This window comes from Chelon labrosus (genome assembly GCF_963514085.1).
Source record: "Chelon labrosus genome assembly, chromosome: 1".
NCBI classification, from domain to species: domain Eukaryota; kingdom Metazoa; phylum Chordata; class Actinopteri; order Mugiliformes; family Mugilidae; genus Chelon; species Chelon labrosus.
The window spans coordinates 4061810-4127990 of NC_140337.1; the positions used below are offsets into that span (position 1 = coordinate 4061810).

The 66181-nt window shown below is 44.0% G+C and overlaps 2 protein-coding genes across 2 annotated transcripts; one reads left to right on the plus strand and one right to left on the minus strand.

Annotated features, from left to right (window-relative positions):
• Positions 1-6023: 6023 nt before the first annotated feature.
• On the plus strand, positions 6024-27863 carry LOC311502790 (actin-binding protein WASF3-like; the record flags this gene model as incomplete). The annotated part of the gene is made up of 10 exons (XM_084565172.1): positions 6024-6156; positions 17246-17380; positions 22277-22430; positions 22525-22642; positions 24100-24168; positions 24687-24731; positions 26107-26240; positions 26731-27033; positions 27154-27569; positions 27706-27863. 10 exons carry the CDS (start codon positions 6024-6026, stop codon positions 27861-27863), a joined length of 1665 nt encoding a protein of 554 aa, XP_084421298.1.
• A 16628-nt stretch (positions 27864-44491) lies between these two features.
• Positions 44492-45562, minus strand: LOC311493976 (G-protein coupled receptor 12-like; the record flags this gene model as incomplete). Its single annotated transcript, XM_084552801.1, has 1 exon — positions 44492-45562. One exon carries the CDS (start codon positions 45560-45562, stop codon positions 44492-44494), a length of 1071 nt encoding a protein of 356 aa, XP_084408927.1.
• Positions 45563-66181: the final 20619 nt, after the last annotated feature.

Consider the following 66181-nt stretch of genomic DNA (forward strand, 5'->3'; position numbering starts at 1 on the left):
GGTCAGCGCCAATAGCCACGTATTAAAATACCTGTCACCTGTGATCAAAAATAGAAAAAATAACTGAAGTTGTGTTTATCAAAGTGATTTTAATTGAAGAATTTTTTTGTGTATCTGAAATGCTAATTCTTCATCTTCTTTGGGCAGAGCCTTTGTTTTTATTTTTTTAAGCTAAGCTAAGCTAAGCTAGCTCCTGGTTCTAACTTCAAATTTAACAGTGGACATCTTCTTGACTAACCCCCGGTAACAGCTTCAGTAAACCACTGTAAGTAAAGATGGACGAAGAGATGTCTTTGAAGCTCAATATGGGTGGCTCTGGTGGCCACCATCTTTAGCAAGCTACTTCAAAAATGAACAAAGAGGAGTGGCTTTAGTGGCAATGAGGTGCGTGGGGGATGTCTAGTCAGATAGCTAGCAACTTGTGAGGACATCAACCTGTTGCTTGAAGCGACCACAGCCTTTTTTATGCAGAATGCCCAGCCTACGGAAAAATTAAACAATGGCAAAATATTCACCTTCATGGAAGAATTAGCACTGGAGACAAAGAAATTGTTTGTTTTGTTATACCAGGCTGTAAACATGGCTAATTATGCTGTAAATGTGGACATTTTAACATGGAAGTCTATGGGGAGTGATACACTGCAGTGTGGTACCCGCAGGTAATTTAATTTTTCAGCACCGGAGATTGGCCCAATCAATAAACTAATTCCCCAAAATGTCAGAAGAACAAAAACAAAACAAAACTGGCATCCCCTTTGAATAACAAACCATCAATCACAGCAAAAAAAAGAGAAGCACTGAACAGAACATTTGACATCCATCATCTTCACTGGCAAATTCCTCTGTGCTAATATCAATTTTATTCATAAAGAAGGAGCCATGGCCGCTCACATTTCTTTCAAGACTCTAGCAACTAGCCACTAATAGTCTGTGACATGTTAATGTATGCACCTGCAACTTTTCTCCGCAGTGTCCTTAAAAAAATTCCTCACACAAATCTTTGATCTGCGTTGACCTTTCAGAATCTGACAAAATCCTCTGTTGCTATCTTGGTGCTGCGGCCTAAATTCTTCTTTGTTGTGAGTGCAGCTGTCAGAGTGCAATAAATCCTCTCAAGACCTACTTAGAATTTAAAGTTTCTGCTTTTCACGGGGATGTCCTTCCTCCCTTCCTTCCTTCCTCCTCTCCCTCCTTCTCTGACTATTCAAGCCATCCTGTCCCCTTCCCGTCATCTCTCTTTCATACTATTTTCAGAGACGCAGCGAGTTCCACTTTTGAGCAGCAGAGCGGATTCCTCAGCGCGTTGCCATGACAACACTCCCATGGCTCCGCGACACAGTTTTACCCTTTTCCTTCCTCCTCCATGTCATCTTGTTAATTTTTTTTCCTTCCCTCTGTGTCCACTAGTCCTAAAAAGCCTTGAAATGTTTAAAATTATAGAATACAAATGTACACACAACTTGAAATACACAGTCCTTACACTCTCGCTTTAGAGGTCTGCAACAATGTGGTTACTTTGTGATACTTGAGGCTAAAAAGGCTAAAAATTGAGCAATTGGGGGAAAAACGCTTATTGACATTTCTCCCGAGCCCTGCCACTTTTGTCATTTTGATCACACTGGTCAATGTAAGGAGCTGCTAAGAGGTACTTTAAAGGTACCTCTAGAGATGTTGGCCACTAGTTGCGCTATAGAGCAATGCTTTTATTAGCAACTTGTTTACAAATATGGATAATGGACTTGGCCATCTGTGCCGTCAGCCATAGGATTCCTAAAGGGCAGTTTTGAAACACAGAGTGATTGCTCTGCAGCTTAGGCAACCCCAGACCTCCGCACCATCCAATTGTCATGAGTGAAGAAAATTTGCATTTGGACTGAGCCCCAAGTGGCCATTTCAGGAAGTACATTTTCAGCATTTCCAAATTTGCTTCATTTTTCAGTCCTTGAGTACTCCCACACATACAGGATCAGTGATCACAAATGTAATCATTAATCAGTTTACTGTATTTATCATGTTAAACGCTGGGCAAGATACTTTAATGGTGGAAACATTATAACACATCCATGTGCACTGAAAATTAGTGTCAGACTGAACAGTTCTGATTTGGAAAGTTGTTGGCTGTTGTTGGGCTCTCTCTCATATACGACCCTAGTTTTGGAGGTGCATCCTTGGACTGAAACCAGTCAAACCCAGTCGGCAGCCTGTTAGCCTGTTCAAAGCGCACACATGGAAAGCTTTGTACCATTGTTTGCTGTCTCTAGCTTCTTAGCCTCCAAGCTAATAGTAGCTCTTTTGATTTTGATGGTATAGCGCTTTTTGATTGACGAATACAGACTACTGCCACCTGCTGGTATTAAGAGTTATTTCCTGTCACGTAGGCCTGTAACATACAGTATGTACCAGTTGGCCATCGGCTTTAGACTAACTGTGTGTTCAAGAGCAACATTTTGGTCCAGACACAGAAGACGTAAGGCACAGTCTGCCTTAGTTTCTGATAGTTCTTTGATGTCAGTTTGTAGTGTCAGCACTTTCCCAGCACAACAGAAATACTGAGCAATGTAAGTGTACAGTGATTGGTTGAACATATATCCAGCCTAGGCTCGGCAGTTTGAAAACAATTTGCAAACATAGGTAAAATGTTTGCAGTGTAAACAATTGCTCTTAAGATTAGTCTTAAAAAAAAATAGAACAAAACTAGCGGGACTGGACCAACAGAGAAGTCCAGGCTTTATTTAGTCTAAATGCAAGACCAACTGATGGATTATGTTGCGTTGCTATTGGTGGAGTGGTGGAATTTAGAAAGACAAAAAGCCCCTGAAGGGATATAGTTCACAGATGAATTTCCCATCTCATGAACGTGAACTGTTTTAACTGGACGTAAGAAAGATCAGTAAGCGTAAATGTGTCAACAACTAAAAGAAATAATTTGCAGCCAAAATTTCCAATCCTTAATTTCATTGTGTTACAGAATTTCTGTGACTTTCCCGTCTTCTATTGTTTCCTCTATCCAGCCGCATCACGACTCCATTCTCATCTCAATTATGCACCAGACTTACAAAGAAAAGCTTTTCATTCATTAGATAGATACTCCTTCACTCTAAGGCTTTGTCTTTTCTTTGGGTGCTGTAGCACATCAGACTGATGTCACTTTGCCCTGAAGCTGACCTGAATGTGCCTGTGTGAGGAGACTAAGTGCCTCCGGGTGAAAAGGCAGTCAATGCATGTGTGTTTGTGTTTTCAGAGCGAGGGAGGATCCACATCTTTTCATGCATGTAGAGCTACATTTAACTGGCCTCAGAATCTCGTGCGCGCATTCAATCTCCCAGGTATCTCTCTCTAAACACACACATTCATATCACATAAGGGAAGAAGTGGGGAAAACCCACTCTGTGCTATGCACTAGGAAGACAGAGGAAAATATATTGACCCTCACTGATTTATTGATGAAACTGGGCAGAAATGGAGGGAAGAACATACGCAGGAAAAACAGGACAAGTGGAGAGGGATCCGACAGATGAGACAAATAAGAGATGAAGAGGCAGTAAAGGTGGATGATGGGGAGGGTGTATATATTATTAAACAGCCCGGGTGTTGGATTATTCACAACAGCTGAAGGAGGAGGTAGATATTGGCTCACGAACAGGGAAAGCCGGATCACACACTCAAGATGAGCCAGAACCAACTGAGGTGGTTTGTGTAATTGAACGTCAGACGCTGTTAGAGGGCGAAAGAGCGAGAGGCCGTGAGAGAAAGAGAGAGAGAGAGAGACGTAAAGAGGACAAACTAGTCACTTTTTATTAAACCTGGCATGTGTGCTTCAGTCTGGGCAAACAAATTAAGGAGCGCACACACATTTCATGCTTCGTAAGTGTGTAAACTGGTTTTCAGAATTGATTTTGCACACAAGTGTTGGCACGATTAAGGATCGCTTTCTGACATGCATTTTGATGCCTCCATTACCACAGGAATATTAATTGTGCCGTTGTGCGGGAAGCGTTTGAGGTGATGTGTGAATGTAGAGGTGACTGTAGAGTCTACTGTGGCCCGAGACAAAAATGTCCACACTAGACTTGGTCACAGACGACAGAGCTGGACCATAGACTGTATAAAGATGGACGGCAGAACAACTCCTCGAAAGTGAAGCCAAAGCAAGTAGAGCTCCCCCTGGTGACTGGTTGCAGTATAGGTCATAAGCATGTTAGCGGATGGGACTTGGACCAAAATAAAATGATGATACAGGATGTGACATCATGATCAATACAGGTTGCCATGACTACCGCTCCGCGAAGCGGTCTCATAGGACCGTGAGAGTTGAGGGGAAACATAAATAAATTAATTAATTAATACAGTGTATAGAGAGGGAACCCCTTGTGTTACATTTCCTTGTAACTGGTGGGGGTAGAGCAGAGCGCAGTATGTGAGTGTGGCCGGGTCATCGATAGCTTGGCTGCACTCTCGGACCGTACAGTTCAGACTCCAAACTCACAAGATGGCGTTGCAAAGGGATACAGGCAGCTGAAAATAGCATCAGTTTGACCAATGCAGGGAAGTGGTTGTCCATATTTATATACAGTCTATGAGCTGGACACACTGCTCTGCTAGCTGCATTAGCTAGTGTTAGCCGTCAAAGAACTCCCAGAGTGATAACTTCTGTTTGTTTTGAACTGGGCACGGTTGTCATACTTAACTACTCTAAAGAGTCATGCACACGACATGTAATGATGTGCAGATTTGTGTCAGATGGGGGCCCCTTATGGAGATCTCCTATTATTGTTATAAACTTAGCACATGGCCACTGCTGTAGTTTAACATTTCTCAGCCCTATCGACGGGCCCCAAGCAGTTGCCTGCCTTGCCTGTTGACAAACTGCTCCTTTGTGTGAATGGCACGTTCCCAGAGCGCTGACCCCGGCAAGACACATCCCACTGCGCACACTTTTCACGAGCGTGCTTCGAAAAGGCACTTTAATTCCGAGGCGCACACACAGGCATGCATACGCACTCAAACAAAACCCCGCTCCAAAAATAACAAGCATGTCCCACATTGAGGATTCATTCCAAACCGAGGCGAGCTGAGCGGCTTCCTCTCACGTGTTTGACTCTGCTGGTATCGCAGCTTCTCCTCCTCACTTTTCTTTTGTATCAAAGAAAGGAGATGCAGCACAGTAGACAATGATGCATTCAGTTCTCTTATAAACAACTCTCTAACATTTTTATTAACATTTATTAGTATTATTTAGGAAGTTGTGCCAATACAGTGTTATATTTCATTCTTGAGTGAATGGTCTAACAGGGCCTAAAAATGTTCATTACTGCAGAGTTTTGTGTTTATTCATCATGATTTTTGGATATTTGGGGTTTGGGCTCAGGACAGTCATCTCTCTTCAGCCTTATTTTTGAATGAAAATAAGGTCATTTTCCTGGTAGCTTTCAATCAGCACAGGAGTATGTGGCTCACATCATTACATGACATACATGATCTCCAGTACATGGAGCTATTCCCTTGTGACCTAACCACTCTCTCTTTACCACTCTTTCCACCTCCCATAGATTGTGTTTTTCCTTTTCCTCTTCGTCTTCAGCTCAGCTGTCGTCCCCGTCTCCCTCCCTCGGCCCCTTGTGGTTTCTCTGGCCGTGGTTGTGGCTCGTTAGCGCTATTTAGAAACTTCTTTCCATCTCATTTGGCTCTTGGCTCCCAGCCGCATTGACATTACGCAGCGTGATGAGTTGCTGCGCCCCACAGCGGACATGACACCTCCATTTCCATCAAGACTCGCGGCTGAACATCAGCCCATTTCTCCTGAGCTTTCGTCTGTTGTGCTGTTAATGTACTCACATTTCATACAGGAGGTTTAAATAATGAGCAACAGCACGTTAGCTAATTTACAAAGATACCCAGCAGTAGTCAGGCAGTTTTAGAGCCAGATTTGGGCATGTTGGATCATGTTTTTGGTGATTTTTACAAAATAACGTAATTATTTCTCTTTCTGTCCTTCTTCATCGCTTCCTCAGGTGTAGACCAGCATGCCGTTGGTGAAGAGGAATATTGAACCCAGGCACTTGTGCCGTGGGGCTCTGCCGGATGGGGTGACCAGTGAGTTGGAGTGTGTAACCAACAGTACGCTAGCAGCTATCATCAAACAGCTGGGCAGTCTGAGTGAGTATACTGCAGTTCAGGATGAATATATTGTTTCTCTTGATATTTGAACATCAAACGTTTTAGCATTAGCATTTTAGCGCTTAATGATGTAATCTGAGACCAGCGCCCCAAAGACATATTAGGCTGGTCTACAACTAATGCAAGTTTGACTGCTGTAAACAAAAAAAATAGAACTAAAAAGGTGATATTCGACTCATAGCTTGTGGTTTGCCAACAATGTAGTGGAGCAATGAGAAGGGAAAGAGGTTGTTGGGATGTGACTGCAGTGTTTTTCCAAACAGGGTTTGTCTTCTATTGTTATGAGTATCATTGTAACTGTTAAAGCTTTACTGTGGAGCTTGTCCAAATAAACTCACACCAATCCGACTTTTAGGTTGGACTCCTTGTTGCTTGGGCTACAGGCTCGCTGATCCTATGGTTGAGTAACAAAAGTTACAGATGTAATCTCTGATTTCATCGTGTCTAGCACTGTGTAAAGATGGACATTGACCCTTGAACAGCTCCTCAAAAGTGAAGCCAAAGGAAGTAGAGCTCCCCCTGGTGACTGGCTGCAGTATAGGTCATAAGCTCCACCCCCTCCATGTTAGTGGATGGGACTTGGGCCAAATCAAAACACTAAAATACACGTCAAATACATTTCAGGTAGTTAATATAATGCCGATGCACTTTCAAGTGTACATTTTTCTGTTAAGTGTCGTTTTAGTTAGTTATATGATGCCATAGAAACAAGATGTGACATCATGATCTCTGCAAGTTGTGAAGCTCCATGAAGTGGTCTCATAGGACCGTGAGAGTTGGACAAAATGAATTAATAAATAAATAAGTACAGTGTATAAGCCATCATTTCTTTGTAACTGGTGGAGGTAGAGCAAACAGTTAATCACAACACAAAAAACAAAAACGCAAGTGAGTCTGGCAGAAGTGTGGGCGGGTCATCGATAACGTGGCTCCACTGTGCAGATTCTGGCTCCAAATTCACAAGATGCTGCCGCCCGTATCCCTGGGAAAATAGCCTCAGTTTGGCCAGTGCAAGGAAGTGGGGATTGTCATTGTCCATATTTATATACAGTCCGTGCTCTCTAGCGGTAACACTAGAAGAGGAAGAGACAAGCATCAATAATGCAGCAAGAGACCAAAAATGGGAGAGACTGATACAGTTGATACAACACAGAATTCCCCAAACGTTTGCCTCAGTTACTTATCGTCCACAGCTTTGGTTCCTACCACTGCATGCTGATAACTGGCTTGGAGTGGTAGGTTTTTGACAGCATTTTTAAATAGAGAGCAATGACAGCAAGAAGAGTGAGCTCTGTACATACACTACCAATATTTATATGCTCTGTCCAAGAAGGTTTCTGATGCTCCAAATATAAAAGAAACTCAGCGTTGAGATAAAGGATGACATTCTAAAAAAGAAAGCGGTGAGGAAGGTGTAATTACCCTTATCGTGTTTTTACAGTGTAATTTCTCCCACCGCTAGATTACACACTGTATCTTCAAATTATAACCTGTCATTTTATAGGTTAAAAGATGTCTTTCTTTATTCAGAATTCATAGCAAACTAGTCAAGAGCAGTTTTGTGCAAGAGAAGTCAGAATATCCGCTAACATGAGCCACAGTCAAATTCTTTTTTTTGTGAAAGACGCCTCTGACCGAGTGTCACTAACCTTTCACGGGCTTGATCTATGCTAGCTACCATGGCTAAACATACACATCGCATGTTTAAGTTTTACACTTTAAGAATATTACAAAAGATATCTGTGTACTTGATTACCCTACACAAGAAACTCTACAACCAAGGTTCTGGTCCTTCCATGTCGTCAAGCTCTTTGGTGGTTACACTCCGTCGTGTCAGGTCACGTGTCTGCCAGGCACCCTCGGCAGCAGTCAGATCCCAACGTGTCATCCTTAGCATTTAAGTGCAATCGCACCCAAAAGCCAATCAATTCAGAGCTATGTTCCTCAAGATCACTTGGGTTGAGTGTGAATAAGCCACAGAGTTGATGCTGATGAGTATGACGTAGCCAGTTTATAAAACGGTCAAAGGTACTTCCACGCTGGTGAGCACACAGCTTTGTCTCTAATTTTACAGTGTCTTCTGTACTTTAGTGTCCTCTCCTCTGTATCCTCTTGAAATTTCTCACCCTAAACATTTCATTGGAAACCTGCGTGCCTCATTTGCATGTATTTTTTGGGTTGTTTTGTGAAGAAAAGGACTACTTCGATAAACAGAGAGTAAATTAAATTCAGCGACAGCTCACTGCCTCTGCCTCTGCTCCATCTGTCATGGTGTGGGCTGAGAGATGGAGAGGCGCTGAGGTTATGAGGCTGCTGTGTGAGCATCTTATGTGGTTTTTTAGGATGTGGCTGTGGCATTTACATCTGCGTAAGTACATTTTAATATCTGTACCTTCGCGCACTCTCACATAGACGGAACAGGCCTTTTAAGTATTCAGTCCGACAGGTGCTCAGCAGGAGGCGGCCCGTCCCGCTGAGACAGACGGCGGGAGAAGGCACGGCATAGAGCTGTAGCACACTGAGAATGATGGAAGATGTTGCCCAATTCAAACAACGACTCCTGTTGCCCAGTCTGCCCAAAAGAATCAACAGTTATTTCTGAATACAGACGGCTATTACAGCAGGCGCAATGCCCTGTAAAGAAAAGTCTTGTCAGTAGAGAGCTGGGAATTAATTAGTCAGGGCAAAGGTGGTAATCCTGGGCTCAGACTACAAGAGTTTTCATCCAGAAATCAGGTCTGGATCTCACTCACTAAAGAGATTGAATGCGACCTGTTTGCAGATCCGCTCTTAAAGCTCTAGAACTGATTCCAGAGCTGTTGGGGTTGCCCATGTGTTATATGTAGAATTTCAAATCTGGGTCATTTAACAATAACCAACGAGAGAAACAAGTCAACAAGGAAACAAAGCAGCCAACGCTGTGTTGCCAAGCAACAGTAAACTTTACGAGACAGCCTTCTAGGCTAACGTTAGCTAGCGTGCTCCTGTAGGCACGTACTAAAACTGACAGTTAAAATATCACCTCCAGTTTTGAATGAAGAACAGACACCCTTATGATGACTCCCCCCAAAAAATATCTTCTTCTTCTTCTCTCCTCCTTTTTGGTCTCCCTTCTCCTTCTTGTTCTCATTCTTCTTCGTCTCCTCCTTCTTCTCCTCCTCCTTCTTCCTATTGTCATTCTTTTTCACCTTCTTCACCGTGCCCTCCTTCTTCTTCATCATCCTTTTCTCCTCCTCCTTCCTACTCTCCTTCTTTCTCTCCTTCTGCTCCTTGTCCTTCCACTTCCTCTTCTTATTCTTCTGTTGTTGTTGATCATCATCTTCTGCTTCTCCTATTCCGCTTCTCATACTCTTCCTCCTTCTTCCTCTCTTTCTTCTTCTTCTCCTCCTTCTTCTGTTGTTGTTGATCATCATCTTCTCCTTTTATTTCTTCTTCTTCTTCTTCTTCTTCATCTTCTACTCCACGTGTGGTGTGTGGTTGAGAGGAGAGGAGAGAGAGATTATATATATACATTACTTTATTTTCCTATTTTCTAACTGTTTGTTTATTGTATGGTCATTGTTAACATTGTGCAATTTTTGTTTGTTATAGTTTAGTGTTAGTTTATTTATCTTTTTAGTTTTGTTGTTGGTGTCTCCGTGTTTCCTTGGCGGGGATGGCGTCCACCGAGACGCCGTCCCTGACTCTGAAGCATGGAGTGCGCATTGTTCCTCCGTCAGATACGACGGTGGAGCAGGTGCTGTTGGTGGTGGGAGATCAGGTCGGACACCGGAACATTACCTTCGCTTCCCGCATGAACAAAGCGGTGGTTGTTTTTATGAATGGTCAGGAGCTAGTAGCTCAGCTCGTAGAGAGCGGCCTCGTGTTAAACGAGGAGTATGTGCCGGTGTCTCCGCTGGCGGTCCCGTCCACCAGGATCACGGTGTCCGGGGTTCCCCCGTTTGTGACCAACGAGGCGCTGGAGAAAGAACTGAAGAGGTTCGGTAAGTTCGCCAGCGGCTTTCGATCGGTGGGTCTGGGGTGTAGAGACGCCAAACTGAAACACGTCCAGTCTTTTAGGAGGCAGGTGTTAATGTTTTTAGACTCACCCACTCAGACACTGGATGTTTCATTTCGTGTTAAACATGAAGACAGTTTCTATATGGTGTACGCCAGCTCTGGGAGCATTAAGTGTTTTGAGTGTGGAGACGTGGGACATAAGCGGATCGGCTGTCCGCACAGACGGCAGGCGGAGGCCGCCCCGCCGGTGGCGGCGGAGGCCGCCTCGCCGGTGGCGGGGGTCGCTGCTGCGCCGGTGGCGGGGGTCGCTGCTGTGGAGGTCTCTGAGACTGAAGCGGGGGGGTCGAGTGCGGGCCCCGCGGCGGATGCGGATTCAGCGCCTGCGGCAGGGTCCGCGGCGGCTGATCGGTCCGCGGCTGCGGTGGATGCGTCTTCCGTGGCTTTTCCGGAGCCTGAGGTCGCCGCTGGCCCCGCGGCAGTGGGTTCCGACGTTACTGGCCCGGTGGTTGGAGTCGGTAACGGGGATACTGAGGGGACAGGACAGGAGGTAGGAGGAACCACTGAAAGCCAGAAAGAGGCTGATGTGGTAAAAGACAACATGACCAATAACAGTGTTTTAGATATGGAGTGTGATTATGACTCTGACTGTGCTTCTGTGGCTGACAGTGTGTCTCAGAGCGCTGATTTATACTCTTTAGATGAGATGAATCACTTTTTAGACGATACCTTTGGTAAAACAGCCAGTGTTTTTGAATATTTTCCAGATGGTAGAAAGTTTATTGAAACCGCAAACACTTTGCAACGAGTTGTTGGTTTTGACTTGTTAGATGAAAAAAAACGTTTTCGTCTCAAAAAGTACATCACCACAGTTAGAAAAAACTTAAAGATAACTGAAAGGAAAAGAGCAAAGAAAATGAAGGTCCAAGAAAAAGTAAAAATCATGACCATACAACACTGGGTGTTTTCTTTCTGCTTGGCTTTTAGATGTGTTCTTTTTCTGTCTATGCTCTCTCTCTCTTCTATGCGGGTTTTAAAGGTTGCCTCTCTTAATATCAACGGGGGTAGAAACGCACAGAAGAGAGCATTAATTAGTGAGACAATAAGCCAGAAAAAACTTGATGTAGTTTTCATTCAGGAAACACACAGTGATTGTGTGAATGAGTCGGATTGGAAGTTATGGTGGGGGGGGCAGCTTGTTCTTAGTCATGGCTCCAATGTCAGTGCAGGAGTTGCTGTTTTATTTTCTCCCTCTGTCAACGTAAAAATTTTAAATAGCACAGAGGTTGTGGAGGGAAGGATCCTCTCAATAAGGGCAGAAATAACCGGCTCTGTTTTTACCTTTATCAACGTTTATGCCCCCAGTCGAGGCCCAGAGCGCTCAGTTGTTTTTAACACATTAAAAAGCCACCTAACAACGTGTGGTCAGGGGCAGTGTGTAGTCATGGGGGGGGACTGGAACTGCTGCACAGACCCTATAGATAGGACTGGTCAGGAGCTGCATCCCCAGTCAGCTGCAACCTTACACCAGCTATTGCAAGAGGCAGACCTAGTTGACGTGTGGAGGACGAAGCAGCCTGCAGTCCGGCAGTTCACCTGGGTAAAGGTAGTGGGAGGGGTGGTCAGTGCCGCCAGGTTAGACAGGGTTTACCTGTCAGCTGATTTTATGAACAGAGCTGCTAAGTGTTACACCCTCCCAGTGGGGTTCTCTGACCACCATGTGGTCTGCTTAGAGTTGGTTTTATCAGCCAACAGCAGCACAAAATCTTACTGGCATTTTAATGTTAAACTTTTATTGGACCGTGTTTTTTGTAAAAATTTTAAATTATTCTGGGCTTACTGGAAGTCAAGAAAACACCTTTTCCCCTCCCTGAGTCAATGGTGGGAGGTAGGAAAAGGCCAAATTAAGGTGTTCTGCCAAAAATATACGGCCTATTCTACCTCAAAAATTAAAGCGGCTGTGCAGAAACTAGAAGCAGAAATATTAAACCTAGAGAGGGCCTCAGGTCAACAGAGCAACCTGCTACAATGTAAAACACAACAGCTGAACACCTTCCTGCAGGAGAGAGCTAAAGGGGCATTAGTCAGAGCCAGGTACACACAATTAAACAACATGGACGCACCAACTAAATACTTCTTCAGCCTGGAGAGGTCGGTGGCACAGAGGAAGCAGATGGTGTGTCTCCAGCTGCCTGATGGGAGTCTGACATCAGACCAGATCCAGATCAGGAGACAAGTGGTGGCTTTCTACACCGACCTGTTTGGCGACGAAAGCTGCGACATGGACGCTGGTGCTGAACTGCTAAAAGACCTTCCTCAGCTGAGTCCAGATGAGCGAGGTGCCCTGGGAGCAGACATCACGCTGGAGGAGTTATCCATCGCTATGTCCCAGATGGCTGCAGGAAAAGCTCCAGGAATCGATGGATTACCTGTTGACTTTTTTAAACATTTCTGGACAGAGCTGGGGCCGGACCTCTTAGATGTTTTAAAAGAATCTTTTATGAAAGGTTCTTTACCAGCTTCCTGCAGGCGAGCAGTGATATCACTGCTGCCTAAGAAAGGAGATCTAACATCCTTGAAGAACTGGCGACCGGTCGCTCTACTATGTACTGACTATAAGATTCTCTCTAAGTTTTTATCAAACAGACTGAAGGTTTTTATTGAATTGCTTATTGGCGTAGATCAGTCATACTGTGTCCCAGATAGGTCCATGCTAGACAACTTGTTTTTAATGAGAGACAGCATTGACGTATGTAACCAATACGGACTAGATGTGGGTGTTGTCTCCATTGATCAGGAAAAGGCCTTTGATCGCGTGGACCACTCCTTTTTATTTGCCACACTGACAGCTTTTGGTGTTGGGGAGCATTTTCTGTCATGGGTGAAACTGTTATATAGTGAGGCCCATTGTGTGATTAAGGCAGGGGGAGGTCTCACTGTTCCGGTCCCAGTGAGGAGGGGGATTAGACAGGGTTGCCCCATCTCAGGCCAGCTCTACAGTGTGGCCATAGAGCCACTCCTCCACAGATTGAGGTCCCGGCTGAGGGGTCTCTCTCTACCGGGGATGGCTGACTGCCCTACTGTGGTCATATCAGCCTATGCTGATGATTGTAATGTTTTTATTCGTGACCAGGGGGATGTTAAAGAGCTGGAGAGGGCCCTAGTACTATATCAGAGAGCCTCCTCAGCTAAGGTTAATTGGGTGAAAAGTGGAGCTTATCTGGTGGGGAGGTGGGTTTCAGAACGTCCCCCTACCCTTCCAGGGAACCTAAGTTGGGAGAGAGGAGGGTTAAAAACACTAGGGATACACCTGGGAAATGAGGCCATAGAAAGAAGGAACTGGGAGGGAGTGCTGGTAAAGGTTGAAGCCAAGTTGTCTAAATGGAAATGGCTGCTCCCCCAGCTGTCCTACAGGGGAAGAGTTCTGGTCATTAACAACCTCATTGCCTCTGCATTGTGGCACAGACTTCAAGTCCTCGTTCCACCACTGGGCCTTGTGGAAGCACTTCAGAGGCTGCTACTGGACTTTTTCTGGTCAGGTCGTCACTGGCTGCGGGCGTCGGTCCTGTATCTCCCTGTGGCAGAGGGAGGGCAGGGCCTGGTAGACATCAAGTCCAGAATAGCAGCTTTCAGGCTCCAGGCTGCTCAGAAGCTGCTGTACGGCTGCTCTCCCTGCTGGCTGGCTCCGGCTCAGCTCATCCTCAGGAAGGCCGGAGGGCTAGGACTGGACAAACATCTGTTCCTGCTGGATTCCCAGTGGAGACACTGCGAACTCACACCTTTTTATAGGTCAGTGATGGACTCCTGGAGGAGTCTGGACGTCATCCGACCTCCTGACCCCAGACCTGGAATGTGGCTGTTTGAAGAACCACTTTTTAATAACAGCTTCCTGCCCAGTAGGGTGCTGACATCGGCTACAGTGAGATCTGTTTTTGTCAAGGCTGGTATCGTCAAACTGGGCCAGGTAATGAAGGTAACACCAATTTCACTGGCTGAGTTTTTAAACGTCCGGTCCTCCAGGCTGATGGAGAAGGCTGTCACCGAGCTGCTGTCGTCCCTGTCTGCTCCACTGAGGGCTTTTGTCCAGGACAGGGTCTTGGTCGACCAGTGGAGCCAGGGATCGGACTATGTCTTCCCATCTGTGTCCGTCAGACCTACAGTGGGAGAGTGGACAGGGAAAAAAGGATTCCTTCTCTCCATGAAGACTCCAGTTCTGGAGAAGTTCATCTCCTGTGGGAAGAAAAATCTATACCTTAGCTGTGTCAAGGTGCTGAACTTTGATTCGCTCTCTGAGATCAGAGAATCAAAATGGACTGAGGTCTTTGGTCCAGACTCTTCCCCTAAAGACTGCTGGCGGCTCCTGTATAAGGCCCCTGTTGAAAAACGGATGGCTGACCTCCAGTGGAGGATTATACATGGAGTGATAGCTACAAACAGATACATAGCTCACCTGGATCCCAGCACTGGGGAGGGATGTCCCTTCTGTGGGCAGACAGAGACGCTAGAGCATTTGGTGGTCACCTGTCCTCGCTTAGGAGGCTTATTTAGTTTTTTGCAGCGGTGGGTAGAGGCTCTGGGAGAGGTTTTTTCAGTGTCAGTGTTTGTCTTTGGCCTGAAATATACAGTCAAAAAGAAACGAACATTGGTTTTAATTAACTTCCTGTTGGCTAATGCCAAGCTGGCAATATGGAAGAGCCGCAAAAACCGGGTGTCAGGCGTGGGCTGGACAGAGCCGGTCCTCTGTCTGAAGGCTTTGGTCTCTGCTAGGCTAAAGATAGAGCATGCGTTTTATAGACTGACCGGTAACCTGGGTGTTTTTAAAGATGTGTGGGGCGTCAGGCAGGTCCTGTGTTCAGTAAGGGAGGATGGGTCATTACAGCTCAGTTTTTAGGGTGTATGTGTGTGTGTGAGTGTGAAATTTGTATGCATATATATTTTGTTGTAATGTATTATTGACAATGAAAAAATGACTTTAGAATTAAAGTATTCTTAAAGTCAAAAGTCTTCTTCTTCTTCTTCTTTTTCTTCTTCTTCTTCTTATTATTATTGGTTGACAAACCACCTTCCAGTTGCATTAGCACCACCTACTGGACTGGAGTGTAGCTCAGTCAATTTACAGCCAGCTGTTTCACTCCAAGTTTCCGGGTTCGAATCCATGGGCCGACTGGGCTTATCTCTTATCTCACTGGCCGAACTCAATTCATTCAACTAAAAACTTTTGCATCCCAGTCATCTCCCATCTCCTCTGGTGTACCACAAGGTTCTGTCCTCGGTCCAGTCCTCTTCATTATTTACCTCCTCCCCCTTGGTCACATATTCCATAAATACAATATCCACTTTCACTGCTATGCGGACGACACCCAGCTCTACCTTTCCTCTAACCCCACCTCCATCCTCCCTCCCACCTCCCTCTGTGACTGCCTCCTAGAAATCAAAACTTTCTCAAACTGAACAGTGACAAAACTGAGGTTCTACTCATTGGTTCTAAATCCACCCTCTCCAAAGCTAACAGTTTCACCATCACCACTGACAACTCCTCTCTCTCCCCCTCCCCTCAAGTCAAGAGTTTGGGTGTCGTCCTGGACGGCACTCTGTCTTTCCACTCTCACATTAATAACATTACCCGGTCTGCATATTTCCATCTCCGCAACATCAACCGTCTCCGCCCGTCCCTCACCGCCGACAACACCGCCATCCTGGTCCATTCCCTCGTCACCTCCCGCCTGGATTACTGCAACTCACTTCTCACTGGTCTCCCCCTCAAGTCCCTCCATAAACTACAGCTTGTGCAAAATGCTGCTGCCCGGATTATCACCAGGACCCCTTCTTCTCATCACATCACCCCCATTCTCCAGCAGCTTCACTGGCTTCCCATCACCCACCGCATCACCTATAAAATTCTGCTCTTAACATTCAAAGCCCTCCACAACCTCGCCCCTCCTTATCTGATAGAACTTCTCCACGTCAACACACCCAGCCGGACTCTTAGATCATCTTCATCCATCAGCCTCACCATCCCTCCTGCCCGCATGACCACCATGGGGTCCAGGGCCTTCAGCCGTTCTGCCCCCCGCCTCTGGAATTCCCTTCCACCCATCATCCGCAACATCGACACTTTGGCAATTTTCAAATCTCATCTCAAAACCCACCTTTTTCTCCAATCATACCCTCCTTGACTGTCACTCTCTCCAGATTTTTAATTTTTAAACCAAATCTTTTATCTCTTTGTCGTATCTTTTCGTGTATTATAGTTTGTTAAATGCCTTTGATGTCTGTAATGTATTTTAAACCCTGTTTTACCTGTACGGTGAGCTTGGGTGTTCTGAAAGGCGCCTAGAAATAAAATGTATTATTATTATTATTATTTCTGTGTGGAGTTTGCATGTTCTCCCTGTGTCTGCGTGGGTTCTCTCCGGGTACTCCAGCTTCCTCCCACTGTCCAATGACATGCTCATTAGGTTCATTAGTGATTCTAAATTGGCCGTAGGTGTGAGTGTGAATGGTTGTCTGTCTCTCTGTGTTAGCCCTCCGATAGACTGGCGACCTGTCCAGGGTGTACCCCTGCCTCTCGCCCAATGACAGCTGGGATAGGCTCCAGCAGACCCCCGCGACCCTTAACAGGAATAAGCGGGTACAGAAGATGAATGAATGAATGTTTCACTCCAGTCTAGGTTTAGTTCACATCCATTTCCCCATGAGATCACGTGAGGTGGTCTGTTCAGTTCTCCCCGATCTGGCACAATAATCTGCTTAATATACTGAGGTGTTCATTGCACTCTTCATTTTTAGATTATGTTGTTTGATGTTAGCGCGATGACTACCTGTGAGGTTGGGTAGTTTATCTGAATAAGACTTTATGCTGTCGTGACGGTTAATAAATGAAAACGTTTTATTGGAACCATTCACCAACACTTCTGCACACACTTTCCCCGCTGATTCTACTCTCTGTGAATAATCAAATCCTGTGATGTGAAGAAGAGCTCAGCTGGCGAACGTGTTAAGTGTGGATCTGCCTGGATGAAAGGAGTCAAATTTGAACCCTAACTGTGCGTGTGTGTTTGTTTCTGTGCAGGTCGCCATGCAGAGGACATTTTTGGAGAACTGTTTAACGAAGCCAACAGCTTCTACCTGAGGATGAGCAGCCTGCAGGAGAGAGTGGACCAGCTGGCGGTCAAAGTCACCCAGCTGGATTCCACTGTGGAGGAAGGTGGGTGTCATTTTGTCGCGTGTTTATTCATGAATTCAAATGTTCACAAAGGATAGAAACGGCATCTGTGTGACCCTGTAAAGGTCCCCTCTTCCTCAAGATTATGACGAGTGTAATTTAAACACTAGCATGAATATTTTCTAGTTGCATTCAGGAAGGAAGGAGAGAGAAAATGGAGAGAAGAAAGAGAAAGGACAGAAGGAAGAAATGGCAAAGAACGAGGCAAGAAGGGAATGAGAAAGAAAAGGAGAAAGAAAGGGCGGCAGATAGATTAAAAGAAATAAAGAGAAAAAAGAAAAAGAAAGACCAGGAGAAAGGGAATAGGATGGAAGGATGAGTGGAGAAAGAAAGGCCGTAAGGAAGACGAGAGAATGGGCACGAGGAAAGGAAAGGAGAGAAGAAGGAAGGGAAAAAGGAAGAAAGAGAAGGGAAGCGGAGAATGAAGACAGAAGGATAGGGCAAAGGAAAGAGTAAGAAAGGAAAGAAGAGGGGAGGAATGGAAGGAAGACAGAAGAAATCAAATGAGGGAGAGAGGAAAGACTGAGGTGATGAGGGAGGGAAGGAAGGAGGAAAGAGAGAAAGACCGAGAAGGATTAAGAGAGAAGGAAGGAAGCGATAAAGAAGGGAAGAAATAAAGAGAGAATGAAAGAAAGGAAGATGAAAGGACAGGAGGAAATAAACGAAAGAGGAAAGGAAGGAAGTGTGTGTGGTAGAAATGTCAGAATGGCCCTGCCATGTTGTGCATGTGCCCTTCAGCTGTGTCCGTTCCAACAACCTGTTCCACTTTCTCTGTGTGTGCGTGTGTGTGCGTGTTCATGTGTGTGTGTTTAGGACACACACTGTTCCAGATGCACACAGTCTGTAAAAACCTCCCAGGTTTGTGTGCGTGCTTGTTTGTGCAGTGTGAGTCTGAATCATTATCTCCATCATTACACTCTTCACTGTCTCTGAAGGTCAATTCTCTTAATGCAGTAATTGATAGGCCCGTAGTCACACACACACACACACAGACACACACACTCAGACACACAGCGTCATGGTGAGTGTTGATCCAGATCTGCATGAGCTGACTCACTTTATAATGTGACATGTGAGTAACCTCTAGTTGTCTGCTCCCTGTCCTCATTTCACTTATTTCCGCTCGTCTGTTTTCTCTCTACCTCCCCCTCTCTTCTTGTCCCTCCGCGTTTCCTTGCTCCCAACCATTTCTTCCTTCAAATCCCTTCTTCCTACCTTTCTTTGTACCTGCTCTCTCTTTCTTTCTTCCTTCCATTCCGTCCTTCCAGCCTGTTTTTGCTTCCTTCTCTCTTTTCTATCTCCTTTCTTACTTCTGCCATTTTCTATCTTAATTCCCTTTTATTTCTTCCTCTCTCACTCTTTCCCTCCTTCTCTATTCTCTCTCTCCCTTTCTCTTTATTCTTTCTCTCCTTCTGTCTTTTTTTTCTCTCTCTCTCTCTGTTTATTGTGTCTCCTTTTCTCAGTGTTCCCTCTCCCTCTCCATTCTTTCCTCACTTTATTATCCCTCCCTTTCTCTCTCTCTCTTTCTTCTCCCCCTCCAGGTGTTTCCTCTCTTTATTCTCTTCCTCTCTCCCTGTCTCTTTATTCTCACCCTTTCCTCTACTTCTCTCTTCATTCCCTCTCTCTCTATTCTTTATTTTCTCTCTCTGTATGCCGTCTCTTTATTCTCTTCCTCTCTTTATTCTCTCCCTCTCTCTGTCTATCTCTCTCATTACTCTTTCTTTTCTCTCTCTCTTTCCTCCCCTGTCTGTTTATTCTCACTACCTCTCTCCCTGTCTCTTCTGTCTCTCTGTCTGTCTCTTTTTCTCTGTATTCCCTGTATCCTGGCTGATACTGTCGAGTCATTCTGCAGCACGTCGGCCGCAGACATTCAGCATCAGAGCAGCACAGGCGGCGATGAAAAGGAAAAGCTCAGCAGTCCTCCGTCTTGTTCCTCTCTTCTTCCCTCTCCCCTCCTCTCCTCCGCCCTCGCTCCCTCTCTTTCATCTCCTCTCTCCGTCTCCTTTCGTCTCTGTGCCTCCTCGCCCACCTACGCGCAAACCGTCCGGCCGTCCTTCGTTTCCCACTCACTCACTCACTCACTCACTCATCTGTTACTGTGCTGTCTTCTCTTTCAAGACATGTCTTTTCTCCCTTCCTCTCTTCTTTATTTTCTTGTCCTTCGCGCTTTCCTTCTTTCTTTCTTTTTCTTTGTCTTTTTCCTGTATCTGTAAACTGACGTGGTAGATTACAGCATGAATATTTTCTAGTAGCGTGCGGGAAAGAAGGAGACAGACGAAGGATAAGAAAGCAAGAAAGAGGATGATGTGGGGAAGGGAGCAAAGGAGGATAGGGAAGAAAGGGAGAGGAGAGAGGAAGGATGAATGGAAGGAAAAAGAGAGCATGTAATGGAAAAAGGAAAGGGAAGAAATGTGTAAAGAAAGCGAGAGAGGAGGGACGAGAGAAAGAAGGCAAGACAGAAAAAAAGGGAAGAGGACGACAGATGTAAGAAAGACGGACAGGAGGAAGAGAAAAGGGAAGCAACGAAGAGAGGATGGAAGGAATGAGGATGGAAGGAAAGCAAGGGAGACACAAGAGGAGGAAGGGGAAAAGAGAGCGTGGAAGGGAGAAAGGGAGGAGGGAAGAAAAGATTGAAAAAAGTAGGAAAGAAAGAACTGAAGGAAAGAGGATCGACGTACTGCAGGAAGGAAGGAAAGACAGAAAGGGAAGGGAGACAAAGGGGAGAGAGAGGGAAGAAAGAGGGGTACTAAAAAAAACAGAAGGAAAGAAAGAGACAAAGGAGGCAGGGAGGGAGGGAGGAGGTAAGGGAAGGAAGGACAGAAGGAAGGAGGTCAGAAAGAAATCAACCAGGGAAGTAATGAATATGAAAGCTTCCAAGTGACTTCAAGTAGATGTAGATGGACAGGTTCATTAATCAGACTGGTTTTTAACAGTAATGAACACATCTGTCTGCTCGGCAGGTCTGATGACATCAGTGTGTGGGACAGGAGACAGAAGAGGAGAGAGAGTGCATGGTCAGAGAGGGAGGGTGAGAGGAAGAGGGAGAGAGATCCAAGTCTCTTTGAAGACGTGTCTGAATGAAAGTCGCATTAGCTGCTGGTTGTGGGCCGCGGGGACAGAAGCTTAGGAAGGAGTGATCAAAGACAGAGCGCGCGCACACACACACACACACACACACACCATACAGCCAATCACACCTTTAAGTCCTGAATCTTCGCTTTCAGAGGGTTAAACCCGACCTGACAAAGAAAGACACACACATGAGCACGGAGACTGAAATAAATCACCGACAGGAACATATGTCACGCTGACACGCTTTAACCTTCTTACAGCGTGTTTTGGGCTGGTGGACACTGATTTTGTGTGTGTAGAGCCATCTGGTTGATCCTGGATAGCGTCGCGTTAAGTCTTCTCTGGGGTTAAGGGATTGACACACATACCCGTAGTGTTTTATTGTGTGTCTCTCACTCTCCCTTTCTCCCAAACCACCAGGCTCCTGTTTGTAGCCGCAGTGTGTGCGTTGTGTGCATAAGATGCTTGTTAAGCCGATGCAACAAGCTCCAAGACTAATCTGTCCCTGATGTCCTATTATTACCTTCTTTGTACGGGCATGCATACGTATGTGTTTGTCACACACTGTGCATTAATCTCTATGCATGTGTAGTGTGTATTATTGTTGGGACTTACAGGGGGCTTATAGAGGGTTACCATCTATAGTTGCCATCAATAGATGCATATTACAACAAGCAATTGCAGACATAAGCAAACAGACGCTAATGATAGGTGTTCTATGGTAATATTTTATTATGAAGTACCTGTACTTCTGCCTCTGTAAGCAATTTCCTGGGTTCCCAGCATGCAGTTCAACAAAATCTATAAACCCATAAATCTCAGTGTCAAAGCCACACATATAAGGGTGACATTAAATGTCTGGAACTCGTCTGAATGGCCCAAAGCAAGCGCTTAATAGCTTCCACATAGGCAGCGCACATCTGTTTTTGTGCTTTACCTGTAAAGGAGAAGGGGTCGTTAATCTGGGGGTGGAGGCTGCAAGTTCAGCCTGTAGCCTACGTGATCTATGTAACGTCTGAGCGCAGTGTTGGTAACTTGGGGTGGAAGCACTCCTCGAAAATAGAAGACAATGGAAACACAGAACAGGGTACGCTAACGTTTTTAAAGTCGTCCCCCACTAAATTTAAATTTTCATGCAACCATTTTATCGAAGCGTAGCCAGTAACCAGGAAGGACCTTCCTGTTGGCCAAATTATTCAAATGCATGGCTCATGCTCATGCCCTGTTCAAAATTAAATAGTTTTTCATATTGATTGCATTTCATATAGTCATTTACAACGTCCTTTGTTGCAAGTGTTATATCTGTTGACTATATGTAAAGCTGGACAAATACCAACATTTGTCCTGAAAAGTAGTTTTGAAGCTCAGTCTGGTGGATCTGGCCATTGCCATCTTGGCAGGGCCTAACTCCCGGTTAATTCTAAAAAGGGTTGCAAGAGTTGGCGAATGAATGAGGCAGGACGATTGAAGCCTAGAAAGACGCTCACTTAAATTATGCATAAATTAAAAGCATTGATACACTTCAAACAGGCATGTTAAATAAAACGTCTACCACGTACAGTTGTCATGAATGATGAAATAAGCTAGAGACCAAAACTGTTTTTTTTTTGACCAGTCAGAGCAGACTGGGCTTTGTGTGGGGAACCTCCCTAGCTCTACATTTACAACAAACACATAAATGAACTAAATTAAATGTGTGTGATTCTGCCCATTTTTGGACTATTCCTTACGTTGTCCCCTGTAGGAATTTGCCATTGTACTGTTTACTGTTTCCTTCTTTAAAAGTTTCCTCCTTCGCCTCCTTAGTCTCCCTGCAGGACATCAACATGAGGAAGGCCTTTAAGAGCAGCACCATTCAGGACCAGCAGGTAGTGTCGAGGACCTCTGTGCCCAACCCTGTGGTGGAGATGTACCACCGCTGCGACAAACCGCCTCCACTCAACATTCTCAGTCCATACAGGTCGGTCATTTAGCTCCCTGCTGGTAGTTTACCAATCTTTTAGGGACTTGTGTCTTTATCTGTTTCTCACCTGCTCCTTCGATCATCCACGCAGGGACGACAAGAAGGATGCTCTGAAGTTCTACACCGACCCCTCCTACTTCTTCAACCTGTGGAAGGAGAAGATGCTCCAGGCCACCGAGGACAAACGCAAAGAGAAGAGGCGGCAGAAGGTATGCTTTGTGTTAGCGGGGATGTATGTGTGTGCGTCAGAAGACGGAGAGCGTGACGGAACAGTAAAAGAAATTCATCTTCTTGCTTTGATTTTGCTAATCTGTTGTGTTTTTTTGGCCATTTTTAGTTAAAGCATTCCTATCTTACTGTACTCGCCATTGAGCTTTGCTTCGTTGTGTAATCGGTTATTGATACAGCAGCAGTTGGGCAGACTCAATATCCGGAGACAAAAATGATGACTTAAGGGGAATGTAACATTTAATAATTTCTCTAACTTATATTCACATCAACAGAATGAGCCTAGAAGTAATATGTAAAGGTATGTACACAAGGATTTGAATTCCGTTTCCTGACCGAGGCTAAGCTAACGTTAGCTAACGAGTAGCTAAGTTAATGTCATAATGATACTAATCTTTTCAGAAATGGTGGCGGTAAATGGTAAATTGATAAACTGTATTTCTGTTGTATAGAGTTATAAAAGCCTCATTTCCTACATAAAGTTGCTGTCAGATTGCTAAACTGTTAGCTTCAGTGGCTTCAAGACACCAGCAGTTGTCTAGCAGCTCCCTTCTTGCGAGTTGTGGTCAGTGTTACCACTTGAATGGCTAGCATTTTGTGACTCATATTCAGGTTCTGTCTCTTCCAGTTCATTTTAATTCAACTCTTTTCACTAGGTCTTTGGTTACGTTTACATTGACAAGATTAATGCGATTTATTTAAGATATACTGTATGTGTTTACATGCCCCAAAACATCTATCACAATAGACATGAGGAAAGCACTTCAGCCCCCTGTGGAACATCACATCTGCTGGAAATATAAAAGAAGAAGGCGTTATTTTCTCCTAGTTTTATTTTCAAACACCGAGATGCTTCTGTGTTGTCATCGTTGACATTGACATGGCTTTTGGCATCTTTTTAAACATTTATTTGAACAGCTGGTTGTTTTGCTACCTCCGTGTTTCTGCCCCTCCTGAAAACTGGTCATGTCACCTGATGATTACCTGAGCAGAAAGAGCTACTTTGTTCCAGCCATTATCAAAGCCTTCACACACCACTCTCAATCCTATTTAAAATATCTTCTGATCAGACCAGTCTGTTCTGATTGTTATCTCATTCTCTCGACAGTCATTGTCCAACCCTCTGAACAGCTGCTGCTGTACCTGTTTGCTGCATATTTGTGTTGAATTTAATGCTGTTCATGTTTTTATGTTCCCTCCCTTCAACCTGGATAAGCATAGTGTAAGTTTTCCCTCTTGAAAAAATGACATGTTTGAATACCAGACGGCGGCAGGAGGATGGTCTCTTCTTCTCTGCCCCTTTTCTCTTACAGCACCTCCTTCTTTCTAATTTATCTTTAGTTCCCTGGAAGGGGCCCCCCTCCCCATCCCTTCCTCCTCTTCCTCCTCCTCTGCTCAGTCTAACGCACCAGCTTGTCTTTCTCCCATGTTTCCATAGGGCTGTCCGGCCCACCCTGACAGGCCCCACTCCAGACAGGCCCCACCCAGGAGCCCCCTGTCCATCTCTGTAAGACAACCCCGACCCCTAACCTGCCCCGTCCCGCCCTTACCTTTCTCCCCCTTCAACATCCCACTAACACACATTACACGCTCACCTATCACACAGGGTGTCTGAACACTGGTAAGACACACACATATTCAACAGTGGTATTTGAATAAAGTTAAAAAAAAAAAAAAAAAAAAACACAGCCACACACACACGCACTCCCTTCTGTTTGTGTCGGTGTCGTGTTGCGTTGGCTTGTCACCTCACCGTCTCTCTAACCCTCTCGTGTTTGGTTTGGTTGCCGTCCTGTGTTCCCACAAGTTTTGGCTCCGTTGTCCTTTGTTTTCTAATGTCTCTGTGTTGCCCAATAGTGAGTGGGTGGTGATGAGTAGACTAGTGTGTGGGGTTGTCTCGGTGTGAATTTACCCTGTGGTGAAGGAGCTGGTGATGGGGTCCAGTTTTTTTCCCCCCTCCACCAGATGAATCGATGGTCAATAACCGAGCTTTTCTCCGCTCCTCTATCTGTCCGTCTCTTGTAGGAGCAGCAGAGGCAGGTTGAGGATCCAAGCAGAGAGGTGAAGAAGGTCAGTAATCATATTATTATTGCCACTTGTCGACTTCCGTTTGACACAAGCATGAAATCAGAAATATATGAACAGTCTATGTATTGAATGAGCAGCTTATAACTCTCTATGACGGTAACAGTGGCAAGGAAAAACTCCCTTTTAACAGGAAGTGTCTTAATACCGCCATACAACTTGTAAATACGCTGATTTATTCGAAATGCATCTGCACATTGCACAATTTACGACCATCCCCAAACATGCTGACTGCCACTGAGCCTGAACTCATTCGTCAAGTGGGGGAATTCATTAAACAGCTGCATTTTCAATTGAAAATCAACACAAGTTATTAAAGTAAAATCACTATCTAGGCTAAATAACGACAGAATACAGTAAAACGTTTCGACGTATCAAAGTTTAAATTGTTTAATGGTGAAAAACTATTTTTATTTTAGTGGTAATTCAAGGTAGGTTAATGATTAATTGATTGCACTGGAAAAAAATCAATAATCTATAATATAAAAAAAATAACTCTTCATAGGAGCCCTACTGCTTATAAGATTAGCATAAAGCCAGCTAATATCCTTAAGCAGCACCAGCATTTAAAATAACAGCATGTTAATTCATTAAATTCAGTTTATCACAACCCCAATTACGATGAAGCGCCACTGGCAGATACAGTATGTCTGTAGAATGAAACTATGTTAGCCTTGTTAGCAGCAGCATGCTAACCTGAGAGGTACTGAGCACTGGTGAGGTTGCTTGTTTTGCCTGGAAGTAGCATTACAGGTTAACTTGCCTGTTAGCCTTGCAGCTAGTCACTACCATTTCTGATCTTACCAAGGCGTTGCTCTTGCACTCTTGGATACAGTGCCTTGTTCCATCCCGTCAGTCATTTTCTTCTTTAAAATCTTTAGTATTCACGAAATATGATGTGTTATCCATTTTAAATGGTTAGATATTCGCAACAGTAGCAAATAACCAGTGCTTCGGCTAACCTTACTCTCATTAGGTAATGGCAAATGATAACATAATAGCATCAGGAATCAATGTAGTGAATTAAAGAAGAAGAAAATATGACAGAGAGCCAAAAAAAAAGTTATGGTTAAAATTGAAGAGCAGAGACTATTATTTTATATGAACTATTAATCAATCTAAACCTGTCTCTAGTAAATGTATATTTAAGCCATTTACTGAGACAGTAAGACACTCTCCAGTGTCTATTAACAGAGTCCCTAATGGGGTGTATGAGAGGTACAGCTGTGCTAATGCTCTGTAATATATGCACTATGGCAGCTCATTGAGTGTAAACTTTAACAACACCATCCCTTAAATGAGAGATTTTCAGGAGAAAACACCAAATTTGCATCTATTCTGTTCTGGTTTACTTTTGAAGGTGCGTAAGGCTCGCAACCGGCGTCAGGAGTGGAACGTCCTGGCCTACGACAAAGAGTTCAGACCAGACGCCAGGCTCACTCCCTCTCCTTACCACGGCATGTCCTCTGAAGGCTCGCTGTCCCCTGATAGCAGGTAAACAAACAAAAAAAACTGTCCGTGTAGTGTTGGTGTGAGGTCTGAGGTCCTGCCTCTTTTGGTCACACACACATCACCGCTCATATGTAGAGTTACTGTTTGAGGGAAGGGTACGAATATTTTATACTGTTACAAACCCAGCTATAAGGATTGGGATATATGTTGCTCAATCACAACAATGCTAATGTCCATTTAAGCACATACCCATAAAATACACTGTAGCGACTGAGTCCACACTGACCTGCTGTCTGTGTTGTGTTAAGGTCTTTGCTGCCCTCTTCTGGAGAATGTAATTCATAGCGGATGAAATTTTAAATGTGACACAAGATCAGACATGGCATGAAAAACACTGTCAGCAAAGCAGGAAGTAATATAAGATGAAAGCAGGATATATATGTAAAATGAAAATATTAACACTGGTCATTTTTATGGCAGTATTCAATTCTATATATTACTGTGTTGTAAACCTTTTTTATTCCTCCAAAAGATCAATGGCGTCCGACTCCTACCCGGCCAGCCCCAACCATCCCTCCGGCCAGGCCCCCAACACCGCCCACCCCATTGACCACCACGCCAGGGATCACCTCAGCGCCGCAGCCCAGACCCAGTCGCTGGATCGGGGCCTCAGGCCGGCCAACCAGCCTCCGGGAGCGGGAGTCGCAGCACCACCAGGTCGACATGTGGCCTCCCTGGGAAGGACCCCGTCGGGACATGGGGTCCAGGCAGGAGGAGATCCCACAGTTAACGGTCCGAGGCAGCAGTCAGTCAAGGAATACCGGGCCGGGCATGGGTAAGTTTCTTAATCTAGTTGTTTGGACAAAATGATAGGTTTACAAGGTGTCTCATGAGCTTTGTGGGTTTCATGGCAACAAAATCACTTTTCTTTTCTGTTGTCGTTCTCCCTTACCAGCGGCCAGCCCTCCACTATTCCAGAGTACTATATCCCACCAGCGCCTCCCCCGCCTCCCCCAACCATCCCTTCCGCCCAGACCGCCTTCGACTCCACCACGGCCCCGCCCTCCGCCGCTGCCTCCGCCGTCCCCCCAACCTCCTCCGCCCTCTCCCGTCCCTACTCCCCCTCCCCTCCTCCTCCCCCAGCCAACTACGTGCCCTCCCCTTCCCACCCACCTTCAGGCGCACCACCGGCTGCCCCTCCACCTCCGCCTCCGGGGGTGCCCGCGGGACACCTGGCCCACCCGTCTCCGCAGCACGTCGCTGTCGGTCAGTCAGCTGTGGACGGGGCGCCCTCCGCAAGGAAGTCCACCATGCTGGGGATGATCCCGATGAGCGACGCACGCTCCGACCTGCTGGCTGCCATACGTAGAGGTGAGTGTGTGTGAGAAGTTTGGTAGTTTAATACATGTGTCCACACTAATATTTCTATTAAAAGAAAACCTAGATTCTTTGAATTTCTGAGATAAGAATTTCTGGCACTGAGACATCCACCCTCCGTCCCCTCCAGGTATCCAGCTGAGGAAGGTGCAGGAACAGAGGGAGCAGGAGGCGAAGCGGGAGCCCGTTGGCAACGATGTGGCCACCATCCTATCACGGCGTATCGCAGTGGAGTACAGCGAGTCCGATGACGACTCCGAGCTCGACGAGAACGAGTGGTCCGACTAGGAGAAATAATTAAATGAATAAGTAAAAGAGAATGAGATAAAGATGGGGGGCATGGTGGGTGGAGCTAACGGAGAGCGTGAGGGAGAGAAATGTGACGCTGAGGTGGATATGATGGGATCTGGTTAGTTTTAATGTTCATTATTAACATTTTAACATGAAAAAGTTCTGTAAAGAAATCAACCATTCACGCAGGCACTCCGCATCATCTGTTGCATCCTTTTCTGAACACTCAGCAACAGGTCGATCATTTCAGCTTGCTTGGTTGCCCCTGGCGACGCCTATTATCGAACTGGAACGCAAGAGGTATTTGTGTCTAATCACCCAGGGTGTGCGACACACTAAACACCATTTCACTGCCCTCTCGCCCCCATCTGCTCATCCTAAAACACTTAGCTGTGAAAAACAAATGCGCTTCTCTTCCTTCATATCTGAGTGGTGATCATTAGCAATATTACAGGTTCTCAAGCTGTAGGTAGGCGGGCCCCCATAGAGTGCGGGGGTATTGTGTTTACAAAACACATGGTATAGCACAAAAAAGAAAAAAACTAATTATAGTGCAATCTTAACTTATCTGCCAAATGATGAAGAATCTATGGAAACAATCCAGGATAATCAGGGGAAAATATTAGCTTATTAGCAAATTAGTCTGCTTTACGGGGCCATGCCTGTTTATGAAACATGCGCACTCTTATAAAGAGATGCTGGCCTTTTGGGAGTTTGGTCCACTGTTTGTCCTTACTAACCGATATTATCTCAGTCTAAAGAGCTCTGGCTGGTGTGTGAGCTGTCGAATACATAGCACAATGGCTAATTGTAGCTAAACCTAACTATTAGACAAAATGCTAATTGGCTAATCAAGCTATTACCAAGCTTTATTTTAGTGCGTTAGCCTGCTGGCTACGGTTATCTTAGTTCTCCAACACAAGTTGTTTGCCTTCCAGAGGAAGTTAGCAAAGCTAGCTAAAGAGCTAATAACGGTTTATCACTGGTTATGGACATGAGCCAAATCAAAGACAGACTAAATTGACACATTTGTACAGTATATTCACATATATAACTGGAGAGGTTTATTTATATGTGAAAATCATTGTTTTAACTGATCATAATCCCAAATAAAAGCTATTTAAAAATGATTAATATTATTATTGGAACAAACAAACCTTTAAGGACACTAGGAAAATGTAATAAAAATCTATTCAGTGGTAACACGTCAATAATTACAAGTAGAATTAAAAATGCTGAGAAGATCTTTAAACTTTTTTACAAGAAATGACAATTTTAATTAGATTTTTTTTTTTTGTAATTTGTAGTTTGGCTTAAATATAAATTTAACTTTCCCTGGTATTACAGTTAAAGCACTAGAAAGGACATGCATTGAGAAATGTGATGCTGGTTCTAAGGTAAAGTTTTGGGTGAAGTGATTAGAAAGCCAAACTCCCAAAAGTCAACCTAGTTCTTAAACTCATACCTTTAAGATTGTGACGTACGTTAGTTTGTAACAAAACTGTGAAGAAAGACACCGCCCACCCAGGGTTATGCTGGTTTGGGAAAACAAGCGCCACCAGACTTTGTCTGAGTTTAGGGAAAACTGCGGCCTCCATATCAGCGCGTTGAACAGTAATGCAAGAGCACATGCCATTACTTAGCTTGTATTCGTATTCTTTTTGTAGTCATTCATAACTCAAAGCCAGTGACTGTGTGATGTGGTCTTATATACGCTTCCACAAGTAAACACAAAGCTCGTCATCCTGGCCCAGGGTCAACGGTCACGTCCACTCATCCATGTGAGTGACCCTGGGTCACTACTGCTGTCCGTGGAGGCTTTGTGAACGCAGCCCCAGGACTATAAATACATAAGTGTAAGAGACTTGCAACAGTAATATCCAGTATATTCTCTCTTTATCTCTTTTCAGTATAGGTTTGGCTAATCCTCAGTATGAACTGATTGGACTGTAGTGTTTTTATAATGTGCTTTTTCTTTTTAAAATGTGCTGCAGTGAGTCGTTCACATTGGTTTGTTTTAGGGCTTTTCCTTACCGTCAGGGTTACACCAGATAAAAACAGGTCACCAGTACAGCCAGTTAAAGGGGGAGTCCAACGTTTTTTTACCCAATTTCTTAATCTATTCTTGAGCCAAAGCAGATATCCAACAAAAAAAAAGAAAAAAAAGAAAAAACTTTTATGCTTTACTTATTTCTGGTTGATTCGATTTTCTGTCGGAAAGAATATTTTTGCTGCTTGTTCCTAATAGCAAACCATCATGGTAAATGTAGTGCTACGTATCCATTTAGTAGCACTGCAGCTAAATCATTTACTGACACCGGTTTCAAGTTGGTTTTATTTGTTTATTTGCATTTACATGTGCATTTTAAACAGTTTCTAGTTGTGGTAATCCAGTCCGACATTGACAGACATTGCCTAAATGATCAGGTATTAGCCACGTTCACAGTAGATCCTAATCTCATTTTAAAATGAATTTGAATTTTGAATTAAATCCAAGGAAATGGTGTTGAAATTTTAATTTTAACCTACGTATCTAGATGTTCATTGACTTGACGTTGTGCTAACTGAGGCTAATGACAAACACCTATCTATATCTGAAACTATCTGGACGACATTCCACAGGTATTTACCGACTTTGATTTTGAGATTTTGAAAAGGTTAGGGCTTATAGTTATTTTGTTGCTGTATATAAACACGATAGTTGACTCAACGACTGCACTCTGTTATACAAGTCACATCTGGATGTAGGACTGAGGGTGATATGTTGACGGGGTCTTGGTATCCTCCCTTATCGTCCGGAAGGAACTGTGCCAAGACCTTCATTTGTGGACATTATTATTACCGAAGCAAAAAAAAAAAAAGCACATATGAACAGCCAGCGTACGGAGTTACCGTAGACCTGGGTGAGATTTAACTAGAAAAAAAAAGGGTTTGTGTTGTAACAGCCATGAAATCTGCTACAACCTGAATGGAGTAGAAAATCTGGAGGAAATGTAACCTAGGTCTGATTGTTGGGACTGTTTATTCTATGGTTGTGTTGTTGTCCAGTAGCCATAGATACACTCCGCCATGACATTTACCCCAGCACCTACTGATGGAACGTGTTCTCGAGCATCCTGAGAATTCTCTGATCTCCACACAAAACGAAACAGAGTCTCATATTTCTGGTCATGGGAAGCAGAGGCGTCCAAAGACAGAGATTTCAGTCCGATCCGTACCTTCCGTATCTATGGCTACTGGCTCGTAAGAAAACTACGTTACGTGTTGAAACTGTGGGAAATGACTTCATGTTGTATAGACTTTTGGTAAGGCAGCCTGTAAAGGTAAAGTACAATTGGGGTAATATAACCTAGACTATGGAACAAAATAAAACTGTGTATTGCACAATAAAAGTCAACTGTAAGCAAGTATGCATGTAACTATAGACAATAAATGGTGAACAAAACTGTACATCCTCTGACTGGTTTATTTTTTAAGCTATTCCTCGTGGTTTTATGTAATTTAAGCGTTGTTGATAAAAACACACCACTGAATCATCTCTTTTGGCAGCAGCTGTTTTTAAGTAGCTCTACACCCATTGATCAGTAAAACACAGGGATTTGAAACATACAAGATATTAATGTGACATCTTTCTGCAACTAAGACAGCGGGGGACACATTTTGAAAAATGATGGCCATTACATAATGGTTCATCATGTTAAAATACTTTTTATGGTGTTTTTCTGTTTCTTTTTTCCCGGCATTTCTTTTTTCATACAGAAAAAATTATTAAATAGATAAATAAATTATATATGCGCCAATCAGCCACAACATTAAAACTGCTGACAGGAGAAGTAAATAACACAGGCACACACAAAAAAAGCTTTAGGAACAACTAAAAAAACATGAAGAACAGCACAAGGTGTTGACCTGGCCTCCAAAGTCACTAGATCCAAAACTGATCAAGTATCTGTGGGATGATCCACAGAGGCCCCTCCCCTCAACCCATAGAACCCAAAGGCCCCCACTAACAACATTCTGTTGCCAGACACCACAGGACACCCTCAGAAGGCCCATGTCCATTCTCTGATGAGTCACCACAAGGGAGACTTACACAATATAAGGAAGGTGGTCATAATGTTATGCTTGATCAGAAGTCTTGCTCATAATGTCTTTGCCTGAACCTGTGACTGAGAATCTCACTTCCTTGATCCATGTGTTGGGGGCTGGGTAAGCCTCCAGTCGAACAAGATCAGCCTCTGGGCTTGCAGATTTCCATAATGGATTAGGGGAAATTATTTGACCTCTACCCAGAGTGTCCTAAATCCAAGAGTAGATTCTGGCAATCTCAGTTCTCAGTTTACCATTTGTGTAATGAATTTGATGAAAGATTTTGTGTTGGACTGAGCCATGCCGTGCACATATAGAAGAGTGAACTAAGTTTACAGCAGTATGCCATTGTTGGTCTGTAAGTTTCATATTCAGCTCATCCTCCCACACGCTCCTTATCAACGTTAGAGTTCTCAATAGGGATGGCTCGATCCGATCCCTTTAATCGGTATCGGCCCGATATTGGTCAAAATTTCAGGATCGAATATCGGAAAAAATAACTATAGCCCGTCCGATCCGATACCCAAATGCTCAACTTAACTTTGCGCGACATGCCGTAAACAGAGAGCAGCTGCTGCAAGCGTGTGTCAACAGAACCTCGTGACAGTGAATTAGCCTAGCGCTCTTATCATGTCAGCTGTGTGGAGTTACTTTGCACGCAAGGAAGAGAAAGGTAAAACAGCCGAATGCAACTTGTGCAACGCGAGTGTCTCAAGGGGTGGCGGCAGCACTGGACGCAAGTGTTTGTGACAGTTATTTAAAGTTAGCAGTCACTTAGCAGGGTGCCCATTACGTGATCGCGATCGACCGGTGCGGGTAGATCGCGTGCCATTGGAAAAAATAAAATGTTTTAGATGTTAGTCTGGCTTAACAACTAACTGTTGCACCTCCAAAACAAACAGCAAGACAAACGTTCATTTTTATTTATTTTACTTTATATTTGCAACATACCCTCAGTTCAGCGGCACAACTTCAACCACAACAACTCACGAAAGCCGTCTTTCTTAAAGAGACAGCGCTATTTTTCTAAAGGTGCAGTGCACCAATTTTTCTTGATAAAGATAAAAACAAAGATGGATAGAGCTTTTAACACTGTAGCAACAATTAATATGACTTAGGATACACAGGTAGATCACTTTGACTTGGTCATTGTAAAAGCAGCTCACAAGCCAAAGAAGCGTGGGCACCCCTGTCCTATAGTCTTCAATGGGACATTGGAACTGAGTCCATTCTATATCTAGTTTGATATGAGTGTTTTACATACAGTTCAACCCCAGAGGTTACATGTGAAAGAAGAAACATTCAAATTTGCAGTTTGCACTGATTTGAAGTTTAAATAAAGAGCTTATGGCTTGAGGCACATCGTGGGCTATTTTATTTCTTCCCGTAGGGGAGCAGAATATTTGTTGCACAGTTTGGCCATGGTGTTTTTAGATGTCCATATTAAGCAAAGTACATCTATACAAACTATATGTATCATAAACAACTTAACAGAGGAGAAAAGAAGGTATCGGATTGATATCGGTATCGGCAGATACTCCAAATTGCAGTATCGGTGTCGGTATCGGACATGAAAAAGTTGTATCGAGCCATCCCTAGTTCTCAAGATGGCTGGCCACAAAGAGTTATAAAATGTAGAGATGCAGTGCCTTTGATTAGGGCCTGCTCATAAGAGAGTGTCTATCAAAGTTTCAGGAGAGTGATTCGGGAAGTGAGGGAACAGTATTTTTAACAATATCCTTCATTTGAAAAAAAAAAGAGTTTGGGAAGTGATATTTATGTGAAAGGTGTTGGAACACACCAACAAAGGCAACATGATGCTTTGGGCAATGTTCTGCTGGGACACATTGGGTCCTGCTACTCACGTGGATGTTACTTTGCTTTGGTTGGTGGTATATGGCAATGTTACAGACCATGCACACCTTTTCATGTTAGCGGAGCACAGCAAGGAGTTCAAGGTGTTGACTTGTCCTCCAAATTCCCCAGATCTCAATCCAGTCAAGCATCTGTGGGATGTCCTCCACTTTACAACCTTCAGCCTAGATTCTGCTAACGTCTTGGAGCCAGCAATACCTTCAGCATACCTTCAAAAGTGTAGAGGACTTCAAACGTCAGAGCTGTTATGGCAGCTGTTTGACCTACATGGTGTTAGGCAGATGATCATAATGTTATGGCTGATCAGTGTATTTGTCATTCACCAACACACAGTGTGTTTCTTTCCTACAAAATACGACATTTCTTCTCCATTTCATCATGACTCATGGATTTTCTTCTCACTTAAAGCCGAACATGGTAACAGTCACTCATCACCATCAGTCCTGTCATCTACGTCTATCCAGCAAACCTCCTTCCATGTTGCCGGCGCTGCGACAAACCCACCACTGTCACCATGCTCGCGTCCAGCTCCGTGCTGCGCTGGTCCTTGGCGGGGTGGCGGAGGAGGAACCGACGGGTGCTGTTTGGGACAGTGGAGTCATTTTGGGAGACAGATGGCAGCACAGCAGAAAGGGAACGAGAGCGAGAGAAAGGTCAGCGGTAGAAGCGAGCAGCACAGCAGAGACACACATAATGCTGCAAGGATATCTTTCATGTCGTATTGAAGAATGCAGATCCTCCATAGTCCACAATACTTACTCATTCCTTTTTTTCTGGGTCGGGATCTAATTTTAGAATAAAAAACAGGAACGTCTATTCAAATGCACTTGACGTGATGTTGGAGGGGATGTAACCAATTGCTACAATGATTCACTCCGTATTTAAGAGAGACAAGATGCTTGATCCCTTTCCCGTGCAAAAGACCAATAACGATATATATATTCACTCTTGATTAAAATGCCACCTGGTTTAATAGCACCAAAATAAATCCTGTTAACGGGAACAACAGCGTCATGAGTCACCAATTGATGATAACTTTAACAGAATGTGCAGAATCACTTCAGCAGTCAACTGCTCTTTAGACAAATCACTGGTGGCAATTAGCAGCAGGTTTTAGGTTCATTTCTCAACTTTGAGGCAATGAGGCAATGCCTATTACAATTATTTCATAACAGTATGACAGTAAATCCTCAATATATACGAAAACTATGGCATTGTAGCTTGACTGTCCAAGAAATATGGATACATTAATAAAGCACCAGTTAATAGTGTGCTTTCTTTTTTTAAAATAAAGAATCAGGTGATTGGATCAATTTGAAGAGGTTTACAAGTAGCAAAATCAGGAGTGGAGTATCCATCTTAGATCAGGTCAACAAGTGCAATGCTGAGAAATTCTGAGTTTAGAAGAGATACAACCAACAACCCTCACATGACTCCACATACCTACTTCAAGGCTACTACCAACCAACAAAATCGCTATGTGTTTATACATTAGATACTACATACATTAGCACTACTTTCTATCAACTCAATAGTTGATAGAAAGTAGTGCATCATACTTTGTAACACATGAAAGCAGGACAAATATAGCCCTGCTATTGTGGAATAAAATATGAGAAAAAAGTAAAAGGTGCAGAAAAGTTTGAAAATAAATTGACTTGTTCTGAAGCCACAAAATAAATAAATTCCAGTAGGCTCATAGGACAACTGAAAAATGGTCTTCCTAGCCTGCAAGATGACCCGCAGTGCGGAAAAGGTGCTTGCTATCTGCATTTGCGCCAGGCCTTGAGACATTTCTGGGTGTGCGGCGCAAAATCCTCTCGCCAATCCTGAGCGCCCTTGATCAACGGCTATAGTTTCACCAAAATTGTGGCTTGATTTGTTTTACTGTCAGGTTGAATATTCTAGGACCTAGAATCTAGAAGATAGAGTGAGGTGCAATCTTCAAAATTATTATTCTATTGGTCATAATTTTGCCAATCAAAATCAAAGTATCTAAATCGAAAATATAGGAGGCCCCAGTATTATACCTTGAGGAACTCCACACACAATGTTTCTTTGCTTTCCTGCTATAGTATTTAGAAAACACAGATTAACAGAGTTTGATGGAATGATCCAGTCCTGGACTTTCTTTGTTGCCCTTGGTGTTTACAGAGTCCACCAATCTTGACCTTTTAGACCAAAGGGAACCACAAAGAGGCGAGAATTTTATTGTTGTTTTCTAAACGATCACAGATGTTCGACTAATCTCTTTATTTTGAAGCCTTGACACGAAACTGCGTGATGTGAAACAGTGTTGATTAATCCCTTCTGTGTGGCATGTACGACACAGTAGCCTTTAATGATGACTGTGTGGCTTAAATCAATTCGTTTAAGCCACGGATATATTAAACATCCAGCAAAACAAACGAATCATCCGATGAACCTCCAGGAAAACAGTTCCCGTCAGCCCCGTGACCGTCTCCAGTTCGCGTCACTCATGAATCATTTCCTGGCCACATGGAGGACATCAACTTTCAGTCAAATGTTCGTTAAAACTTTTAAATCCGGATGAAGAGGTGCGTTGATCTGTGAGTCAGACGCAGCAGATGCAGGAATATCACCACCTTCTGTGCTCTTGTGTTGCTCTCAGAGACGCGCACATATATAGAGGTGATTCGCAGCGTCCTGCAGCAGACGGTGGAGGGAGCCTTGTGACTCATGGAGAGGGAGGGAGGAGGGAGAGCAGTGGTGAGAGTAGATATGGGTGAGTAGAGAGAGAGAGAGAGAGAGAGAGAGATTGGAAAAAGGGAGAAAGGGTTGGGTTCATGCTTGTTTTGAGAGAGAAAGAGAGAGAGGGAGAGCTGCTGTAATGACGTAAAAGAAGTGAGGTGTGTGTGTGTGGGGGTGGATGCTGCTGCGTCTTTTCCCCTCGCCTCCTCACCGCGCAGCACTCGCCTCGAACCACACGGTGGAGCTCTTCACCTCCGCGAGCCGAGGAGTCGGAACACTTGTCACAAACACTGACACAAATGTATTCATAATTGATTTGATTAAAGGTTGCGCCCAGTGCCGCTGATTTACGCCAAACAAAGTCTCCTGCTGCACTGTTAATGATTTATTAAAAAAGAGCTGGTGGTGCGTGTGTTTGAGACCCCACCCTCGTGCACAAAAACACACACTGCATTATCACTGCTTGCCTCTTGGGAACACATACCTGCACATAGAGGCACAGATGACACGTGTTTGTGCGTTCCTTTTTCTTTTTTCCGACTGCTTCCTGACAACCTGTCCACGGGGGGAAAAACCTCGCCCACACAAGCCCTTCTCCTCCTCTACAATGTCAAACGTGTTTTCATGTGTGTTGCATCTCCTCTGACTGGATTCTCCCTTTTTCATCTCTCTCTCTCTTCCACTCCTCTCCCTACCAGTGCCTTTTTCTGCTGTTATGCAAGCAGGGAGTGGTTTAATAATTCATGCAGCATCTTCCTTTTTTTTTCATATCTTACTCGCAGGCTTTCCTTTACACTACACTGACCTGCAATATTGACTCACAGTCCCCCCATCACCACCACACACGCACACACACTTGTAATAACACTCACATAATGTCACACGTTCTCCTCCAAACGCAAGACGTTACCAGATGCCAGCACACGGAAGAACACACGACTCGTATTATTTTCCTTCTTCGCACTTTATTTGGCAAATTATTCACCTTTTTATTTTTTTTTGCAGACTTTATTTTTCTCTCTCGCTTCTCGTTTATGTACAATAATAAAAATAAATCTTTCTCTTCGAGGTTTTACATTCGACATTTACAAGTGCAATGTGTATCATGTCCATCTCATAAAGTGCAGTTGTACTTTTTCGGCCGATCGTTTCACAACGCAAGAAAAAAGAGGAGTAAGGAAACGGTGATGGTTTACAAAAAATAAAAATAAATGACTCGAGGACGCCACATAATGTCACACTGACGTCACAGTATTGTTGCCCCATGACCCCCTCGCGCTGCTTCCCGTCCGCATCAACAAGATCGATGCATAAAATGTGTTTCTATGAAGGCCATACTCGGTCCAATAGAAAATTAGCTCTGTAATGGTCGTTTTTTTTTTGGTTTTTTTTGTTTGTTTTTTTTCTGATTGACAATCTCTGCTTGCCTGAAGAGTGGCCAGGTTGTAGGTTAGAGGGAAAAGGTTAGCCTAGCCTGACTGAGTGACAGTTGAGCTGGTCCTGCTTATTGTTATTATTATTATTATTAGCTGTAGGCGCTCGGCCCAAACCCTGCTTTTAAAATGTAAATGCTTGTGCTCACAAGAAAAAAAACTAAGTAGAGAGAGAGGCTCCAAAAAAGGGATGGATGAGGAGGAGGAATAAAAATAGACACGGATGAATGCGTGCTTGAGAGAAGGACACGAGGCAGTAGGGAATAAAACTTAAGAAGAAGAGGAGGTGATGTTTCCGTCTACGGCAGCGAAACGAAGGTTTCACTTTATTTACTACCTCCCCTCTTTTCCTTTTTTTTTTTTTTAAATTCTGCTGTCCTTTGTTTCACTCTTGTTTTATCTCCGTTCAGGGGAACTATTTTTAGACGGCGCCCGACCAACCAGCCTCCTGCGGGCCGAGGGTAGCAAAATGTTAGACAACAGAAAGAGACGGAGGCAGAGGAAGTAAAAAGAGATAGCTGAGGACGGAGGTGCCGAGGATGTCAAAAGACAGACAGAAACGGGAGCAGGAAGAAGAGCGTTTGAACTAAAAGAAAGGAATGATGAAAGGTAACTTAGGAGACAAAAGTGCAAAGAGGACAGGAGGGAGAGGTGCGAAAGAATAAGGAGCAGGCGAAAAGAGGAATGGGGAAAGTGAGAGGGATGTCTTTGAAACGACCTGCTCCCTTAGACACGACGCAGACGAAAGAAAATGACGTCACTGGAAACCTGACTCTGTGACGTACAACGCTGCTCACGCACCGCCTCCCCTTGTCTTTTTGCACGTCTTTTTACGGACAGGACGAGCTGTGGTCGCTGCAGAAGACATTTTTCTGGATGCATGTCGTTTGAAGTGGCGCGCTCTCGTTTGCTCAAAGTTGCTGTTCCTGACCTTTTCTGTTCTTGCTTTAGTTGTCGTTTACAGATTAACCCACAGAGGATGAGCACAAACTGAAAATAAGACACTAGAAAGTCAAAAAATATGGCACTTTTTCAGCAAATTCAGCATATCTGACAAACAACCCCCCCCCCCCAAAGAAACTTTTGACATTTTGACATTTTATAGGAAGAACACATATAAGAAGAGGAAGATACGCACACATACGCACAACAAACTCACGCTCACAGCAGTGACCATGTCCTTTAACTCATGCCCTGATGAACATTACAAAAATATACATTTCTGTACAGCATTGCATAAGAAAAATAACACACACATACACACACGCACACACTCACTTGTACAGTGTTTCTTTCGTTTTTTTTTAAGTTGAATTATAGTCCTGTATAGCGACCAACAAAATTATTCTGCGCGTGTTTGTGTTTACAGTGAAAGTTGGTTGAGTTATGGTTCATTACAATTGGCTATGCTCCCGGGTGGAGAACGCACGCACAAACACACGCACATTTACACACACACACAGTGAATGGTCCATCCACTCCCGCCCCAGGAATGGTTGACTGAGTAGTGGCATATTCACAGATGAGTATTATTCATTGTTAAAACGACCACTGGATGGACATGCCAGATGGGACCGATGGGTCAGACGGTGCTCGAAACACAGCCAGTGAACGCTGGACCTCGCGATCGGTCGCTTCAGCCGAGCGATGCCTGAGTCGATGTTTCAATCAGCGCGCTCGTGAAGCGGCTGATGATTTGTGGTTTTGTTTGATTCCCCCAGCGGAGTCGGGCCAAATAATCGCTTTGAGTTTGTTTAGCCTCGGTTGAAATAAATTGCCACACACGCTTGTGCTGCCAAATCAAACCTCATTTAAAAAGTTGTCTGAAAGTGCTAATTATGGCTTGAATGTTTAACTTGAAGTCTGCCCATCGACATCGAAATGTAAAAATATGGCTGCAACACACCAAGCCGCTAGCCTCTAGAATCTGTAACCCATAGCTTTTGGGGGGGGTTCTCCTGCACCGTTAGCAGAAGTTGGACCCCTCTCAGCAGCATTTACACCGACTGGGCGTCTTCATCTCATCCGAACAATCAAATTCAGAAATATTTTAAGAACAACTTGATGATCTAGAATAAATAAAATGTAGACCAACTGACCATCATCTGGATGACGGTTTGTGGCATTTCTAATAGTAGTCTCCCAGCTAATAGTAGCTAGGAATAGCTTAGAAGCCTCCCAGCTAATAGTAGCTGTTCCTAGCTTAGTAGCCTCCCAGCTAATAGTAGCTCTTCCTAGCTTAGTAGCCTCCTACTAAGCTAGCTCTTCCTAGCTTAGTAGCCTCCCAGCTAACAGTAGCTCTTCCTAGCTTAGAAGCCTCCCAGTTAATAGTAGCTCTTCCTAGCTTAGTAGCCTCCCAGCTAATAGTAGCTCTTCCTAGCTTAGTAGCCTCCCAGCTAATAGTAGCTCTTCCTAGCTTACTAGCCTCACAGCTAATATTAGCTCTTTCATATTTTAAATGACAAACACATATATCTAAATTTATGATATTTGTCCAGTTTTTATGCTAGACCATCACTGTGTGGCAGGTACGGAGGCTAAAACAAGCCGCAAAACTTAACTATTTAATCCAATGTTCATGTTTCTAATCACAGTTTATTTTATCTTTGAACGGAAGCATCAGAAGGTGAGTTTAAAGGCCACCGCCAGTATATTAGCATTAGCCATGCTAGTGCAGATCTTCTATTAATATTCCATTTAAAGGGCCAAACTTTGAAGGATGTTGTTCAACATTGGTAGCAATGACCATTCGTAAGAAACTCTATTGGATGTGACATCAATCTCACCTCACTTATGATCATTCTGCATGTCCCATCTAGCATTTCCAAACACGAGGCAATACATTGTGCATACAGGAGAACTGTGCGCCCAGAAGATCGGCATCGGTTTTCTACGTGAAATGGATTCAGTTGACATCTTCTGCTTCCAGTTTGAGACTGACTGAATGTATTTCACTTCAGAACTGATGTTAAGTGGTTTACCATTAGGCTGTTCTGTTTATGCAGCGACTGAGTAAAAAGAGAGAGCAAGAGAGGTGGTCAAACAGCAACATGTTTCACTGGTGGGACCCTTTAACCTTCACATATAATGGGATTTTTTACATTTCAACTCTTGAATGAAATTCCGCATTGTAGAAAATACCAAGCAATTGCCAATAAACCTTTTTGTTAGGGAGAGAAAATCCAATCGTAATGCAAGACTTCAGTCCACAGTATACCATCTGTTAATGAAAATGGAGTGTTTGCTTCACATTTAGATTTGTCCTACTTCCACGATTCACTACTGCTTGAGCTGCATTTTGGAAACCCCAGCCAGCCAGGCAGTATTTCATTCAAACGCGGTACAATGTGCTATTTGTTGCTTTGTAATATTTGCTTTCAGTTATTCTACAAAAATCATTCAAAGCCGACCGCGTCTCTTTTTCTCTCTCCGTTTCTCGATTGTGGCTTTTTTTTTTCTTTTTTTTTTGTTTGTACACAGCAAAATACAGTTGGACATTATTGCAAAGGAGTTTTTGTTCCAGTAAGGCCAAAACAAAAATAATTCAAATAAAAAAAAAAACCACAAGAGATTCTGCATTTTTCAAACTAAATCTTTGACAGAAACTAGTGTAGCTGTTGTCTTGCTACCAACTGCTGCAAAACAACTGATTGTTTGTTCCTGCCAAGAAGAATAGAAAACACTTCAACACTTCACTTTTTAATTTACACTATAGAAAAAATTATCTTAATACCTGCTTCTCCTGTGCGCCATTTTCAAATGTCTGTTTGCTGTCATCTAATGTGATTTATTTGGTAGAAAGCGTTGAATTTGGAAGTAACTCCCTCTCCTTACAGAAACAACCTGTTGTTTTTTTTCTAATGTTGAGTTTTATAGTTTGAAACTACAGCCCATACAGTTTCCATGAACTGTTTTCCCAACGCCAGTACACCTCCCACTCATGTATATTAGCAGCATGCCAAAAGCTTAGTCATGGTAACTCTCTGGGAGGTTGTGCAGAGGAACAAGAGAGTGAAAACTCCATCCGTAGATCGTTTAAATGCAGGTGGAGGTCGGCAATAAATCCCTTCTCTAGATCATCCCCACAGCCTCCACTACATCCTCTCTACATCAGGCCAATTCCCGCTGCCATTATTACTGCGATGTTATTAACATTAGCTGGATTTAACTTACATGATGCCCTTTCAGTGGGGAAATAACTTCATCCTGATTGGGTGTGTGGCGGACGTGACCGGAGGTCGCGTTAAAGCGCGTCTCGCCTGGCGTTTCCATTTCACGCCACGTCACCTCGCCTCTCTCGCTTCTCATTAACCCGGCGAGCCTTCAGACGGGCCCCAGGGCAGCGCTGCACTGCTTCTTCAAGGCGGGGCGAGAGTGTGTGTGTGTGTGTGTGTGTGTGTGTGTTTTTGTGTGTGTGGAGAGAATATCCGACTACTGCTGACAGGCTGTAAGCAGGGAAATGAAAATGGAAAGCGTGCTGCACAAGCCAGAGGAAATTCCACCAGATGATGCTTCTGTTTTACAGCTCCATTACAGCTCTGAATATGAAAATGTTTGAGGAAGTACAACTTGAAGCGTGCCGTAGCCAAGCTAATCTTCCCCAATGAAAATGACCTTTTCTATATGGATTGTGCTCAGCTTAGCTAATGTATAATCAATTGGGCAGCGGAGTCAGGAATCTGGTCTCTAAATTTAGAGCTGCGCGGCCTAAACGGCATTATGCAGATGCAGTTAAACAGAGAGCTCCTGGTTGTCTCAGAAAAAAACAAAGAAAAACAGCAGCTGCTTTCAACTTGCCCGTTTCAGAAGGCCGGTTTTACTCATGGAGGCCATTTGTGGCTTATTTTCAACCTTAATTTCAGCTGCAGAGACACAAGAGAGGCGAGAGGACGGTAGAAGACAGAAAGGACGGGGTCACAGTTGCACTTCAGGACCTCAGGTGGACGTTTTAGACCAGTTGAAGCAGTCATTTTTAATTAACCGTTGTGATGCTAATAAACATCTTGAATGAAAAGTAAAAGTGTGAGTTGAAGCCGTGATTGTGTAATGGGAAGCTTTAGCATTTAATTTTGGAGATGCTAGCTGGTTGTTAGGAAGGTTTGATTGACAGTTTTAACAGAAGACAGTCGAATTACTCATTAGCATTGTTTTGTTTCTCAGTCGGGCGCCGAATGGACTGGAAATGAGCAAAAGCAGCTCTGGTCTCGCTGGAATGTTCCTTTAAAACCGCTGTCTGTCTCGCATTCCCTGTCAAGATGGTGTAGCGAGAGTGTGTGTGGAGAACAGCGTAGCCTACTTTCCAGCACTCTCTCGCCCCCCCTCAGCAGAGAGCATTCCCAGGGTAGCGGCGCGCTGCAGTGGCGCTGTCCTTGGTGCTGAATTCAGCTCTCTCTGCTTCGCAGTCACGGCGCAGCGGCAGGCCGAGAAACCCATTCCTCTCGGATGCGGAGCAGATTTGATTTGATCGCGCCAAGGACAACACACGGCAGCCTAAATATGGAAATCCCTCTCTAGGTTTTGGGAACTAGCGAGGGGTGGGGGGTGGGGGGGGTTATGTATGCATTAGGAGCCTGGTAGATTAGATTTAGTCTTGGATTTGAATGTTTGAGGAGGGATGATCTGAAGTTGTGTTTTTCAGAATTGACGACATATTCTTCACCAACTTACGCACCAAAATGTGCTTCTGTCTCGAATCTAAAAATGCGGGGCCGTGCCGTTGGCATTGGGAAAAGTCTATTACGGGCTTGGTAGTAACACCATGAACGCCACTGAGTTAATTACCCTTGCACTTACTAACTGCATCATCTGCATCAGACCAAGGGAACGTGGTTGCTAAGAATGTCTGAAGAGAGCAAATGTTCTTTCTGTTTTTTTTGTTTTTTTTTTTCTGTGTGTATCAGGAGAAGACTGCAAAGATAGCTCATTGAGAACGCTCAAGGTCATTCATTGTGTATATTTAGCTCGTCGTATTTTTACTCGCACGCCACTTCATTTCAAACACATCGGTGAGAACGCGTATTTCAAGGCTGGTCCACTCCTTCTGATTGCATAACCATGCAGGGCTGCTCAAGCTCAGGTCCTGTTTGGAGATTCGGTACATTTCTTTCTAAATCTCACCTTCACACGTATGCTACTCTTGAGAAGTAGTGGGCCTCACTGCTCACGCGTGGTCAGCATGACCGACCGACGTCCACAGGCCACTTTAAGGGTACCATAATCAGGCTTTTGCAGTTGGTTTCATGCCGCCTCCATCCGCTACAGAACATGATCTTTAAAAGCTCCATCTTTTCTCGACTATGCGCTGTCCTCTTGCTCCTCCTCCGCCGGCGCCACTTTGAGTGTGGCCAGCTGAGCGTTCGCCATCAGCCTTCCTGCCCTGACACGAGGAGGGGAAATCTCTTTCCTCGGCCTTAACCTTTCAGCCTTTCTCCCCGCCGACGCTTGTTCCCATCCTCTCTGTCTGACAACCCTGACTTGGCGTCTAGCGTCATGCTAAACAGACACCAGCCTTCCCTGCTACACATCGCTGGAGGTCCTGGGTCTTAGGGAGAGGTTAGACGGGACGCAACCGCAGCAGGCCATCCACAGCGACTTTTGGATGTCTGGGTTTCGGAAAGCATAGATGATGGGGTTGATCACGGAGCAGCAGGTGGCCGGGAGGACCGTGGCGTAGGTGTATATGACGGGGTAGCTGGAGTCGGCCACGATGGAGTACATGGCGAAGGGCAGCCAGCACGCCCCGAAGGCACACAGGATGGCCGACAGTGTGGAGACACCTTTGGTGGTGGAGATGGCCACAAACTGGTGCTGCACCGCGATCTGCTGCGCGTGGCGGAAGGCGATCTTGCAGATTTGAAGGTAGAGCTGCATCATCAGGGCGAAGACCAGGAGGAAGGTGACGGCGAGGGCCACGGCGTTGTTTTTGGTGACGGGCCGGCAGATGCTGCACGTGGACTCGTCTCGCAGGCAGTTCCACCCGAGCGCCGGCAGCAGGCCGAGCGCGAGGCACGACACCCAGATGAAGACCACCATCACGTAGGTGAAGGTGACTGTCCGCTCGGTGTGGTAGGTCAGGGCGTTGTACAGCGACAGGTACCGGTCGACGGTGATGGCGAGGATGTTGAAGACGGACGCGGAGAAGGCCGAGATGAGCAGTCCGACCGACAGCAACGTCACGTACTCCACCGAGCTGTCGACCAGGTACGTGAAGACAAAGTTCAAGATGAGGCCCAGGCCGGCCAGGAGGTCCGCCACCGCCAGCGACCCGATCAAGATGAACATCGGCGCACGGAGCGTCGGCGTGTAGAACAGCACGGCGATGACCAGCGCGTTCTCGCAGGAGATGAGCGTCCCGGTCACGCAGAGCGCAATATCCCACGGGCTGACTTCCTGGACGGCGACGGCGGTGGTCGCCGGCTGGAGGTCGGGGGTCAGAGTTCTCACGGCAGGCTCGGAGGAGGAGTTAGACAGGTCCTCGCCCAGGCTCCAGGAGGTGGAGGAGTCGAAGGGGTCGAGGGGGGAGGAGGAGTTGAGGCTGCCACCGCTGCCGCTACTCATGGCTGCTGCGGCAGCCAGGGAGAGAATCATAGCTGGAGGAGCGAGAGAGAGAGAAGAGGGGGGAGAAGGGAGGGAAGAAATAACGGAAGAATGAGAAGGGAAAGAAGGAGCAAGGAGATCGACTGTAAGAAAACGGAGGCAGTTTGGAAATAGAGATATAGAGATGATGGAGAGAACAGGGGGGAAGAAGAAATATCAGTGGGTAAAAGTTCAGACATGGGCAATAAAGGGTTTTTTTTATGTTATGGCCGTAAGTTGAAACAAGACAGAGAGGAATGAAATTAAAAAAAATGAGAAAAGTCTAGACCAAAATGATTTATAGAAGGGACCAGAAGAGATGCCCCATATAAGGAAAAGCAAACTAGAAAGAAATTGCATGTGATCGGAGACGGGGTGAAAAACGAGAAAAGGGACGTAAAAGAAGAAGAAGAGACGGGAAGGGGAGACGGAGCGTGAGTAAGGGAACGAAATAGGACACGAGACATGATGGGGGGGTGTGGGGTGGGGGGGCAAAACAAAGGAGGAAAGTGAGGAGGAGCGATCCCCTCTGATGAAGAGAGGAAAGCAGTAAGACGTGCTCCCGTACATTTACTCATCCATCCATCCACTCATCCATCCACTCATTCATGAAAACAAGCGTGCTCTTGACCCTTTGGCACGCACGTCACCAGCAGCTCCCACGCATCACGCTGACAGGTAATTAGCAGCAGCAGCAGCACAACAGCAGGGGTGGACACGCGCGCGCGCGGAAACAAGACAAGCGATTGACAGAAATATTCCTTCCATTTTGGTCTGAAGGCAACCCGGGCAGAGCGGCAGACACAATCAACGGCACAATTAATAATTAAATAAATAAATAAATAAAAGCCAAGAAAGCTTTCAATGGGATGCATTCCTACCCAGCTGGCGCCGGACGGAGGCGAAGACGCTCAGTTTTCTCAAAATCAGAACCATCATCAAGAAATTCTATTTTTAGAGCATCTCTAAAAATGGTGCATGACGTCCTGGGGCACGGCTAGCTGCTGTCCTATTCACCGGTGGCGTGTATGAAGCGCGTGCCCGGACGTGCGTCTTGCGTGCGTTTGTGTGTGTGTGCGCGCGTGTGTGTGCGTGTCCGCATTTAGCAGCTCTTTAATTCCGATTCTGATCCACATATGCTGCTGCTGGAGCCGTGCACGCAGACAGAAAAATATATATATATAATAATAAAAGAATAAATAAATAAATAAAATATCCGGGCTAATTTTAGCTCAAACCCAGCCGGAGCGCGCGCGCGCCAAAATGATGTGGAGCTCCATTCATAAAAAACATTTCTCCCCTCTCACACCTCCCACCTCAACCTCCCCACACACACACACACACCCTTCCCTCACCCCCCTCCCGCCACCTTTATTTCTCGTCTCTGTCGCTCTCACGCGCACGCACGCGCGCTCAATGACTGCAAACGGCCGGGGAAGGTCACCACCACCACCACCACCACCTCCTCCTCCTCCTCCTCCACCAGCTAAAGCCCCACTGCTGACGGAGCTCACATCCTTGCGGTATAGTGGGAGCTCGTGCAGCCCGGTGCATCCCAGTTTTAAAAAAAAACCACCACCAGCAGCAGCACGTTCAGCAGTCGCGAGCTTTTAAACGCCATGAGTGTGTGCGCTTTTTTTAATTCATCAAAAAAAAAGGGAACAATAAATACCTGGATCAGTTTCATTCAGCTGCAGCAGTGCAGAGGGAGAAGGAGAAAGAGGGGGGAGGGAGGGAGAGAAAGTATAGAGGGGAGACCACGCCACAGACACAGAAAAAAAAGAGAGAAAATTACCAGCTCCTTGTCTTCTTCTTCTTCTTCCTCTCCCCTGAAGCAAACCGGGATATCTCCTCCTCGTCCTTTATCCTCCACTTTACGCGTGAATGTGGTTTTTAAGATTGTTCTTCTTTTCAGGGTTTCCCCCCCTCTCGTTCTCCCCTTTTTTTTCCTCTCTCTCTCGCTCTCTCTCTCTCTCCCCCAGTCAGCGACGCGCGCTATATTCCTCGGTTGGCATGGTTATTAGCCTTCTGTCGGCGGCTCCGTCCTCGCGCTGCGCATCCTCGGCCTCTCATTGGACGCGCGTGTCATTCTCCCCGCCTGACGTCAGAAGTCTCCGCTCCTCCGGTCACCGTCATCACGGTCGGTGTGTGAATCACGGAGAGAGGGATTAAAACACTCAGGAGGGGAAGTTTGTTTATCTCGTTTCTTATTATTATTATTATTGTTGTTGTTTGTTTGTTTGGTTTGTCTGCGCACGCACACTCTAGAGGAATGGACGCACGTGCATGTAGAGGAACCCGCCGTAGCTAGAGTTTTTAACTTCCTCACACATTTCTTAAAGGTGATAAACTGAATAAATAACAACTACAAGTCAAATTTTCTGAATATACATTTTATTTAAAGTTTTAGGTGATTTATTTATTACATTTATTGCTCTTGCGCGTGCGCGAGCGCGTGTTCGCCTTCCTCCGTGGTCCGCAGCCGGTCAAAGCCAGCCACGCGGCGGGATGGATTGTTATGCAATCTGCCGCTGCCGCCGCCGCCGCCGGGCATCCCACTGCATTATAACCCCGTATACGTCGCCATGCGGGAAGGCTGCGTGGAGCCGACCACCGGCGGTGCGCTGGCTGCGGGCTGCTTTACATCATCCCGTGGCCTCGATATGAAAGTGTGATGCCTCGCTGTTCTACCGGCTGCGGATAGAGGTGTGTGTTCGGTTCTCACCGGCTGATATTAATTCAGTGTGTTCTGATCACAACAGTCCCCAGAGGAATATTAAAATACAGACCTACAGCGACTAATCTGATTCTTTTCCATTAGTAACATCCTAGAAAGACTGATGGTGTTACTCTGGAACTCATTAGTGTGGTTTTATTTTATTATAATATATATAGCACAGTGAAGCTTGACTCCTGTGCAGAACCTAAGCCGGTATAAGCACTTAGTAAAAGTGCCAGTTCATTAGGTACACCTTAAGATTTTAAGTTAAAACAAATGCACTCCCATATAACAGTCCTGCACTACCTTCATTGAGGTTGGCGTATTCAGCATTTGATTAAAATACCTGCTATTGATTCGATTGTGTTTTCATTTTTGAGGTGCACACTTCTATTATTTTGACAGCCCTATTCTAGTGAGTGGGCTAGGCTAAATAAGTCATTTTTAATTCAGTCCAGTTTAACGCCACATCCACCAAAATGAACTGATGCTGTTACAACACAACCCGAGTATTATAACAGTCGTAAAGGTGTGCAGGACCGGTATATTCATTTTCACTAGTGTACCTAATGAAGTGTCAACGGAGTGTGTGTTGTTCGTGAGCCGGTGTATTGGCATCACTCTGCAAATACGCAGCTGGAACGTTAGTCAGCACTTAGGTGGGTTGAGTTTCTCTGTGTACTTTAAACAATGGTGACTGGAACTGAGCAGCTCATGTTGAAGCTGATAAATGTCGCGCTGAAACCACTGCGGCTCAGAAAAGAAAGGAGATGTCTGAGGAGATGGTTCGTAGGAGGAGGACGGAGGGAGAATGTTTTGCGTTTCTTCGGCCACATACAGACGCGGACCGTGCTAGACCGGTCACAGTTGTTGTGGTCTGAGTCATCAGGATGCGTAGATGGGCTTCTGGAGCATGTCAGGCTACAGGCTAGGCTACAAAGCTGTGGTGTACCTACCTGCAACAGAGAAGTGTAGTTTAAGTGTGGATGCCGTTAATTCATTAATTCATTCATTCATTCATTCATCTTCTGTAACCGCTTCTCTTGGGAAGGGTCGCCAGCTGTCGTTGGGTGGGGTACACCCTGGACAGGTCTCCAGTCTATCTCAGGGCTAACACAGAGAGACAGACAACCACTCACACTCACATGCACACCTACGGCCAATTTAGAATCACCAGTGAACCTAACCAGCATGTCTTTGGATGGTGGGAGGAAGCTGGAGTACCTGGAGAGAACCCACGCAGACAGAAGGTATAAATGGCCCTGACTGATTGGTTAGTGCAACTTTATTGGCCACAAAAAGACGATGGAACTGAATAACTTCATGGGTGCTTCTTGTCTGTACTTGTGTTCTTGTGAGAACAGTACAGTCCCGATTCAAATTACCTATTTGACCAAGAACTGTCCCTATATTGGTTGAGTGTATGTCCTTGCCCTGCCCATCTTCTTCCAGGACTTGTGGGGAAATGTGTTGACCCGGTACTGACAGGTATCCCAAAATGCATTTCAAGTGCGCTGCTGTTCCCAATTCCAGAATGACCGCCTCGCGTCCTCTCGTCCATCCATCATATCCCAATAGATGACTTGTATGATGAACCAATGAACCAATAGAAGAAGAGGGAGGATGTCTATGCTTGTCCAGCCACTTATGGTGTGTTCACATTACAAGCGTCAAAAGCTACAACTCCATCACATAGACTGTATATAAATATGGACAATGCGGCCCCACTTGCTAACACTGGCTAAACTAACGCGATTTTGCCGGGGATGGGAGCAACGGCATTTTGTGAGTTTGGAGTCAGAGTCTGCCCAGTACGTTCCCAGAATGGAACCATGCAGAGCCGCATTATCGATGACCCGCCCACACTTCTGCCAGAGTATTGCGCTCTGCTCTACATTTACTAGTTAGAAAGAAATATTGGATTATTCACTGCATTTATTTATTCGAACTTTCAGGTACTGGGCAGCACAGTGGCGAGGTGGTTAGCACTTGTTTCTATAACGTCAAATAACAAACTAAAACAAAAATTGACACTTGAGTATCCATCAGTATATATCTATTATATATATATATATTATATATTATTATTATATATATTGTATATGTTATATTACTCCACTATACTTTTTTACTTGAATAGATTTGTGATGAAGAAACGCTACTCATACTCCGCTACATTGGCTACACTCGTTACTTTTTTTTAACCATTTATTCTAAACCCAACCCAATGGATGACTCCGTTTCACCAATCACACGTAGCCATGCAGTCACATGACCTTACACACAAACTGTGGTGGCGTGGCGGCTCACATTTGGAAATACCAGAGTTTTCACATTATTTTATATTTTTGTCTACCTGTTTACATCATCAGATATTTACTATGAAGTACTAATATCTCCAAAGTAATGTTTCAGTGATAGGTTAAAGCAGATGTGTGGTGGCCAGTTCAAGTGCTGCAGGAATTTACAGTATGCGCAAAATAAACACAGGTAAACTGACTTGGATTATGTTATTGGCTCATGTTAGCTCATCGTTTGTCCAGTTGCAGTAGAATAATACACATTTATACTTTAATAAAACAAACTGAAACATATCAGTTCAATTTTGATATCGTAAAAACTCTAATTGGAGACGATGACGCCCCCAGTCCTTGAGCCTTGAGTGTAGCAGGGTGTCATTTTCTCTTCTAAATGGATGCGTGACTTCGGCCGCCGTGATGCGAACCTCCTCCTTCCTTGTTTGAAAAAGACAATGAGGCTCAGATCTCCCTCTCTCTCTCTCTGTCTCTTTCTTTCTTCAGCTCAATTACATCATCACACCTTTAGTGCAGGAAACTCCCGCCCCAGCCCACGCTCTCTGCACCCGGCCAGCCTCCCTCTGCTCATTGTCTTTCAGTTCTTCTTTCTGCTTAACTCTTGAGCTCACCTTCAGCTCATCTATTCGCTGTTAAACCCACAAGGCGAGAGGGGAAATGGGACAGGAAGTAAGCTGCTGGTTTGTTTGGATGCACCACCCCTACTCCCGTTCGTCAGTTACAGCGTCTGGCTTTTTTTTTTTTTTTCCCGTGGACGACGTTTAGTTTGAATCACTCCACATGATTAGAATACAGACGAAATGTGTGTGTGCGTGCGTGTGTGTTTTCATTGACGCCCTCTCCATGTCTGACTTCATTCATCTTTCCAGCAAAGCACCATGGGTAATTGTGAGCTGTTACATCATCCCAGTGTTTTGGTATGCTTTGTGGCAGAAAGCTGGTCCGACTCACTCCCTCCCTCTCCCCCTCCCTTCCCCTCCGTCTTCATCCGACTCCGTTTCTGCGGCACACACACTTTGCTCTCTTTTATTCAGTGATGACAAAGCATGCCAAAGTCAAACTGGATTACATCACTGCTGCACGTCCAGCACAGCGCGCTCTTTTTATGTTCCTCCTCCGCTCCTCGTCTCCTCCGGGAAGAAAGTCGCAGGAGGACAGACATTTGGCATTGAGGAGATTAAGTTGCATAACTTCATCATATTTGGGGCAGTGGTGCATGCTTACGTCTCATGCACACTGTCACGATGCGGAGTCATCAGATGCAAAAACTGACTCCTCAAAAATATATATATATATACGTAGGTTCCATTGTGCTGTTAAAAACTCGGATAAGCAGGCTCGTTTAAATCCCCATGCGCCCATTATCTGGGAACTGTAAAAGTGGATGACTAATACTACTCCCACCCTTCACCCCCCCCTTTCCTCTCTCCTCTCGCGTCCACCTCACACACCTACACGCTCTTTCATTAAACCTCCACTGTGTTTCCCTTGAGTGCGACGCTTAAAAGAAAAATCACCTGATATTTACTGAAGCACTCAAACCAGTGGGATTTTTTTTCATTGACATTCTTGTCATTATTAAAGTGATCATCTTTAATATCAACATTTGACATTACATAATGCATGTAGTACAAGCATGGAGTTACTCATTCAAGTAATTATTTTTCACTATTTTCGGCACTATTTTCTTACTGTTAATGGCACAGTTTGCAAGTGGTTTTTTTTTTTGGTTAGTGTAATTCATTTCATTGCAGTTTAATTTTAATTGTGTTATTCTTGTGAATATACAGTATGTGCTGCAACAGTGAAATTTCGCAATTTGGGATTAAAAAAAGTATCTATCTATCTATCTATCTATTGACTGTCTATGTTAGTCCTGTTGTTCGAATTCTGGTTGCAGTGGCAATATGCCAAGCATGGTTTTCCAGATGTTTCTTTACCGAGCAATGCATTATAGTTCCTCATGAGGAGTCCCAAGTTGTTCCCAGGCCAGACAAGATATATAATTCTTCCAATGAAGTCTGGGTTTGCGTCTTCCCATGCCTGCTAAACCTCTAAGAAGAGGTGCCCAGGAGTCATCTTCACCAGATGCCCGAACCACATCACCTTTCCACGCAAAGGATCAGCAAATATACTCCAAGCTCAAGAGGAACATTGTTTCAGTGTCTTGTACTAGCACTGCCATTCTTTTGTCACTATCCAAAGTTCATATCCATAGATGACAGCTGGAACATACACTGATCAGGCCTCTGTGGATCAGGCTTCCCACACAGAAAGAACCTATATGAGGATATATGCGCTTATATGAAACCTATATGCAGTTTATCTGTGCATATATGCTGCATATATACGTTATATATGCACATATATGATAATATATATGCCGCATATATATAGCATATATGCGTATATATGAAAACAGCCAATTTTATGTATGTCACATATATTCAAAACCTATATAAGAACCTATATTAAAACCTATATGTTTATATAGGCTCTTTCCGTGTGGGTTGTTCCAGTGGATCCCACAGATACTTGATCAGTTTGGGATCTAGTGAATTTGGAGGCCAGGTCAACACTGGATGGCGGAATAGCTCCTTAAAAGTGAAGCCAAAGCAAGTAGAGCTCCCCCTGGTGGCTGGCTGCATTATAGGTCATAAGCTCCACCCCCTCCATGTTAGTGGATGGGACTTGGGCCAAACTAAAACACAATAATATGTGTCAAATCAATTTGTTTGAGTGTCAATCTTTTGGGTAAGTTTCATTTTAGTTTCCTTGTAAGTGGTGGAGGTAGAGCAGAGTGTAGTATTAATTCAACGAAAACTGGAGTGAGTCTGGAGAAAGTGTGAGCGGGTCATCATCGATATCGCGGCTCCACTCTCGGATTGTTCTGCGCGGACTCTGGCTCCAAAGTCGCAAGATGGCGCCGCCCATATCCCCGTGAAAATAGCATCAGTTTGTACAGTGCAAGGAAGTGGGGGCGCATTGTCCATATTTATATACAGTCTATGGTGTGAATAGTCCAAATCTGAAATTCTTGGTTGCACCTGCTGTGGGTTTTGTGAGACACAGGAGACACAGAGACAGTGATGAGATATGATGTGATGAATGCTCTTTCAAGAATGAAGGAGAAGCTCTAGGTGAAGCTTGCCAAAGAATAAAAAGAACTGTTACCAAAGCAAATGGAAGCAACTTTGAAGATTTTTTTTTCCTGGGTATTGTTCCGCAATGTAGAAAATGGTACAAACAAACGAAAACCCTTTGAATAAACCACTGTGTCAAGATGCAGTTCAAAAAGCAGAACAAAGATTTTTAGCAGCTGTACAATTTCAGTGAAGTCAGGCTTTCAATGTTAAACTTTAAGGCACAAAACTGCTGCATCACTGGCCCAGATCGGATGAAACATAACAATGGCGCATCTTGACGCTGATCTTGTCCCACTGAGAGGTTCCTACATCATTTACAGACTACAGCGTCTTGTCTTGTTTAACCAGAACTAGGGTCTTAAAAATCTGAGACTGAATCACACAATGAATCACCAGTGGCACTGTCGTCTTTCTTTCCTAGCAAAGCAAAACATGAATTATTTAGCACGCTGCCGTAGGATTAAGAGAAGGATGCCAACTTTTCAGACACATCTAATCCCTTGCAGGACTGTCAGGATGTGTGATTCGGTAGTTAGCAATGGCTCAAGGGAGCCATAACTCTGCTTTGATTAAAGGTCGTACTGAAAGGTCAAGAGGGAGAGGGAGGCTGTAAGAGAGCAAATTGGTGGACTTCAGAGAGCCTTTGGTCGATGGAAATGGAAATGTCCCTCTTCAGCGTCAAAGCAGAGATTGACACGAGTGGGTATACTGCTGGGATAATGAGGGAGCTGGACAGACTATGCTTTAAAAACACAGTTCTCCTTCAGGTTTATTCACAACATACAGAGAGAGCTCAGAGTTAGCTAGAAACTGGAACACTTGGATGGTGGGAGGAAGCCGGAGTACATGGGAGAACATGCAAACTCCACACAGAAAGGCCAGCCGGCCCACGGATTCGAACCCGAGACCTTCTCGCTGTGAGGCATCAGTGCTAACAACCATTTTAGTTACATAGCCGAAGGGGAGGGGCTATCAGACTTCAAACTGGCGGCTAAGAACCGTTTAGCTTTTGTGATTGGAATGGTAAACAGATCAACAAACAAAAGTTAAGTTGTACAGTCTACTAGTAGTAGTGTTTATTTTTCACTATGCACCTCTATAGAGTGCCAAAGTCCCGCCCCTCTACTTCCGGGTTATGGGACCTATCTTTTGAAAAAATATGAACGGCAGTCTATGGTGAGATCATAATTATTTTTTGGTCCCGATCGAATTGTGGCATGAATTTCACATATGATGTATGTGAATTTAAAAGATAATTTTTCACGTCAAGAGATAAATTATTTGACGTAAATAAGCTGAACAACATTAGGTTTTGTATGAGATCGCTTAGTGAACTACATCTCTCTAGAGATCCCTAGAGAACTATGGCTGTCTCCTTGTTGAGCTTTACCGTCTTCTTCCAGGACGAAGGAAGAAGCATCAAACGAGGTGAAAATCATTATAAATCGGGTCATGTCGAGAGCTGTAGTTACACGAAGGGAGTTTTGGTCGGTTCTGTACGCGCCAGCATGCGGGACTTGTAGTTCGTTTAATTACGTATTTTCCATAGCGTTTTACTTAACTATCTTGCGACAAACTGTGACATTCTTGACATGTAAAAACATTTTTTATTCTGAAAAACAACATATGTATAATCCAAGGCACAAGTCGATCGGGACCAGAAAATAATTTATCTTTCGCCATAGACTGCCGTTCATATTTTTTCGAAAGATAGGTCCCATAACCCGGAAGTAGAGGGGGCGGGACTTCGGCTCTCTATAATGTTGCATATATGTATGTTTATCGGGTTAGCTTAGCAGTCTGTGTCAGTAACATGTGGTAGCTAACATTAGCTTGCTAAATTTGCCGACTAAATATCGACAAGTACACATCTTTCCTGTGTACACTGTTAAATTTCACCCTCCTCAAAATAAGACACCACTTTCTGTTGCTCTCCTCCAGATTTTATCTTCTAGTTTAGTCACTTCAAAATGAGGCGCGAGAATCATATCGTCTCCTCATGGCTCAGTAGCAAATGACTTGGGGCCTGTGGAGCAGTATCTGAGGACCTACGCCAGTGGTTCCCAAACTTTTCACAGCCCGTACCCCTTCAGACATTTGACCTCCAGCCATGCACCCCCTATTCTCACGCACTTGTAGCAGCTAGAAAAAGAAACCACCCACATTTAGCATGCATAACATGTGGGCTGACTAGTGGTAGCAGTTGAGATCTCTCTGGAAGGGCAGCAAACTTATACATAGTTTCAAAGCCAGTTGTCCCACAATCTAGATATTAACATAATTGACTCACATGAAAAACAGTCTTTTGATTTTTCATTTAAGTGGAGAATCAGAAAATGAGAAAACAACCCATTATCCGTTTTTTCAGTTTCAAAATGTAATCAGGAGTTCAGAATCAACTCTTTCATGTACCCTCTACGTCACTTTGTACCCCAGATTGGGAATCACTGACCTACGCTAACAGATACATTTTTAGGCCAATTGTATGCTACGTACATTGCTAGAAGATGCAAGCTGAAAATAACAAGCAGCTGAAATGCAATGCCTTTCTGAGCAGTTGGTGGAGACCAAAACCTAGCTCAAAGAGGATACTGGACTGGACATTTGTCGAAACTTCAGAAATATAACTCCAAATGGACACTGATGCTGGTTCACGTGTGCTGAACAGGTCTGTGAAATCGTTAAGTGTCAAAAATTGATTATGTTTAACTTGCTGTGTGGACGTCTGCCCCCTAGTGACCATGTGTGATAGTACACAAAGAGGTGTCCCAATAAATCTTCCTGATTTAGAGACTGAATGGTAATTACAGTTGAATTTTATATAAGATCCCTTCTCTGTAACTTTTAAGTAAATAGAACTGTTATGCTTCAATTATAGAAACGGACTCTAATTAAGGACATCTCTGCATGCATTTCCATAGAAAGGGCAACATGACCATGTGGGAGAGTGCGATTGATAGAAAAGTCTGTGTGGATGGGTGTTGTGTTTTACGCACGCTTGTGAAATAAATCTCCCCCAAAGAAAAAAAAAATCTATTGTTGAAACAGTTTCTAAGGAGGGCGCATTTGCTGAGGCAGTGAACGTAAAATTAGCCTTGTTAGCAGATGCGTCCCTGCTGAGAGCAAAACACCCGATAATATCACTTTCATCCCCTCTTTGTAAGAAGGAAAGAAAAAAAAACGGAAGAAAAAAGGGAAAGATGTATCAGTTGCAGAAGGAGTTTAGCTTGAAATAGCAATTTTCTAAACTGTAACATTCACAAATGTGTATAACGTTTACTTTAGTTAATCAAGAACAATCAGTTGCACTTTGAAAAGCTAGTGTATTTTGTGTTTACTTAAAGAGTAGTCACACTATGTGTACACACAGCTATTGGATGTGTACTGTATGTCAGTAAAGTTGAGTTACACATTATTTGTGACCTGATCTCTGGGGCACGGGAGCAGACTGTGAGTGAATACGACCAGTTATGCTTTGATATTTTGGCACTTGTGAATCCATCCATCCGTCACAGTAGTTGGGCTCGTACGTTTCAGTGACACTCTCAGGCAGAATTCCTCTGGATGGAGTCCAACGAGCAGATGCTGTGCAGCTGTTGCAGCTCTTGTCTGGGCAACTCCGTCACCAGATATCCTCTCACGTCTGGTCAGTTATTGTCCTCAGTCCACTTCTCATCTGCTTTTATTATATTATGACACATACCTTTGACATTTGTTCTAATTTTAGCCACTAACCAGTCAGCTGGGAACTTTGAAACATGGATGAAGCTTCCAGAACTGAGGACTCTTTTGTGTTGTAAAAATCTGGGCAAGGTGTGGACAAACACAAGCACATTAAAGGGGAACTACTGTTTTTTTACAACCTGGACCTTATTTCTGGCATAAAATACGATCGTTTACTCACCCATATAACTTCTGTGTCATTTGTAGTCGTTCGAGAGATATTTAGATCCGCGTACATCCATATAGTGGGAGTGACTGGGGCACCGAGACACAGCCTCTAAATAACGCATTATCTGCCGCACAATTCGTTCATTTCACCAATATTTTGTTATGATACGCTAGTGCTATTCCCTGTTGAGTCCGGAGTTAGCTGTTATCATCATCCGGGGTCTGTAGATTGACCTACAGACCCCGGATGATGTCTTCTGACCTTGATGATGTCATCTCTGAGCGCCGCATGCACCCGCAACGGTTAGCCTGTTTACCTGTAATTTGCTACTGCTATGGTTCGTCCACAACCTCAGAATCGGAAAAATATTCAGCCACTCAGTCACTCCCTCCATATGGATTTACACTGATCTAATTATCTCCTGAAGGAATACAAATTACACAAAAGTTATATGGGTGAGTAAACGATCGTATTTTATGCTAGAAATGAGGTCCAGGTTGTAAAAAACAGTAGTCCCCCTTTTAAATCAAATCAGATTCAGTGAATTCAGAAATGATCTGCTGTTGGACAAATATCTAAGTTTAATTTCCGAACAACACAGAAAAAAAGAAGCCAATATCATTGTAAATTCATCAGTATGAAGAGTTTCATGTAAAAAAAAAAATATATATTTATAATAGAGTGAATACTGACAGTCACTCATTCCTAAAGCCCAAGGTTTTGTTTGAGTTTTGACTTCAAACCAACAGCCACAAAGACGTGACACAAAGAAAAGTAGCACAATCCTTGAAAATCATAAGGCGGCATGAATTATTCTTTGAGCTCAATGTTCAAATTCTGATGCTCAGGTCGACAGCTAGCCAGTATCGAGCTTTCCGCCATGGGCATCCTCTAGGTCCCTAATTTTGGTGACCCCTCTTGGTGTAAAAACCCATTGTGGTGAATTTGGCAGCAAAACACGTCAAGCAGAAAGTTCACTCTGATTGGTTATTCAGCTTAGAGAATCAGTGCACGAGATGTGAAACGGAAGCGACCAACCAAAACGATACTGACTTGAGGAAATAATTATCGACTGATCTGTTCTTGGCACAAGGCGGCACAGTGGTGAGGTGGTTAGCACTGATGCCTCACAGCGAGAAGGTCCCGGGTTTGAATCCATGGGCCGACTGGGCCTTTCTGTGTGGAGTTTGCATGTTCTCCCTTTGTCTGCGTGGGTTCTCTCCAGGTACTCCAGCTTCCTCCCACCATCCAAAGACATGCTTGTTAGGTTCAGTGGTGATTCTAAATTGGCCTTAGGTGTGCATGTGAGTGTGAATGATTGTCTCTCTGTGTTAGCCCTGTGATAGACTGGAGACCTGTCCAGGGTGTACCCCACCTCTCGCCAGATGACAGTTGGGATAGGCTCCAGCAGACCCCGCGACCCTTAACAGGAATAAGCGGGTACAGAAGATGAATGAATGAATGAATGAATGTTCTTGGCACAATGCACTTTAGGTAGAAAGGATATGTGCAATTCATCTTCCATTTATTTATTCAGTTATTTATTACTCATTTTTTTAACTTGGCAATTTTAATGTGTTCCTAATGAGCACATATTACCTTTTATTCTGGGCTGCTATTTTTATCTTATTTTTTTCTTACTTTATTCTCTATCAGGACAAGCGGTTAATTGTACTTTTTTTTTATTTATTCTGCCTCTCATGTTTACTACTTATTAATTGTACTTGGACCCAGGACATATCATGCTACTCCTGCTATACAGTATACTATTGTTTGTGAATGGTTGTATGTCTAGACAGTGGACTGCAGAAACTGAATTGCCCTTTGAGGATTAATAAAGCTTGCTGTATGTGTAAAATGAGAAAGTCCAATGGCCGCGCAGAAAGTTCTTCTCGTTTCACATCTTCATCTTATCTGGACATTCAAATACACAAATATTTTTACAAAAACATGACCATCTAGTATGAATGAACTGTAGACCACCTGATCAGCACGATTCAATACAGGCCAGCTCTGGTTTGTAGCTCTTCCTAGCCTCCCAGCTAATAGCAGCTCTTCCAGTTTCCCCTTTTAAATGATGAATACAGACTACTGCCACCGGGAGAAATGAGGTATTTCCTTCCATGTACCAGCTGGCTGCTGGCTGTAGTAATTCCATTGTAACTTTGTTGTTAGGTGACGCCACAGTCATACTTCATTTCTGGGAGTTCTTTGATGTCCATATCTTTATAGGCTTGTTCACATCAGGAAGTGTTTAAGCTACTGTAACTGTGGTGTTACTGTGTTCATGTGCAACTTTTTGGTCCAGACACAGGCGACGTGAGGCGACGTCGCAGTCGGCCTTCGTTCGTTCGCTGACGGAAGGTGGTGACAGTTTGGTGTCTCTGGGTGCATGAAAGTGCTTTATAGTATTCTTCTTGTAAAACCACCTGCTGTGTGTCTGTATTGTAGAATAAATTCACCCCGAAAACTTCTAGCTTTTAAGACAAGCGTTACACGGAGACATCTCATTAATGTATAATGCCATTGCACAGCTCAGGGCTAGGGCCTAGAGACCACACAAACTATATTAAACTTGAGGTTTATTTAACAAACAAGAAAATATCCGTTATTCCAATATTATATGTAGTGACTGGGAGATGCACAGGGATGTGCGGTGTACACAAATAATATAGCAGCCAGCACAGCTGAGTGCCTTTCTGCTCATGGAAAGGCAGCTACACCACAGAATACCAATCAACAACGGAGAGCAGTCACCATAACCCACACATCACGCTCTTCCGTCCATGCACAGCTTCATTTGCTCCTGTAATTTAAGAGTGTGAAGTCAGAAAGAGGTCAGCGAGCACAAGAACAAGAAACTCACGGCGAGCCCAGTGGTATACTGTACATATGTATGGACTCCACGCACAGGAACGGTCATGTCCTCTAGCCCGGAGGTGCTTCTATTCCAGTCGGTTCCTGTTGAGACGAGTAGCATGACTGAAAGTGTGTATGGCCCCCGTGGCGAGTGATGTGTCTGAAGAGTTTCCCGCGGAGCGCTGCAGTGGTGTTTTGTCGCCAGTCAAGAGGCCTTGAGAAACCCTACAATGTGTGTGTGGCTGAGAGAGTAACTGTAAAACGCTCACAAAGGGGAGAAATGAAAGACAGATATTAAAGTGATTGAGAACTATATTGTTCTGAGGGGAGAAAGGGGGGGAAAGATTACAGGAAAACAGCGACGGAAAATAATAAAAGCACAGAGACAGACTCTCAAAACAGTATAAAGTCAATATAGCACCTATAAATAAAAGTATTGTTTACCACTTATAAAACTCAGCCAAGGTTTTCTGCTGTATCCTACCTGACTGAATAGCACAGGTGTACAAAGAAAGAGAGCAGATGTTTTTTAAAGTTCTTAAATGGAGAAATGAAAACTTAATACACCTTTTATATTACCAGGAAATGTTAGTGGATTAAGCTGAAAATATCAGTGCAAACCACAAATTAACAAATCGACAACAAAGGCCCAAATATAGCAAATGAGACTAAATATCTTAAATAATGTTGAGTGACCTGCTGATCTGCTAGTTCTTTGGTTAAAGGTCCTCTGAAAGTATTTTTTTTTTATTTCTGGATTTACTGGCAGAAATAAAAAATAACTTTCAAATTAAGTTTTATTCTAAAGAAATATGATTCATTATGTTTTAACTGCCTGAATGATCACTCGATATTTATATATGGCGCCACACCGTCCCTTGCAATCTCGGGTTTCACCACAAGTTGTCACTGCTTTCCGTACACTGGTTCTTTAAGGTGTGTTGCGCTGTGGGCAGCTAAAAGCTCTTGGTTAGAACAGCACAGTTATCAGTCCCATGTCCTGAAAATGCAAACTGAACTTGTTTATTAAGGAAGTGAAGAAATGACAGTGTTGAATTTACGATACGAGTTTGATGAGAGTGGTAAGACTGAACCAAGACACAATTCGTGGAGCATTAAACCAAAACAATAGGCTAAAAAAATGACCTAGTGTTCCGGAAATGGTGCATCAGTCTAATCTCAAGAAATTAGACTGATGCAATTTATGCGCTAACATGTGTTAGTGCATAAACGCTGGACCTAGACTTAGATAAACTTTATTGATCCACAAGGGAAATTGCTTGGTCACAGTTGCTTAGCTGCACATAATAAACACTCTTAAGAACCACAAGTAAAAGAAAGATTAAATGAAATAAAATAAAAATAAGTTAAATAAAATCTAGTAAAATAAAATAAAAGCGAAAATGTACAAATTTACATATGAACAAATGTACACGAAATAGAGACAGAATAATATAAATTATATACATAGGAATGATAGTAAGGTGCAGTAGTGTCCATTAACATGAATAACATGGAGTTATCTGTTACAGAAAGGTGAGTTGTTGTACAGCTGGACAGAGAATGGTATGAATGACATCCTGTAGCGTTCAGTGTGGGAGAATGAGCTGGATCAGCCTGTTGGAGAATGAGCTCTGCTGTCCCTCTATAGTCTGGTGTAGATGAGATGGCTTGTCCATGATGGAAAGCAGTTTGTCCAGTGTCCTCCTGTCCCTCACAGACAAATGTCTCGAACTGACTGAGTTTAGTCGTGGTTTAGTTGCGAAAATAGCGGGCAGGCTATTAGTGGGCTAGCTAGATTGTTAGCACACTAGCTAGATATAGAGCTAACTATGTTTTACCTTTAATCATTAGAACATTCCTGTTCAATTCACACAAATCGTTTGAATTTGAAATGGAAAGGAAAAAGACACCTGGCTGAAGGAAAAGGGTATAGGGGATGTGTGTATGTGCAACAGTGATGCAGTCAGACAGGCTGTTGTCACAGTGAGCAGCCGGGGGTTAGGACCCCACTGTGCCACACCACTGCTGTCTGACGCACACACACAAACGCACGCACACACCCGTCAGTCCGCATTACCGTTAACATTGGCGACTCAAGAGCCACACTGGGGTGTCAGATGAAAATAGCTCCCTGTTCTTATTCATAGAATGAACAGCTTTGACGCTGATTGAAAAGGGCAGCGCACGTACGTGTCAGTATGTGTGCGTCCGCGTCGGCATTTGTAGTTCCTCAAAAGCAAAGTTGCACGTCAGTTGACATAAATGCGTGTCACTCGGGGTCTGGGGCCGAGCATCCTGACACTGAACAAAACTGAAAAGTGATGGCTTGCATTCACAAGTAGCATATTACCCACATACCTACCACACTCTACAGTTGATCATGGATTAAACCTTTTCAATTCAGAAATTCGCACTATTGATTCAAGCTTTAATAGCAGAGAGTCATTAAAGTGTGCCCTGTAAAATGCATCTTTGTGGAATCAATTCCAATCCAGTCCATTAGTTAAGTTACTGGCCAATCTGCACATATGACTCTGCACCTCCAGTCTGTTTCCTGTATTGACCAGAGCTATTTCTTTTCACTCAATTGATCTTTCGCCATAGTGTTAATCAATTTGCCTGACATGTAAACGCAAATTAGATGCTATTTTTAAAGTTATTGATTTCCAGAGGTCATTGAGTTTCAGTCATGTTTCATCAGCAGAGGACGATCACTGGTTACTTCTTGTTATTGGGAACAAAGCTTCGTGCCAGCGAAGAGGAAACCTAAACTTCAAACTACTTATGAAACCCCCTTAGAGGAAAAAAGCATGTGACAACCCCAAATCATTAAATATTCACCCCATAGTCAACTATACTGTGTGGTCTCCATCATTCGGCCGTTCAGAGAAAACCGAAGCATAATTACAAACATGAGGAGCTCAGGGTGGATGGATGGTTGACACTTGAGACTTTTGTTTTTTTCCAGCCTCCATATTCTTCTCTAACCTTAAAGGGGAACTACTGTTTTTTACAACCTGGAGCTTATTTCTGGCATAAAATACGTCCGATTCTGAGGTTGCGGACGAACCATAGCAGTGGTGCCCCAGTCACTCCCACTATATGGATATACGCTGATCTAATTATCTCCCGACTGACTACAAATGACACAAAAGTTTTATGGGTGAGTAAATGGCCGTATTTTATGCCAGAAATAAGGTCCAGGTTGTAAAAAATAGTAGTTCCCCTTTAAACTACTCATTCAAACTGTGGTGACAAAGGTTCCTTTACCTTAATGAAGTAGTAATTTCAACAACTTTCCAAGATTTCTCACTAAGTTTAACTAAATTCAACTATTTTTTTTTTTTTCCAATGACAGGCATCATCAATGGTATTTTCTTGTTTATTTATTTTTAATCTTTGTGTTTTGTTCTCCCGCAATGTATGTATGTACAAACTAGTGTCCAATAATGACTAATCCCTGGATAACAAAAAAAGAAAACTTGCAGTTCCTTGCATTGGTAAAGGTTAGAGATCAGTTGTCACAGGTGTTCCAAAATTCAGGCCGGGTTTTGTAAAGCGTCTTGAGACGATTTGCATTGTTATTGACGCTATATAATGACAAATAAAGCACTTTACCTTTACCTAAAGACAAACAACTCAAAAACAAAAAGACTTGATGTTGGACACTAGCTTTTATGATTCTGTGGAGATTCTGTTCCGTACATGCTAGTTCGTGTGATGGTTTACGGGAACATTTAATGGAAATGAGCTATACGGGGATTAAGGCAGCACCCAAATACAGACTGCATCCTGAAGGTAGAGTAACTAACGAACTGAGTTTACTTTTGGGAAACTCCTGGGTGAAGATCCAAAGCCAAGGATGGCCGGTTAGCGGAGATCTGGCGACAGGGGCTTGAGCTGGTGGTTTGAGTTGAGAAGAGCAGAAGTGGGGAAATTCTGCAAGGCACAGGAGGGCCAGGAAAAAGACTGAGGCAGGCATGGAAAACTGCACACAAAATAATTACTGATGGCACAGTAACACAGAAATCAAGAAACAGTACTGAGCCCTGATATTTATAGAAAGGAGACTCTGGGTTCAAACCCGGTGGCTTGTCCATGCTGAGTTCGCATGTTCTCCCTCAGTCCTCCCACATTCTAAAGATATGCTTGTTAACTGGTGATTCTAAATTGGCTGTAGGTGTGAACCCGAACCCCTTCAGACATTTGACCTCCAGCCATGTACCCCCTACTCTCACTTGTAGCAGCTAGAAAACGAAATGTCTGTGAGCCTTCCGCCACCCCCACCACCCCCACCACCCACACCACCCACATTTAGCATGCATGACATACTGTGAAATGGATGACCCTTGAGCGGCTGGATGATGCCGAGAAAAGTAGCAGACTCTGGTTTCTCAGTTTCCTTTACATTTATTTTACCACCAAAAGCAACATAGCAGCAACCAACAAAACATGGACCACGTCCAGTGAGATGAGACCTGCAACACAGACAGATTGTAACTGGCGCCTTATGTACTATGTCGACGGCTCTAATCATTGGATTAATCCATTCAGAGGTAAATTAAAATATTATCAGTTGGCTGTTTTACCAATGACAAAATATCTCCTCCGCTAATAAGACATAATATTTACCATAAGCAATATTTGCTGCTATTTCCACCCAAAATACACAAATATAAATATAAATACAAAATATAGAAATAAACACCAAATTAGAAATTCCTCACTTCCTGTCCCGCCGCTTGGTCTCTCCCGGAACGTATATACCGTGCCCGTGCCGCCGGGGGGATCTTTTGGCCGCGCACCCAGGTGAAGACACGGACTGGACAGGTAAGTGTTAACACAAACAACTTGCTTATTCGCTATTGCACCCGATTGCACTTTTACCACTTAACGATATTGCACCACACGTCTTTAAAATTACATCTGAACGCTTATCGTTTATTCTTTCCAATTATACGCACAATTTTGTTCGGAGCCTAACTTCCCTCTCTTCGCAGGCGGAGCCGAGTGTGCATTCCCGCACCTGCCCGACGGCATGCAATCACCCGTGGTCACGAGGTTACTTAAAAGCTCTTTGAACATTCAATAAATAAAGACATTTAAACATCTGTACCAAAAATGTGCAAATAAGCAATGTGCAAAATGTACTGTGCAAATCTAGCAAATAAAGTGCTATCGTGACTAACGTGCAGTTATTTCAAAAGCTCACGTTGTTGTGCCAATAAATACAATTACCCATGTGCAATATATACAGGTAACGAACTGTGCTTCGTTACACATAGCATTAAAATCTCTTAAAGTGAATTATTTCTCAGAAAATGGATTTATTTACCAGCATTTTTAGTGAGCAACAGCAGTTCACTTTTGAAAAGAAATCTATCAGAATTGTTGATGACATAATTTAAAGACCCAATCAAGAACGAGATCTGCTTGTTTCTGGGGGGAAAATAACTGTAGGTAGTATAGCTATATCATCAGGAGATTTGCACCTGCCCACCAATCAGACATTTCAGGGAATCTGCGTCTTTCTTATTTAGGTGACCTAGCACTAGCTACATTAACAGCAAACTGATACTTGGCTTCAAAGCCAGTTGTCCTACAATCTAGCTATTAACATAATTGGCTTGCATGAAAAACAGTCTTTTGATTTTTCATTTAGGTGGAGAATAAGAAAACAACCCGTTATCAGTTTCT